The 72,089-nt window shown below is 33.9% G+C and overlaps 1 protein-coding gene across 1 annotated transcript; it reads right to left on the bottom strand.

Moving 5' to 3' along the window:
* Positions 1-36,496: 36,496 nt before the first annotated feature.
* On the bottom strand, positions 36,497-39,492 carry LOC139868731 (uncharacterized). Its single transcript, XM_071857066.1, has 4 exons — positions 37,965-39,492; positions 37,768-37,877; positions 37,373-37,464; positions 36,497-37,274 (listed from the first exon to the last, which is right to left on the bottom strand). Exons 1-4 carry the CDS (start codon positions 39,490-39,492, stop codon positions 36,497-36,499), a joined length of 2,508 nt encoding a protein of 835 aa, XP_071713167.1.
* Between the last annotated feature and the right edge of the window lie 32,597 nt (positions 39,493-72,089).

The following is a 72,089-nucleotide window of genomic DNA, read 5'->3' as shown; positions in this document are numbered from 1 at the left end:
CCTCCGACGGCAAGAAGAGTTATGCCAGGAACTTGCCTTATTGTAACAAGTGCTACAAACATTATCTTGGTGAATGTGGCAAACCATTTTGCGTCAAGTGTCAAAGGAGTGGCCACGTGGCCCACGATTGTAGGAATACTGCCCCCGTTGCTCAAAAGGGGCCCAATACACCAAGACCAGGTGTTTGTTATGAATGTGGCCAACCGGATCATTATAGGAATGCGTGCCCAAAGAAGAAAGCTAACCCCAATACACGCAGCCGAGCTTTCAACATCAATACCGAGGAAGCTCGAGATGACAATGAACTAGTACGGGTACGTTTCTTCTCAATAATTCTTATGTCTCTTGCTTATTCGATTCGGGTGCCGATAAGAGTTTTGTATCCAAGACTTTGACTCATTCTTTTAGCACTCCACCACTTCCACTAGATATTACTTATACCATTGAAGTGGCCAACGGGAAACTATTGAGTGCTGACAAATTTTACCGGGGGTGTACGTTAAACTTACTGGGTAAAGAGTTTGAAATTGACTTGATACCTATAGAACTAGGGAGCTTTGATGTAATCATTGGTATGGATTGGCTAGCCAAAATGAAATCTCACAATCTTTGCGATCTTAAAGCGATTCAACTTCCTATCGAGAATGATGAACCCTTGATTGTCTATGGCGATAAGAGTTGCACCGGACTCAACCTCGTCTCGTGCCTTAAAGTTGAAAAATACCTTCGTAAAGGTTGTTTCACGATTCTAGCCCATGTTAAAAAAGTCGAGATTGACGAGAAGCGTATCGATGATGTGCCAATTGTTAGTGACTTTTTCGATGTATTTCTCGATGAATTGCCGGGTCTTCCACCTCATCGACCGGTAGAATTCCAAATCGATCTTATTCCGGGAGCCGCACCCGTAGCACGTGCACCATATAGACTTGCTCCATCCGAAATGCAAGATTTGCAAAGTCAAATCCAAGAACTACTTGACCGTAGTTTTATCCAACCTAGCCATTCACCATGGGGCGTTCCGATTTTGTTCGTTAAGAAGAAAGATGGATCCCTACGAATGTGCATTGATTATCGTGAACTAAACAAATTGACGGTTAAGAACCTATATCCTCTTCCGCGCATCGACGAACTCTTTGATCAACTACAAGGGTCTTGTATATATTCAAAAATCGATCTCCGCTAGGGTTATCATCAATTAAGGGTTAAGGGGGAAGATGTCTCCAAAACCGCTTTCCGGACTCGTTATGGTAGTTATGAATTTCTTGTAATGTCATTTGGTCTTACTAACTCACCGGCGGTGTTCATGGATCTTATGAACCGCGTGTGCAAACCATACCTTGACAAATTCGTTATCGTGTTCATCGATGATATTTTGGTCTATTCTAAAAGCGAAGAAGAGCACGAACAACATCTTTGACTTGTGCTTGAACTCTTGAGACAAGAACGACTCTATGCCAAATTCTCCAAGTGTGAATTTTAGTTGAAGGAAGTTCAATTTCTTGGTCATGTTGTAAGTGATCTAGGTATTAAAGTCGATCCGGCAAAAATCGAAGCCATTAGCAAACAGGAGACCCCTGCTACTCCTACCTAGATTCGTCATTTCTTGGGTCTCGCCGGATACTATCGTAGATTCATCGAAAATTTCTCCTTGGTTGCTCGTCCTCTAACCGTGTTAACTCACAAGGGAAAGAAATTCATTTGGGCAACCGAACAAGAATCTACATTTCAAATCTTGAAGACAAAGCTAACCACCGCTCCTATCTTGTCACTTCCCGAAGGCAATAATGATTTTGTTGTATATTGCGATGCCTCGAAACATGGTTTTGGGAGTGTATTGATGCAACGAAAGAAAGTCATTGCTTATGCCTCTCGACAATTGAAAATTCATGAACGGAATTATACGACACATGATCTCGAACTCGAAGCCGTTGTCTTTGCACTTAAAATGTGGAGACACTATCTTTATGGAACCAAGAGTACTATCTTCACCGATCACAAAAGCCTCCAACACATCTTCGACCAAAAGCAACTAAACATGAGACAACGCCGGTGGATTGAAACTTTAAACGATTATAATTGTGAGCTTTGTTACCATCCCGGGAAGGCAAACGTAGTAGCCGATGCCTTAAGTCGAAAGGAAAGAGCGGTGCCTCTTCGTGTCCGAGCTTTAAACATTACCATTCACATCAACCTCAATAGTCAAATTCGTGTAGCCCAAGACGAGGCTCTAAAGGATGAAAACATCTCTCTCGAACGCTTGAAAGTCCTTACCTCTCGATTCGAAGTTAAGGAGACCAGACTTCGATATTTCGCCGGAAGAATTTGGGTGCCTAGTTAAGGGGTCTTGCGAAGCCTTATTCTATACGAATCCCATAAGTCAAGGTATTCGATTCACCCCGGTGCCAATATGTAACACCCTGCTTTTTTTTTTTTTTTTAAATCACAGCGGAAGTCTTAATTCACATAAATACCCTTAGTTAATTACGATCATGATTATCACAAATCATTAGCTAGTTACTTATTACAAACAACCGGTGTTATGTTAAACAACTAGTTACATATTTATAAAAGTTAAGACAGCAGAGTTCGTCTTGTCAAACATATCGTCAACCCAACTCCCGTCCCTACCAGCACTAAGATCGAAAACCTGAAAGGGAGGAGGTGAGGGGGGTTAGCACGAGGCTAAGTGAATGGAATCATCTAACAGATCTAGCATACAGTACCAACTTGTACAACTACAGCAACTACAACAATCCATAACAGGCAACTGACAACTAATAACTAGCAACTATCAACTGGCAACAATCAACTAGCAACTATGCTCCTACTAGAGACTCGGCGGCTTGTACGAGCACACGACCACTAGCTGATCAGTCTAGCGTCTACCTAAAGTCCTTACTACTGAATCTCCAGTATAGTAAATCCACACGCAGGTAATGCGTCATTCAGTACTATACTCAACAAACAGTAGCCAACTGGACCCAACCACAACAAGGTTGACCTCTCTGAGCTGAACCTAACAACAATAGGTTCCAACAGGTAACTATAACTTGTGCACACAACTGTTAAGCAACTACCACTACGAACAACTGTCCCTGCGACTAGCATGACAACTCTACAATGATCATTATTACAACATATCTACTAAGCATAGCAACTAAAACAGTATAACATAGTAGCACAACTTGCTACTCTATACTACACCCGGAGATAATCCCACTCACCGATTACCAGCAACAGAAGGCACTCAGAATTCTAATCTTACTGAGCCTTCTCTTCGTCCTTATCACCTGAGAATAGACATAACACAGTCAATATAAATATCTCAATCAATAGTATAATCAAATCATACTATAAACTAGGTCATAACACCATATATTCATAATTTTATGAGTCTACATCATGACTCCATTCAATAATGGCATACAGGTGCGTGCAAAACACGACATACACATTAAAACTCCTTTTCCGACCCAAAAACAGTTTGATCTAGTTTCTTAAAAGTTCACCATTGAAAAGTATTCTTTATTACGATTCTAACGATAGTTTATTCATCAAAAACGGAGTTACGTTTTGAAAGTTACGCCCGTTTCAATTTCATAAAAGGTATTGTAGCAAATAGTGACACTGTAGCAAATAGTGACACTGTAGCAACCCGGGTACTGTAGCAACTCGGCACTGTACCAAATACTGGCACTGTAGCAAATAGTGGTACTGTAGCAAATAGTGACACTGTAGCAACTCGGCACTGTAGCAACTCGGCACTGTAGCAACTCGGGTACTGTAGCAAACTGGGTTTCGAACCAATTTCGCTGATTTTGTGATTTCTTCCCCAAAAACTCGATTTCTAAGTGTTTTTGACCAAATTTTAAGCACAAGAAAGTTACTAAATATATATACAACCTATTTCTAACATCAATTAAGCATAATAAACATATTTCATGAAGATTCAAGCTCATATTCACACTTTTTATTCAAGAACACAAAACTCAATTTCTAACAATCAAAGCATGGATTCAACAAGACAAACCTGAGACGATGCTCACAATGATGCTAGAAATCAGTCTCTAAAGTCTCTTAATTCAATTTCAAGTTTAGATCAATTAGGATTTCAAGAGTGAAGGAGTTAGGTACGGGAGTAATATTTCTAATTTGGGGAAAATGATGGAATAATCCAGATTCAAGCTATTTATATTGAGTTATAAAACCATACCCCATAACACACGGGTATTTACCAGTTATCTGATATCTTTCGTACTTAATTTGACTGCCCTAACGGAGTCTAAATTAAACAAACGAACCTATTCTGTTACCCTTGTCACAAACTGGTCTCAACTAAACAACCAAATAATTATAAACGTATAATTATAAAAATCACTAATTACGCCATTTCCCAGGGTACAATGGTGATTTCATCTAGACCCAAAACGCGGGTGTTACAAATCTACCCTCCTTAAAAGAGATTCCGTCCTCGGAATCGGGTCAACTATGGTCAACAAACCCAAAAAGTGTTACTCGCACCGCCAAAACACACTGTTAACTTTATCGATCTTATCCCCGATATCGACAATATCCACCACAATTGCATAGGAAATGAGATTCCTGACATCAATACACTCCCGATACCAAATAACTTATCACAATCTTCATCGATCAACGTCCGTTAATCCACTTAAGCCCACAAATTACACTATCAAGTCAAATAATCAAAGTCAAATTCGTGTTTCTTCGCCATTCCGTATCATAAATTTCACGATCTGTCATCCAATTCAACTCTTTATACAGTCCACTTTTCCCAATTATCCAAAGCTTAGGCAATAGAATTAGTCATCATGCTAAAATCTATACCTAGGTCCACGAAATTGTCTCGTAAGTCATCAGAACTTCACAGGTTATTCGTCTCATATCCAGTCACATCACAATCCAATATAGCACAGGCCGCCTAATTTTCCTTCAGCTTCCCAGAAATTCCGTATGATTTATCACAATATACTTCTGTTGGCCAGACACAAGCATATTATCCTAAATCATACCTTCATTCTGAGTTGCTCGTAATGGAAAAATTCTACTTGTCTCATTCACTAACTTATGTCCAATCAATTTTCTCAATAAGCATCGGTAATTAATTTAACTACTTTTTAACTAATCAATCACAACATCTGTCCAATCATAGTTACTCAAACCTTGTCTATCAATCATCCAAATATAATCTATCAACCAGATCATACATCCAACAAGCTTAGGAAATACCGTCATAACAATCATACTCATGCCACTATCCAACAACTTCATCTCGTCCAAAATTCCACTACACAAACATAATCAACGCATCTCTATCCAAGTCACGGTTCTCAATCCCAAAAAGTCAACCTAAGGGTCACCCTTACCCCACATGGCACAGAAGGGTCGCAACCAAAATATAAACAACATAATGTAACAAAATAAATCTTACACTACTATCAAGATCTACTAATCTACCACACATATATATACACCCAATCATATACATGTATATAACTAAACAATACGAGGATTTTGAAGCATACCTGTATTCACATCATATTCAACATCTGCATCTGCAACCATCTGATAAGCTCTTGCTGTTTTTGTAGGTGGATTCTTTCTTTTCTGCCCAACTGGAGAACCAGAAGATCCACCTACTGATCCCGACTGCGCTCCTGGCCCCGCCCCAGAACTCGATCGTCTTACATATGGACACTGAGCCGACCTATGCCCCACTTGATGACATCTCCAACATACATCCTCTTGGAACGAACACATCCGAATCTCGTGTCCCACAATACCACATCTCAAACATCTTTTGGTTGAATCCGAACAGGGACCACTATGAGATGATCTGCAACTATAACACCAAGAATTCTGACTTGATGCTGACCCACTCTGTTCTGATCCACTCTTATGTTTCAACTTAACAGACTTCTTTGACCTAGAGTCCGAATGACTCATCACCTGATCTTGTTGTGACATCTCATAACCTACTATTCTATTCCTTGCTGCTCTGACATCATCCTCCAAAGTCTGTATCGTTCTTTCACTCTGACCGTCTGTCTGAGGATGATAAGCTGTACTTAAATTCACACGTGTACCCAAATTCTGTTGAAGACTATTCCAAAAATTTGACACAAATCTGGAATCTCTGTCTGAAACGATCGATAACGGCACACCATGACGACTAACTATTTCTTTCACATACAATTCGGCTAACTCACTTAACGAAGCTGTCTCACGAGTAGCAAGAAAATGAGCACTTTTAGTTAGATGATCCACTATTACCCAAATCATATCATGTCTTTTCTGAGTTCGAGGTAATTTGGTCACAAAATCCATCGTTATATGTTCCCATTTCCACTCTGGAATCTGTAACTGACGTAACGAACCATAAGGTTTCTGATGTTCGGCCTTCACTTGAGCACATATATGACACTTTTCGACATAACGGGCGATATCTGATTTCATTGTTGGCCACCAATACACTGTTTTCAAATCATGATACATCTTATTACTACCCGGATGTACTGTCAATCTGGATTTGTGAGCTTCCGTCATGATTAAATCCCTCAAATCTCCAAGCTTAGGCACCCAAACACGATTGTTTAAGGTCTTTAGTCCACGTGAATCATCAATTAAGTCCACTTTTCGTTTGGTCATTTGTTCAGATTTAATATGTTCGTCCTCTAAAGCACAGGCCTGAATGGTTTTTAAGCTGTTAATCAAATCTGAAGTTATATTCAAACGAAGAAATTTCACATTTTCACTTGACTTTTTACGACTTAGCGCATCTGCAACCACATTTGCCTTACCCGGATGGTATTTAATTTCACAATCGTAATCTTTGATCAACTCTTGCCATCGTCTCTGACGCATATTCAATTCTTTCTGTGAGAAGATATACTGCAAACTCTTGTGATCTGTACATATAACACAATGGGTTCCATACAAATAGTGTCTCCACAGTTTCAAAGCAAACACTACTGCAGCCATTTCAAGATCATGCACTGGATAATTCTTCTCATGAACTTTCAACTGTCGCGAGGCGTAGGCGATTACTTTATCTCTTTGCATTAATACACAACCCAACCCAGCATATGATGCATCACAGTATACCACGAAGTTGTCTGAACCTTCTGGTAAAGCTAACACTGGTGCCTGACACAGTAGCTGTTTCAAAATCTGAAAAGCCTTTTCCTGTTCATCAGTCCATCGAAAGGCTACATCTTTACGAGTCAACTTAGTCAACGGACCCGCTATTTTCGAGAAATCCTTGATAAATCTGCGATAATAACCGGCTAATCCCAGAAAACTCTTAATCTCAGTCGGAGTCTTCGGAGAATTCCAATTCATTACCGCTTCTATCTTTGTCGGATCAACTTTTATACCTTCGGCACAAATCACATGACCCAAAAACTGTGCTTCACGTAACCAAAATTCACACTTTGAAAATTTTGCAAATAGTTGTTCACGTTTCAACATGTTCAAAACCTGTCTCAGATGTTCAGCATGTTCACTTTCGGTCTTTGAATACACTAGTATATCATCTATAAACACAATCACAAACTTATCTAAGAACGGGCGACACACTCTATTCATTAGATCCATGAAGATTGCTGGCGCATTCGTCAACCCAAACGGCATGACAAGAAATTCATAATGACCATACCTTGTTCTGAACGCTGTTTTCGGTATATCTGATTCAGCAACACGAACCTGATGATATCCGGATCGTAAGTCTATCTTAGAAAAGAATGAAGCACCCTGTAACTGATCGAACAAATTGTCTATTCGAGGTAACGGATACTTATTCTTCATTGTTCTTTTGTTCAATTCACGATAATCAATACACATACGCATTGACCCATCTTTCTTTTTAACAAACAATACCGGAGCACCCCACGGTGAAGAACTCGGTCAGATAAACCCACGATCTAATAGTTCTTGAATCTGTGACATCATTTCACGGATTTCAGACGGCGCTAATCGGTATGGAGCTTTTGCAACTGGAGTTGTTCCAGGAACCAATTCAATCTTATATTCAACTTCCCTTACCGGCGGCAGACCTGGTAACTCATCTGGGAACACATCGGGAAATTCTGATACTATCGGAATATCGGCCACTGTTTTCTTTTCTTTCTTCGCATCAATCACATATGCAAGAAATGATTCACAACCCTTTGCCATCGACTTTTTCGCTTTCATCATGGTTATCAACAGAAAATTATACCCTCTCCGCTCCCCTCGGGCCACAACACGGGTTCCATCGGTCGAACGAAAGGTAATCATTTTCCTATCACACTTAATATTAGCCCTAAGCGAGCTCAACCAATCCATTCCTAGTACTACATCAAAGCTAGGAATAGGTAACACTAAACAAGTCACCGGGAAAGACTTCCCTTCGATCTCTATACAAACCCCAGTCACATAGGTTGTGACGGGTGTGGTCTTACCATCAGCTACTTCTACACTAACCGGCTTGGGTAACACAGTAGCTGGTAAATTCAACTTAGCAAAGAAATCTAGGGACATAAAACACCTATTGGCACCACAATCAAACAATACGCGAGCAGGTATTGAGTTGATTAGAAACATACCGGTGATTACTTCGTCGGTTACCACAGCATTTTCCACCGACATCTGAAAAGCTCTAGCCTCTGCTGTTGGAGGGTTCTTCCTCTTCTGCCCACTCGAGGCAGTTGACCCTCCAGCTGATGCTGAACGCGCCCCTGACCCTGCCCCGGAACTACCACTCTTCGACGGACAACTAATTGCACGATGCCCTGGTTTGTGACAACTCCAACACACACTATTCGGATACGGGCATGCTGAAGACTCATGCCCAACAACACCACACTTTAAGCATCTTCTTGTAGCCTCAGAACACTGACCACTGTGAGAAGATCGACACGTGTGACACCAATTCCCTTTACCTGATCCAGATCCAGTACTACTCTGACCACTTTTACCCTTCGATTTAAACCCACTAGACTTCTTGAATTTAGATCCTGATTGACCAGATACTTGCCCACCTTGTTGTAGCACATTACCAAACATTCTATTTCTGGCAGCCTGAACATCACTTTCTACCATCTTAGCCATCACAACAGCTTGAGACAATGATGTAGCTGTTCTAACAAAAGTTCTGTACTCAGGCAGAATGATATTAACAAAATGCTGGATACGAGATGCTTCGTCTGGCACCCATTGTTGTACAAACCTCAGTTTATCCATAAACTTCTCTACTACCTCATCGATCGTCATTTGAGGTGTCATCTTCATTTCAAGAAACTCAGTCTTGATTCGGTTCATATCAAATGGATTACAATATTGTTCACACACCTTCCCATGAAACTGCTCCCATGTGATCATACTCACTTGCTCTTTTGGTATACTAGAAATCAAAGAATCCCACCAAATCATAGCCCTACCTTTCAACAGTCTACTAGCATATGTTACCTTCAGCTCAGGTTCACACTGACACGCTTCAAATACCCTTTCAACTTCTCGCAACCAATTAAGAGTTACAGTCGGATCAGTACTTCCAGAGAACTCGGAGGGTTTGCAATCACGGAAGTTCTTATACGTACATCTTTTGGGTGGTTGCATGTAAGGTTGATGGAACATTTGCATTTGGTATGGATTCATCATCATGGGATTTTGGTAAGTAAAGGTGTTTTGTGGTGGCATATAATATTGGTTAGGTATTTGATTCTGAAACTGGTTCTGGGGCACATTAGGCATCGTTTGGGATTGCGCCGTTGGGAATCCAGGTGGTGTATCATCATTTCCAGAATGCCTCGCCAATTCAAGCTCATTAATTTTGTCCTCAGCCTCTTTTAGCTTGCTTTCTAACTGAAGGATGTAACTACTCTGATCATCATCCGACTCAACACCTTCTTCTGGTGCTCTGAATGTTCCGGGGTTAGATGGGCCAGTTGCGTTTCTATCAGCCATACCTGTGCTACAAAATAGCTCACACAAAAGCTTAGTGGATAACAGTTAGTTCAATCACAACTAACACACGTATATCTTATTTTCACTTAGCCCCCACTCCCACAGACATGTTTGACTTGCCTCAGGGTTTGGGAACAAAATACGCGCACGTATTTGCTGCCAAACCATGCTCTGATACAATAAGTAACATCACCATCAGCCCGTAGTATGATATTGTCCGCTTTGGACACAAGCCGATCACCGACAGGCTACCCGCGCACGAGTACAACCCCGGATCGCACTTCTACCTCACGGATTTGCTTCTCGGGTAAACACCCTCAAAACGCGTCATACCAGAAGAGGTATCCACACCCTTATAAGGAGTGCTTTGTTTTCCTCTCCCACCAATGTGGGACGAGTCTGTTACACAATAAGATGTACCACGACCTTAAGGAACAATATTGGTGGCCGAACATTAAAAGGGACGTCGCTACTTATGTTGGAAAATGCCTAACTTGTTCCAAAGTCAAAGCCGAACATCAAAGACTGTCCGGACTACTTCAACAACCCGAAATCCCACAATGGAAGTGGGAAAGAATAACGATGGATTTTATCACAAAACTACCAAGAACCGCGAGCGGCTATGATACTATTTGGGTTATAGTAGACTGTCTCACCAAATCCGCCCACTTTCTTGCCATGAAGGAAACCGACAAAATGGAGAAACTTGCACAACTTTACATTAAAGAGATCGTTGCCCATCACGGTGTGCCTTTATCGATTATTTCCGACCGAGATGGCCGTTTTATTTCTAGATTTTGGCGTACTTTACAAGAAGCGTTGGGAACGCGTTTAGACATGAGCACCACATATCATCCACAAACCGACAGACAAAGCGAACACACAATTCAAACCTTATAAGACATGTGATAATGCTAAAAACGAACATATATTTCATAGCATTATTCCTCAAGAAAGACAAGCTTTTAGTTGCAATTGTTCTATTTACAAGTGATATTCGTTTAAATAATAAAAGGTGAAGACAAAAGACAGATTCGACGAATTGAAGACGCAAACGACCAAAAAGCTCAAAAGTACAAAAGACAATCAAAAAGGTTCCAATTATTGATAAGAAACGTCTCGAAATCACAGAAGTACAAGATTCAAAACGCAAAGTACAAGATATTAAATTGTACGCAAGGACGTTCGAAAATCCGGAACCGGGACTAGAGTCAACTCTTAACGCTCGACGCAACGGACTAAAAATTACAAGTTAACTATGTATATAAATATAATATAATATATAATTAATTATATTAATTATATATATATTATATATATATAATAAAAACCGTCGGCAGCAGGAAACTCCAAGGGAGTGAATTGTAAATACCTCTCCGCGACTCGCGGAGTTTTAGGGGCATTTTGGCGCGAGTCGCGGAGCCCCAAATTTCACTTCTGGCTATAAAGCCAACCGAATTCTGATCGAATTTATCATCTTATTTCTCAATCTCTCTCTCAATATATACGTATTATATTTATATTTATAATTTATATTTTAATTTTAATTATAATTCTAATAATAAGGGTATGTTAGCGAATGTTGTAAGGGTGTAAGTCGAAATTCTGTCCGTGTAACGCTACGCTATTTTTAATCATTGTAAGTTATGTTCAACCTTTTTATATTAATGTCTCGTAGCTAAGTTATTATTATGCTTATTTAAAACAAAGTAATCATGATGTTGGGCTAATTACTAAAATTGGGTAATTGGGCTTTGTACCATAATTGGGGTTTGGACAAAAGAACGACACTTGTGGAAACTAGACTATGGGCTATTAATGGGCTTTATATTTGTTTAACTAAATGAAAGTTTGTTAATGTTAATATAAAGATTTACAATTGGGCGTCCCTATAAATTACCATATACACTCGATCGGACACGATGGGCGGGGTATTTATATGTACGAATAATCGTTCATTTAACCGGACACGGGAATGGATTAATAGCCACTAGAATAATTAAAACAGGGGTGAAATTACATTCAAGGGTAATGGGTGTAATTGTTAACAAAGTAGTAAAACCTTGGTTTACACGCAGTCGATAACCTGGTGTATTCATTAAACAAAGTATTAAAACCTTGTTACAATTCGAATCCCCAATTAGTTGGAATATTTATCTTCGGGTATAATAATAATTTGACAAGGACACTTGCAATTTATATTTATGACTGATGGACTGTTATGGACAAAAACCAGACGGACATATTGAATAATCCAGGACAAAGGACAATTAACCCATGTGCATAAAACTAAAATCAACACGTCAAACATCATGATTACGGAAGTTTAAATAAGCATAATTCTTTTATTTCATATTTAATTTCCTTTATTTTATATTTAATTGCACTTCTAATTATCGCACTTTTATTTATTGTTATTTTATTTTATCGCACTTTTAATTATCGTACTTTTTAATTATCGCAATTTTATTTTATCGCATTTTTATTATTCGCAATTTCATTATCGTTATTTACTTTACGCTTTAATTTAAAGTCTTGTATTTATTTTATATTTTACATTAGGTTTTAACTGCGACTAAAGTTTTAAAATCGACAAACCGGTCATTAAACGGTAAAAACCCCCCTTTATAATAATAATATTACTTATATATATATTTGTATTTTTATAAAAGTAAACTAATATAGCGTTGAGCTTTGTTTAAAGATTTCCCTGTGGAACGAACCGGACTTACTAAAAAACTACACTACTGTACGATTAGGTACACTGCCTATAAGTGTTGTAGCAAGGTTTAAGTATATCCATTCTATAAATAAATAAATATCTTGTGTAAAATTGTATCGTATTTAATAGTGTTTTCCTAGTAAAATAATAACTATTTTATATACACCTCGTTCGACATCAAGTATTTTTGGCGCCGCTGCCGGGGAAATTCTATCTTAAAAGCCGGAAGCGCAACGCTAATAAAAAAAAAAAAAAAAAAGATTTTTTATCTACTTTTATTAAAAGTCATTTTTGTAAAATTACGTTTTAAAAATTCGAAAAATATAAAAAGAAAAACAAAAATATTAGTATTTTTAGGATTTTGTTAAATATTTAAGTTTTATAAGTTTCTTTATTTTTATTTTAGTTTATAAAAATATAAGTTTTAATTTTAATATCTTTTAATTATTTAAAAAACAGAAAACAAAATAAAAAAAAAAAAAAAAATAAAGAAAAACGCGTAAAAACAAAAGCTGTCAACTGAATTCCTGAACCCCGCGACTCGCGGGGTTTTCTTCTTTATTCGCCGCGACTCGCGGAGGCCCTCTGACACACGGACAAAAACCCTAATTTCGCATTGATTACGGGTTATAATTTATTATTATTATTATTTAACTTAATTATTATTATTATTATTATTAATTTTAGTTTTATTTTTACTTTTTACTTTATATTTATGTATTTTGTTTAATTAGTTTTATTAAAATTGTAAAATTAGTAGTTTTAATTAAATAAATAATATAAAAATAATATTTTTATAAAAATTGTACTTTTTACAACTTTTTGTATATTTTTATATTTTGTACCTTTTTAATTATTGTAGCGTAATATTTATATTTTTAGCTCATAATTAATTTTAAACTTAGTTTTTGCTATAGTTATTTTTACTCCTATATTTTTAGGCTTTGCCGTAGAATTCCTTAAGTGCTTTTTCTTTAGACTAAGACTTAGGTGCTTTAGAATTTTGCGACGCCTTTTTAAGTTTTAGTTTCTTTTTAAGTTATTTCCATTTGGGACTTAGTTTTTCCTGTAAGCTTTAATATTTTTAGACCTTTTACTATGTATCAATTATCATTCCAATTAGTAATTTCAATTTGCGATTATAATTTTAAGTTAGTTGTAGTAATAAGGTTAAATTAATTAAGTATTTTTAAGTTTTTTAAGTTTCTTTTATTTTTCCGTCACCTTTTATTTTTCAACCATTTTTTCTTTTTCGACCTTTTGCGACGAACTCTCTTTTTCTCTCTTATTTCTCGCTATTCTAGTTTTTAGGACTTAGATTTTTATTCTACTTCTTATCTAAATTTCTTAAAATTACGAAAATTTATTTTAAGTGGTTAAATTGATAGACATCAAAATTTTCTGGTTCGTAGTAATAGTTGGATTTGTACGTGGACCGGGTTATTGGAGCCAAACAGTCCTCAATTATATTGAGACCAAACGAATCCTGCCCCTCTGCTGCATCTTTTGGCTATTCGAAACGTGGGCAAAATCAGAAAAGTCTATTGATTGGATAACTTATTATAATTTTTCTTTCCTTTTTAAAAAACTAATAGGATATTCTGTGAATGCACCGAGCAAGACGTTCATCACCTTTTGTACGTTCACCACCTGTAACTCGATCAAGATATCGTTTAACAAATATAACCGCCGTTGATTTTTCTTTAGAATCGTCATCCAGTCGACCAAGTACTTCAGTTCAAATTTCCGATAATCCAGTTTTTGAAACAAACCTCACAATTGAGAATCCGGAAAATATTCAGGAACGGTTCGTAGATCCTGAACCATTAAACTTTCCTCCGGAACCACCAATCATTCAAACAGAGATTGTTGAGGAACGAACTATTAAATCAGAACCATCTAGTGATACCGATTCAACAAATTCAATTATGGAGAATCTGGAACCTTTAAGTATGGAAGACCGAATGAGAGCTAAACGCACTGGCCAAGGTCACGCAATTACTCATCCAGACATTAATGCGCCAGATTATGAAATCAAAGGACAAATTTTACACATGGTGACTAATCAATGCCAATTTAGTGGTGCGCCGAAGGAAGATCCAAATGAACATCTACGTACCTTTAATAGGATCTGCACACTATTTAAAATATGAGAAGTGGAGGATGAACAGATATATCTCATGTTATTTCCCTGGACTTTAAAGGGAGAAGCCAAAGATTGGTTGGAATCGTTACCTGAAGGGGCGATCGATACATGGGATGTTTTAATTGACAAATTTCTTAAACAATTCTTTCCTGCATCTAAAGCCGTAAGACTTCAAGCAGAAATTGTTACGTTCACACAGAAGCCAAATGAAACTCTATATGAGGCGTGGACAAGATATGGGAAGTTATTAAGAGGATGTCCGCAACATGGTTTAGACACCTGTCAAATAGTACAAATATTTTACCAAGGATGCGACATCACTACAAGAAAAGACATAGATATAGCAGCTGGTGGCTCTATTATGAAGAAAACCGAAACTGATGCTTACAAAATTATTGATAATACTGCTTCCCACTCACATGAGTGGCACCAAGAAAAAGATATCATTAGATCATCTAAAGCAGCTAGAGCCGATTCTAGCCATGACTTAGATTCCATTTCCGCAAAGATAGATGCTGTGGAGAGACGAATGGAAAAGATGACTAAGGATATTCACTCAATACGAATTAGTTGTGAGCAGTGTGGAGGACCACATTTGACAAAAGATTGTCTCAGTATTGAATTAACAATGGAACAAAGAGAGAATATTTCATACATAAATCAAAGGCCTGGAAATAATTATCAGAATAATTATCAACCGCCAAGACCGATTTACAATCAAAACCAGAATTATAACCGAAATATTCCATACAATAACCAACAAGGTCCTAGCAATCAACAAGTATCCAATAATACTTATAATCAGCAAAGACCGAATTTTCAAAACAAACCACCACAACAAACCGATGATAAAAAGCCAAATTTAGAAGATATGATGACGAAGCTAGTTGAAACTCAAACGCAGTTTTTCACATCTCAAAAACAAACCAATGAACAAAATGCTCAAGCATTTAGAAATCAACAAGCTTCTATTCAAAATCTGGAACAAGAAGTAAGTAACCTAGCAAGGTTAATAGGTGAAAGAAAACCGGGAAGTCTACCGAGCGATACAAACGCTAACCCCCGGAATGAAACAGCTAAAGCTATTACCACAAGAAGTGGTACAACACTTAAACCACCTGAAATACCTGTAACTTCTGATGAAACTATTCCTACTCCACAAGAACCACAACCTGATAAAGAAAAGGAAAAAGAACCGGTAGTTGAGAAGGTTAATGAAGATAACACAGTTAAGGATAAACCTTATGTTAAACCATACCAACCACCACTTCCTTATCCGAGTAAAATGAAGAAGGAAAAACTTGAAGCCGAGCAATCCAAATTCTTGGATATGTTTAAACAGATAAATGTAAATATTCCTTTCATTGATGTAATTTCAGGAATGCCAAGATATGCTAAATTCTTGAAAGATCTAATCACGAATAGAAAGAAAATGGAAGAACTCTCGGCTGTTACTATGAATGCTAATTGTTCAGCAGTGCTGTTGAATAAGATACCAGAAAAACTATCTGATCCAGGAAGTTTCACAATTCCATGTTTTCTGGGTAGTCTTAGTTCAATAGAAGCATTGGCTGACTTAGGTGCTAGTATAAATCTAATGCCGTATTCACTATACGCTAAACTAGACCTTGGAGAATTGAAACCAACAAGAATAAGCATACAACTAGCCGATAGATCAATAAAATATCCTAGAGGGATAATGGAGAACATGCTAGTTAAAGTTGGTACTTTAGTATTTCCAGTAGATTTTGTTGTTTTAGACATGGAAGAAGATTCTCAAGTTCCTCTCATATTAGGAAGACCATTCTTAAACACGGCTAAAGCAATGATAGACGTGTTCGGTAAGAAACTGACCCTAAGTATAGAGGATGAGAGTGTTACCTTTTCAGTTGATAGAGCAATGCAACAACCACAATCTGCAGATGATACATGTTATTATATTCAAACTATAGATGCACATGCAGAATTATTAGAAGAATTTCCAGAATTACAAGGAACAGGAGAATGTTCTTTAGGAGAAGGAAATGAACCAATTGATGAAGCTGAAATGTTAGCTACACTTATAGCTAATGGATATGAACCAACAACAGAAGAAATTCAAATGCTAAAAGAAGAAGACAGATATCGATATAAATCATCGATAGAAGAACCTCCAAAATTAGAGTTAAAGCCACTTCCAAACCATTTGGAATACGCTTATTTACATGGTGAATCTGAATTACCTGTAATAATATCGTCTTCTCTTACTGAAAATGAGAAATCACAACTCATTTCTGTGTTGAAAGCTCATAAACCAGCCATTGCATGGAAGATTCATGATATTAAAGGAATAAGTCCTTCGTATTGCACACATAAAATCCTTATGGAAGAAGATCATAAAACGTATGTGCAACGCCAACGAAGACTAAATCCTAATATGCAAGATGTAGTTAAAAAAGAGATTATTAAACTGCTAGATGCAGGTTTGATATACCCAATTTCTGATAGTCCATGGGTAAGCCCAGTTCAATGCGTGCCTAAGAAGGGTGGCATGACTGTCATCACAAATGAGAAAAATGAGCTTATTCCTACTAGGACTGTAACAGGATGGCGTGTATGTATTGATTATAGAAAATTAAATGACGCCACCAGAAAAGATCACTTTCCCTTACCTTTCATAGATCAAATGTTGGAAAGATTAGCCGGAAATAGTTACTATTGTTTTCTAGATGGATTTTCCGGATATTTTCAAATTCCAATAGCACCAGAAGATCAAGAGAAAACCACATTCACGTGCCCTTATGGTACTTTTGCTTACAAAAGAATGCCATTTGGACTTTGCAACGCCCCTGCAACCTTTCAAAGGTGTATGATGGCGATTTTTCACGACATGATAGAAGAATGCATGGAAGTATTCATGGATGACTTTTCAGTCTTCGGTGATACATTTAAATCATGCCTAGTTAATCTGGAACGAATGCTAATTAGATGCGAAAAATCAAATCTAGTACTTAATTGGGAGAAATGCCATTTCATGGTTAAAGAAGGCATCGTTCTTGGACATAAAATTTCAAAAGAAGGAATTGAAGTGGATAGAGCTAAAGTAGATGTAATTGCTAAACTTCCACATCCCACCAATGTTAGAGGAGTTAGGAGTTTTCTAGGGCATGCCGGTTTTTACCGACGTTTTATAAAAGATTTTTCTAAAATTGCCACTCCTATGAATAAACTCCTAGAAAAGGATGCGCCATTCATCTTTTCAGATGAATGTATCAAATCTTTTAATATTCTTAAAGAAAAACTCACTAATGCACCGATCATGATAACACCAAATTGGAATCTACCATTTGAACTAATGTGCGATGCAAGTGATTTTGCAATGGGAGCCGTTTTAGGACAAAGGATTGAAAAACGATTTCAACCTATATATTATGCTAGTAAGACATTACAAGGAGCACAAACGAACTATACAACTACTGAAAAAGAACTCCTTGCTATTGTCTTTGCTTTTGACAAATTTCGATCATATCTAGTTCTAGCAAAAACGGTGGTCTATACCGACCATTCTGCTCTTAGATACCTATTTTCAAAACAAGATGCTAAACCAAGATTAATCCGTTGGATCTTACTCTTACAAGAGTTTGATATTGAAATCCGAGATAAAAAGGGAGCAGAAAATCTCGCCGCTGATCATCTTTCTCGTCTTGAAAATCCCGAATTAGAAGTTCTGAATGAATCGGCCATACAAGACAACTTTCCTGATGAATATCTATTGAAGATAGATTATAAAGAAATCCCATGGTTTGCAGACTATGCAAACTACTTAGTTTGTGGATTCCTTGAAAAAGGATTATCGTACCAAAGACGAAAGAAATTCTTCAGTGATATAAAACACTATTTCTGGGAAGATCCACATCTGTTTAAAAGTTGTCCCGATGGAATAATACGCCGATGTGTATTTGGAGATGAAGCTAGTAAAATTTTAAACCATTGTCACACAGGACCAACAGGAGGGCATTATGGGCCTCAACTAACAGCAAGAAAAGTTTATGAAGCTGGATTCTATTGGCCTACAATTTACAAAGACGCACACCTTCTTTGCAAATCCTGTGATGCATGTCAAAGGGCCGGAAGAATAAGTCAACGTGATGAAATGCCACAAAATGTCATCCAAGTATGTGAAGTATTTGACATTTGGGGTATTGACTTTATGGGTCCATTTCCAAAATCTCATAATAATCTATATATACTCGTAGCCATTGATTATGTATCTAAATGGGCGGAAGCACAAGCTCTCCCAACTAACGATGCACGAGTTGTAGTCAACTTTTTAAAACGTCTTTTTGCAAGGTTTGGAACACCGAAAGCTTTAATAAGTGATCGGGGTACTCATTTTTGTAATAATCAACTTGAGAAAGTTCTTAAAAGATATGGAGTAACTCATAAAATCTCCACCGCATATCATCCACAAACAAGTGGACAAGTTGAAAATACAAACCGAGCTTTAAAACGTATTCTAGAGAAAACCGTAGGATCAAATCCGAAGGAATGGTCCATTAAATTGGAGGATGCACTCTGGGCTTTTAGAACAGCCTACAAAACTCCAATTGGAACCACACCTTTTAGACTTGTTTATGGAAAAGCGTGTCATCTTCCAGTAGAAATTGAACACAAAGCATTTTGGGCTTTGAAGACATGTAATCTTGATTTACATGAAGCCGGACGTCTACGATTAAGTCAACTAAACGAATTAGAAGAATTAAGACACGAAGCATACGAAAATTCGTTAATCTATAAAGAAAGAACGAAGAAATGGCATGATAAAAGAATCAGAAGTTCAAAAGAATTCAAAGAAGGAGACAGAGTTCTTCTTTTCAATTCACGATTCAAGCTATTTCCTGGAAAATTGAAATCAAGATGGTCTGGACCATTTATAGTCAAAAGAGTTTTCCCATACGGAACGATAGAATTGATAAATTCAAATGGGATTGAATTTAAAGTTAATGGTCACAGAGTTAAACATTACATACAGGGTCCGATGGAAGTCGACAACGAAGTTAATCACAATTTCGACACCACAGCTAACTGAGTGTGGGGAGAATCAAGTCTTTAAAGGATAATATGTATTTCTGTTAGAGTTAGATTGTCTGTTTTCGTGTAGTTCTCGAAAATGGAACACGTATGGTCTTTCCCTAGCAGACCCTAAAGAACTAGTCTTCTCCCCCCATTCTGAATTTTTATTTTTTTTAGGTTTTTACAAAATGAAGACTGCCTGTGAACTAAACCATGGTCTAATGCTACACGCTTTGATCACTAAACGTAATAATGACATACTACCGAGCGAAATAGTATCAGTAATCAGAGAAAGAATGGACGGAGTTAGAAAAGGATCCAGATGCGAAGATAATAAGTTACAATTTGGTAAAGGAAAATCAAAATCCGCAGCGAAAAGAAGAGCACGACACCTAGAAAAATGTCACAAATGCGGAAAATGGTCACATGGAGGTAAATGTTCAAATAATCAAACCTATTCAAATACCGAATTTGTTACTTTATGCAGAGACGGACCGTTCATATGTTTAGAAGAAAAGACAATGAATGCTAGAGGTTACGCCTATGCAGCCATGGAAGACCAATTAAACCGACTATCTTATGAATATAATAGATCATATAACTAAGAAATCTATTTCACAGGTATGTCTGTACAGTTTTTATTTTTATTTTTATTTTTAACCTTTTGATAATAAACGCTAATTTGTTCGCTAAAAAGTATTAAATTGGTATTAAATAAAATTAGGTTTGGCGACCGAAATTATTGATATCATTCAAAAATTTATTACATCACTGCGAAATTTAACGTTTATTCCTAAGGTATAAATATCTTTAATCAATCAACCCAAAATATTTCAAAAATTCGTCATGAGTTAAATTAGGTCTTGGAACCGAAATTACTTTACCGAAAAGAGGGGCGCATATTTTTGATAATATTTGACTGATTAAAGTGGGATAAAAAGACAAAAAGATTTTTAATTTATTTTTTTACCATGTTTTTAAAATTAATATTTAAATCTTAAATTAATATTGTAAACTTTGTAAAAACAATATTTTTAAAATTGTAAATATTTGAAAAATTAATATAAGTTTGGTATGAATTTATGAATTTTTAAATTAAGTTTGGTGTGAATTTTTAATTTTTAAAATATGAAATTTTAATTTTATGCATTTTAAATTCTGAGTTTGGTGTGAATTTTTAATTTTAATTTTGAATTTTATATTTAAGTTGTGTGAATTTAAAAACAAAAATTTACTTTATCTCATTAAGTTAAGAATATGATTTTTAAAATTCGTCGTAAGTTGAAGACTAGGTCTTTGAACCGAAATTGCTTTACCCGAGGGAGGGACGAGAACTTTTATTATCATTATTTTTAATCTTATTAATTTAAAGTATGCCAAAAACATTAAAAAAAAAACCCAAAAATCTTAGCTTTTAAAACAATCGCTACAAAAAGACAAATTTTAAAATTTTGTCGAGGGACGGACTAGGACATCGATCCGAAACGACCTCGTCCTAAATAACAAGGGAAACAAAATTTTAAAATTAATTTCTTAATTGTTTTATAAGTTAAAGATTATAAATTTTAAAAAAAAAAAAAAAAAAAAAAAAAAAAAAGGGTAAACTCCGCGACTCGCGGAGTTTGCAGTGAAAACCTCCGCGACTCGCGGAGGGACAAAATTACAGAAAAAAAATATAACCAGCTGCACGATCAGTTCACTCACCCACACACATGAACACCCAAATACTGCGAAAAAAGACCCCGAAATACTGCGAAAATCACCCCCAAAAATCTCAATTTTTAACCGTTAATCACCAAATTTTTTGCTAAAATCATGTTGAGAAGGATGATATCTAGGAACTACTCAAGAAAAACGGTAAATTTCTACACCTAAACACCATTTGATTCGAATTTTAGTGTTCTTGAGCTAATTTTTACCCAATTTGATTTTGATGCTTTCTAGTGTAATTAGACTTAAATTGTTTATGTATTATGCTTGTATAACCTAGATTGATGCTGTTTAACATGATTAGAAGCCTTAAACTTCAAATTTTGAATAATCTAGGGTTTGTGTTCTTGAGCAATTTGGGGCTTTTTGATATAAACAGGTTATGGCCGATTTTTGTCATGAATTATTGCTAAATTGAGTAGTGTAACATGTCTGGGTAGTTAAATGATCCAAACTTTGAGCCTAAACATGATTTTGAGAATTAAAGTGGACTTTTTCAAGTCCAAAATTCATGAACTTGATTTTTGAAAGATAATGCCATTTGAGACTTGTTTATTTGCTAGTAATGATTATTTTGACATGTTATTTGAGTTGAATGCTTATGAACTTGGCGAAAATTTTCGTATATGCTTATTTGAAAAAGTGTAGATTTGATAAAAATGTGAAAATGAGCTTAAGTTTGATATAAATTGATAATGTCATTGTAATTATTTTGATTGATGATTTTGCTGACACTAATGCATATTTGGATGCACAAAATTTGTGTTTGATGTGTTTTGCAGAATGAAAGGGGTGAATCTTCATCCCAAGCCCGCCATGCTCCTGCTGAGAACTTGGAACAACAGGAGGTAGATAACTACTACAAGCAGGATGTACCTCATCCAGTTATGACCTTTTCAGATATGCACTTGGAACAGTTGCACCCGAACCTGCGATTTGACAGACTTTGGATAGATTATCCAAAATATCAACGGGGTTTGCATACTCTTCACTCTAAGGTTGTTGAGGTACCGAGGGTCATAGAATGGGGACCCTTGGAAGCTGTAGAATTGGCCGGGCCAATTAGGGAATTACTGGTACAGAGGTATGGTAATTCTTCTTTTAATGACTGGATATGTTTATTCACCATACGCAGGCCTGTATATAAAGTATGGTGTGAAGAGTTGTTATGTAGTATAGAGTTGAATGATCGGGTAGCTAGTTTAACCGATCGTTCTTTTATTAGATTTTTATTAGGCGGTTCGATGCGCCACATGTCTTTACTGGACATGGCTCAGGCTTTACGTATATATACGCCTGAGGAGTTAGCGTCTGCCGATTGTAGAGGATTGATACTAAACGGTAGAAAGATAGATGAGAATTTTGATACACACGGTGTGTGGAGTCAAATGACAAGCCATCACCGTTTCAAGGGGGGAAACTACTCTTATTTGGATATAGATAGAGCCGAATTAAGAGTAATACATAGGTTTTTAGCTAATTCGATTACACAAAGGGGTAAAAACAAAGAAAAGGTAAATGAACAAGATTTGTTTTACCATATGTGTATTCGAGACCCACACAGCGCTGTAAGTATACCATATTGTGTGGGTTATTATTTATCAGCTATGGTTCGAGGGATGCGTCCACATAGCATAATAGGAGGTGGTATTTTTATTACTTTGATTGGTGAATATCTCGGTGTGGATATAAGTCGGGGGGGATTATTAGTAGAAGAGCCGGAACCCCGCGACACTATAGGTTTAAATGTATACCATGGTGCGAAAGTGTTGAAGCGGCGAAATAACGCCGCAGTACGATACAATGGTAGACATCCACAGGTAGAGAGAAACCAGGAACAAGGTAATGTAGGAGGGGGGAATGAGATGCAAGAAATGCATAGGTTTATAGCTTCTCAGGAATACGAAAATGCTAGACAGAGAGCATTTGAAGATTGGCAAGTTCATCAGAACCAGATCATAGCGCATTGCCAACATATAGGTAGAAACTATATTCCTACTCCGAAACCCGTCTTCCCTCCTTGGTCGATAGAGATGCAGCCACCATATCCTACGTATGATCCTGCCGAAGCATTCTATAGCACGTATGGGTATGCCTGGAACCCCTATTGGTACCAATATCATCCTTAGTTTACTTATTTTGTTTTATTATTTTGTAATTTGTAATTATTGATATATTTAATATTTTTGTTAATATTGTAATTATTTTTATAATTATCTAACTTTTATTCTTAGATTTTAATAATTTTTGAATGTGGGGTAATAAACCAAACTTCAAAAATATGTATATATGTTTGCAGTTTATCTTATGTACACAACAGGGTAAAACAACGCGTTTTCAAAGACTGGCATTAAGTTCAGCAAAAGCAAGTAATTTTGACGACAATGATGCAAAATATATGTGAAATAACAACAAGACGGAATGAACAAATGACGTGCACCATTTATCATTCAGCAAACAAACGCCAATATATTTGGAAACTTTGGTAAAAATTTAATCATTTTCACACAAATCACCTTCAATAATTTAAATTGTTACTGATTTCTTGCAAATGAGGGCATTGCAAGATCTTAAGTGTGGGAAGGGGTTAAATTCTTTCGGATTTTAAAAATTTTTACTTTATACACTTGGTTACCATTAAAAATACTAGTAAAGCAGTAGTTGTATTAGAATCTAGTGCTCTCTGATAAAAAAGAACAGCCCTAGTCTTATATACTGACTACCCAATTCTAGTAAAATTTTTCAAAATTTTCAATTAAATGAATTCAAAATCATGTTTATACATATTTATGAACGATAAAACTAGGTTTTAACACCGAAATTATTGTTACCTCAGAAAGGACATAAATTGAGAAACAAACTAAAACGTCAAAATTCATTTAAAATGGAATAGAGGACGATAAAAAGAAAAATAAAAAGCCAAGTATGGGAAAATTTACCAAGTTATCTTAAACATATGTCACATATATCTGTAACAAATAATTGAAAATACTTTTGCTTTGGACTAAACTAAACTGTTTTACCCGATGAAAGAAAAGAAGAGATGGATCTACACGATGAATCAATTCCATCATTAAAAGGAAGTAAAGTCTTCCGAAAAAGACACGCGCTTCTTGATTTAGGTCATGAAGTTGTCGTCCAGACCAGCTGTAGGTTGACGAAAAATCTAGAAAAGTCATCACTAAAATCAGCAGGAAATCCACGGACCTCAGCATTAAATAGGGTCGCCAAGTGGTCAGATTTATCCTAACCATGAGAAGGATTTATCTCGTACAATGGGGGGGCACCATGCAAATTAGCTGGATAAGACTAATGAGTCAGATCCCCAGAAAGGATAATCTCCTTAAAGATTAAAAATCAGCTTTTAAGACTGATATTACTCAATCCTAGAGATTGACCTTAAAGATTGAGAATTACAAACTCATGGAATTCAATGATATCTAAACTCGAGCTTAAACGAGAAAATATTTTGATCAAAATTATAAACCGATTTGTTTTCTGAAAACCCTATTTTCAATGCGTTCATTACCATTGAACGTAAAATCCTAGGAATTCACCTGGAATTCATTAGGTCACCTGAACCAAATCGGGTGTCAACCGTAAGAACGGTGGTTGCATAGCATGGTCAAAGACAGGACCTTGTGCCAGACCGAAAAATTATAAGGGTGAGCTTTACTATTGCTCCTACCAAGGATAGTAATTGCGTCCGACACGTTATAGACCATAATCAAAAGCATGTCACGGGACATTGCCTTAAAACAGTTGCTTGTTCAACGCTTTCCTTTACAACCGGACGGTAGTTTGCCGAAAGGTAATATACGGAACAAGTAAACTGGACGTGTTGCTTTCCAAATACAAGGTTAGCAAGTGGGTGACACAAAACCGCAAGTTTTGAGCTAAAATTTTCAAATCTGAAACCCACCAAACCCACAAAAATATTTTGCAAACACCGGTAAAGGGTTATTCCGGAAAACTTATCTAGGGTAAAAACTAGATTTAATTTTCAAAAGATCAAATGTTTTCATAAAGATCCAATTTCCTTAATGGATCTAAATTTTTATAGTCATGTGGGACTGTAAACCATATCGTTACTACCATTGTTTATACCGCCGTATAGAAATCACTGATGTACAAAGTGTGAAGAATAAAGAAGTGATTCTAGTATTTCAAGACGATATTGCTTGAGGACAAGCAACGCTCAAGTGTGGGAATATTTGATAATGCTAAAAACGAACATATATTTCATAGCATTATTCCTCAAGAAAGACAAGCTTTTAGTTGCAATTGTTCTATTTACAAGTGATATTCGTTTAAATAATAAAAGGTGAAGACAAAAGACAGATTCGACGAATTGAAGACGCAAACGACCAAAAAGCTCAAAAGTACAAAAGACAATCAAAAAGGTTCCAATTATTGATAAGAAACGTCTCGAAATCACAGAAGTACAAGATTCAAAACGCAAAGTACAAGATATTAAATTGTACGCAAGGACGTTCAAAAATCCGGAACCGGGACTAGAGTCAACTCTTAACGCTCGACGCAACGGACTAAAAATTACAAGTTAACTATGTATATAAATATAATATAATATATAATTAATTATATTAATTATATATATATTATATATATATAATAAAAACCGTCGGCAGCAGGAAACTCCAAGGGAGTGAATTGTAAATACCTCTCCGCGACTCGCGGAGTTTTAGGGGCATTTTGCCGCGAGTCGCGGAGCCCCAAATTTCACTTCTGGCTATAAAGCCAACCGAATTCTGATCGAATTTATCATCTTATTTCTCAATCTCTCTCTCAATATATACGTATTATATTTATATTTATAATTTATATTTTAATTTTAATTATAATTCTAATAATAAGGGTATGTTAGCGAATGTTGTAAGGGTGTAAGTCGAAATTCTGTCCGTGTAACGCTACGCTATTTTTAATCATTGTAAGTTATGTTCAACCTTTTTATATTAATGTCTCGTAGCTAAGTTATTATTATGCTTATTTAAAACAAAGTAATCATGATGTTGGGCTAATTACTAAAATTGGGTAATTGGGCTTTGTACCATAATTGGGGTTTGGACAAAAGAACGACACTTGTGGAAACTAGACTATGGGCTATTAATGGGCTTTATATTTGTTTAACTAAATGAAAGTTTGTTAATGTTAATATAAAGATTTACAATTGGGCGTCCCTATAAATTACCATATACACTCGATCGGACACGATGGGCGGGGTATTTATATGTACGAATAATCGTTCATTTAACCGGACACGGGAATGGATTAATAGCCACTAGAATAATTAAAACAGGGGTGAAATTACATTCAAGGGTAATGGGTGTAATTGTTAACAAAGTAGTAAAACCTTGGTTTACACGCAGTCGATAACCTGGTGTATTCATTAAACAAAGTATTAAAACCTTGTTACAATTCGAATCCCCAATTAGTTGGAATATTTATCTTCGGGTATAATAATAATTTGACAAGGACACTTGCAATTTATATTTATGACTGATGGACTGTTATGGACAAAAACCAGACGGACATATTGAATAATCCAGGACAAAGGACAATTAACCCATGGGCATAAAACTAAAATCAACACGTCAAACATCATGATTACGGAAGTTTAAATAAGCATAATTCTTTTATTTCATATTTAATTTCCTTTATTTTATATTTAATTGCACTTCTAATTATCGCACTTTTATTTATTGTTATTTTATTTTATCGCACTTTTAATTATCGTACTTTTTAATTATCGCAATTTTATTTTATCGCATTTTTATTATTCGCAATTTCATTATCGTTATTTACTTTACGCTTTAATTTAAAGTCTTGTATTTATTTTATATTTTACATTAGGTTTTAACTGCGACTAAAGTTTTAAAATCGACAAACCGGTCATTAAACGGTAAAAACCCCCCTTTATAATAATAATATTACTTATATATATATTTGTATTTTTATAAAAGTAAACTAATATAGCGTTGAGCTTTGTTTAAAGATTTCCCTGTGGAACGAACCGGACTTACTAAAAAACTACACTACTGTACGATTAGGTACACTGCCTATAAGTGTTGTAGCAAGGTTTAAGTATATCCATTCTATAAATAAATAAATATCTTGTGTAAAATTGTATCGTATTTAATAGTGTTTTCCTAGTAAAATAATAACTATTTTATATACACCTCGTTCGACATCAACATGCTACGAGCTTGTGTTATCGATTTCAGAAAAGCTTGGGACAAGCACTTGCCTCTCACCGAATTCTCTTACAACAATAGTTACCACGCGAGTATCAACGCCGCACCTTTCATTTCATGACCCGTCCTAATCCATTCGAACGAATACTTTACATTTGGTTACATCGCGAGGTACTTGACCTCTATATGATACATTTTACAAACATTGCATTCGTTTTTAAAAGACAAACTTTCATTACATCGAAAGTTGACGGCATGCATACCATTTCCTAATATATCCAAACTATCAATAACTTAATAATAATCTTGTTGAACTCAACGACCCGAATGCAACGTCTTTTGAAATATGTCATGATTGACTCCAAGTAATATCTCTAAAATGAGCAAATGCATAGCGGAAGATTTCTTTCATACCTGAGAATAAACATGCTTTAAAGTGTCAACCAAAAGGTTGGTGAGTTCATTAGTTTATCATAATCATTCATTTTTATCATTTTAATAGACCACAAGATTTTCATTTCTCATAAATATACGTCCCATGCATAGAGACAAAAATCATTCATATGGATTGAACACCTGGTAACCAACATTAACAAGATGCATATAAGAATATCCCCTATCATTCCGGGACATCCATCGGACATGATAAAACAATATCGAAGTACTAAAGCATCCGCTACAACGGATGGGGTTTTTAGGCCCAATAGATCTATCTTTAGGATTCGCGTCAATTAGTAGATCGGTTTACTAATTCTTAGGCTACCAAGCAAAAGGGGCATATTCGGCTTCGATCATTCAACCATATAATGTAGTTTTGATTACTTGTGTCTATTTCGTAAAACATTTATAAAAACGCATGTATTCTCAGTCCCAAAATTATATATATTGCAAAAGCATTTAAAAAGGGAGTAATGAAACTCACAATACTGTATTTTGTAGTAAAAATACATATGACGACATTGAACAACTGAACAATGTAGGGTTGGCCTCGGATTCACGAACCTATATCATTTGTATATATATTAAAATGTATAATCGTATTCGAACAAGTTTATATATTATAACTTAAATTATATATTATACTTATTTAGTTTGTGTATATATATTCAAAATGTTTAATATCTATATATTTAGTTATATTAATATACCTATATATATATATTTGTATTCGAACAAGTTTATATATTATAACTTAAATTATATATTATACTTATTTAGTTTGTGTATATATATTCAAAATGTTTAATATCTATATATTTAGTTATATTAATATACCTATATATATATATATATATATATATATATATATATATATATATATATATATATATATATATATATATATATATATATATATATATATATATATATATATATATATGGTTAGTATTATATAAAAATATCCTTAATTTGTTATATATAAGTATTTATATAAATAATGTTATTTTGTTTGATATGTGGTATATAAACTATTAATATAATTATATTATATGTATTAAGTATAATTTAGGTACAAAATATTTATTTGTAACAAAAATGATAGTTTTGATAATTACGATTTACTAATAATAATAACTTTCTTAATATTGATAATACTAATAATAGTAACGATATTGTTAAAATTGATACTTATGTTAATAATAATAATAGTAAAACTAATAATTACAAAAATGATATTTATACTAATATTAGTGAGAATAATAATAACCTGTATTGTTTTATAATAACAATAATAATAATCCTAACATAATCACAATCATGATAATAATAGTAGTACTAAAATGACAAATTAATAATGATAATAACATTAATGATACTTATAGTAATAATAATGATAATAACTATAATACTTGTTTTAATACAATCATTAATAATAATAATACTAATAATACTAATGATAATTATAATACTTTTAGATATAATCCTAATAATAATAATTATAACCTTTATAATAACAATAATGATAAATGATCTATAATCTTGATTTAGTAGCAATAATAATAATAATAAGTACATTACTAATAATAATAACAATATCAATAATAATAATAATAATAATAATAATAATAATAATAATAATAATAATAATAATAATAATATTAAAGAAAAACTACCTCATGTAAGTAGACTTTAAAAAGAAAAGAATGCCACCAGCAGGGATCGAACCTAAGACCTCTCGAATACCCGACACATGCCTTAACCATCCATGCGTCCTTACATTTCTGTTTTAAAATCCAGACTAAAAGTTTATAACCCGAATTATATTATCATCATCTTCATCAGATTACACAATCGACCAGGGAAACACGATTAACACTCAAAATAACGAATTGAGTTTTAAATTTGAAACCAAATTGCAAACTATTTGTAATTGATACTTCTGTTCAATTAAATACGTAAAAGAAAAAGGGAAAATAAATAAGAAAACCTGATGTATCCTCGAAAAGTATGAAGAACCCAAAAAAATGATGATTTTAATTCTGGAACGTTTTGAGACCCTAACCTCTTCATGAAAGATTTTATAAATCCTTATTAGAATGTATTAGAATCACCAATTGACCCTGAAACATTAACTAGCACTCGAATTTTATGAAGAACGATTTGGTTGACTTTTTTAAATTCAACTTTGACTCACGAAATTTGTAATCAAAAGGAGGAATTAAAAGCTGAGGTTTTACAGATAGTTGGAGTAAAAGAATCCTAACAACACTACATTTTTACATTTTGAAAATTTAATTGGAATTTGATGTGTTGATTAAGTGAAACACGAACAGAGTACATGTCTGGGTGTTCTTCAGCTTTTTGAGTAACTCGATTTTCTTTACAGCAGTCATAATTGATATTTGATGTAAATAATGAAAATAAGTTGTAGTGAATGAGTTTTAACACAATTTGATCAATTATTATACAGCAATCCATTCGACAGGATCAATTAGGAAGGATGAAGGAAATAAAAAAAATTAAAAGTGGTTATGAATTCCATTAATTTGTACGATCGATTGGGAAAGGTAACAACTTAGGAGATGCAAACAAAATCAGATACAGTAAATGATTGATATGTGAAACTGAAATTGATTCCTTTATGTATATATACATATAATTACGTTATCAATTATCAATATAATGATAATACTGATTTTTTATATAAGTATATCTATCTATATGTACGTATATATCTGTATATACATCTATATCAGTATTTATATATACCGTATGTATGTATCTATATTTATATATAATAATTAATTAATAATTATAACTATAATGTTATTAATAATACAAAAATTCATAATAATATACTTAATAGTAATAATAATATTATTATTAATGATATTGATAATAATAGCTATAATACTTATAACAATAATGTTGTTAATAATAATAACTTTAATTATAAACATACTAATATTTTTAATGATAATATAATATTATAATGCTTTATACATCAAATTTGTATTTATACATTATATATTTAAATTAAAATTAATAGCACTAGTATTGATATATTATCTATAAAAGTAATGACAATATTAGTATAACAACTATTGTTAATATATTAGTATTACATGTTATAGGTTATATAATATAACTATATATTATATATATTAAATTATGAGTATTAAATTTTATATATTTTAATAATAATAATGAATGTAATAATAACATATCAATTAGAATTAAACTTGTAATTACATTTAATACATTAATATTTCAATTTATTAATTATGTGATATTTAATATATATAATATTTTTATTGAATATTTATTATTTATACATTTTATATATATATTACAATATTTATTTAATAATAACTATACATAGAAATTATATTTATTCATATATAGCTTCATTTTAAATTATTACATAATTATTTTATATTTTGTTTTACATACTTAATTTAAATTATATTTCATTATTTCTAATTATTATTTATCCTTTTATCTATATATAAATATATGTATTTATTTACAAAAATTGTTCGTGAATCATCGGGAATAGTCAAGGTCAAATGCATTCTTAAAAAATAGTTCAAACATTTTGAGACTCGATTTAATAGACTTTGCTTATCGTGTCAGAACATATAAAGATTCAGTTTAAATTTGGTCGGAAATTTGCGGGTCGTCACATTTCGAAGCTTTGTATGGCCGAAAATGTCGTTCTCCTATTTGTTGGGCCGAAGTAGGCGGCACACAAATCACCGGACTCGAACTCATTCATGAAACAACCGAGAAGATCGTTCAAATCCGAGATAGGCTTAGGACGGCCCGTAGTCGTCAAAAGAGCTATACCGACAAAAGACGCAACGACCTCGAATTCCAAGTCGGTGATTACGTAATGTTAAAAGTCGCACCTTAGAAAGGTGTAATCCATTTCGGGAAATGCGGGAAGCTAAATCCGCGGTAAATTGGTCCTTTCGAAATTTTGGAGCGTGTTGGAACCGTTGCTTATCGTTTAGATCTTCCGCCTCAATTAAGCTCCGTTCATCCTACTTTCCATGTATCGAATTTGAAAAAGTGTTTTGCCGAACCCGAACTCGTCATCCCTCTCGAGGAACTTACTATTGATGACAAACTTCATTTTGTAGAGGAACCGGTTGAAATTGTGGACCACTCCGTCAAAACGCTAAAACAAAGCCGAATTCTAATTGTTAAAGTCTGTTGGAACGCCAAAAGTAACATCACCATCAGCCCGTAGTATGATATTGTCCGCTTTGGACACAAGCCGATCACCGACGGGCTACCCGCACACGAGTACAACCCTGGATCGCACTTCTACCTCACGGATTTGCTTCTCGGGTAAACACCCTCAAAACGCGTCATACCAGAAGAGGTATCCACACCCTTATAAGGAGTGCTTTGTTTTCCTCTCCCACCGATGTGGGATGACTCTGTTACAACTCTCCCCCCCTTCGGGACACTGCGTCCCCGCAGTGCACATCGATGCGGGCCCCAGCTCTGATACCATAAGTAACATCACCATCAGCCCGTAGTATGATATTGTCCGCTTTGGACACAAGCCGATCACCGACGGGCTACCCGCACACGAGTACAACCCCGGATCGCACTTCTACCTCACGGATTTGCTTCTCGGGTAAACACCCTCAAAACGCGTCATACCAGAAGAGGTATCCACACCCTTATAAGGAGTGCTTTGTTTTCCTCTCCCACCGATGTGGGACGAGTCTGTTACACCAAAAGAGGACCCGAGTTTACTTGGGAAAGGCAAGATCAAATGCAAAAGAAGTACCCTCATTTATTCGCGAATTTGGAAATGCAAGATCCCGAGGAAGAAACAACGACTACTACGCCTACTTAAATTTCGGGACGAAATTTCTTTTAAGGGGTAGGTAATGTAACATCCCGCCTTTTTCCATTTACCTTCCGTTATATTACTTTAAAGTCCGTTATATAATTATAACATCTTCCGTTAATACGCGTTTTAAAATAGTTCGTTTAGTTAATTCACGCACTCGCTTCAAACTTGAAGGACTAAACTTCCCAATGGACCAAAGTTGTGACTAGGTCAAAGTGGTCAAACCTCATCTCTTCCACTCATTCACCTCCTAACTCTTGATACTTTCATCTTTTACTCTCAAACACCCAATTCAAAGATTCATCATCTATTTCCGATCTAGCAAGAGTTTTGCAAAACAAATTACATATTTAGAATCCTTGCATCTTCCTTTTCAATTCTATACCGATTTCATCTAGTTTGGGTAACTTTCTAAAATCACTAGATTCTTTGTTCTTGATGTTTTTAACTTATAAAAGTGTTAATTAGTGTCTATGGCTTAAGTCTAACTTGAATATATGATTTATATGCTTGTTCTTGTCATTTGGATGTAACTAGCTTAAACTTGAAATGGGTGTGTTTGATCTTGAGTTTTGGTTGATCATATATTGTTAGATGTTAAAAGTGCATGTATTAAATGTGTTACTAGCATCACTAGCTTCAATTTGGTATGTAAGTTGACTTGGAAAAGCCTCATTAACATGATTAAGGATTTTATGATTGTTAGTTAGAGTTTGGTGGCCTTAAATGTGATCTTTGATGCATTAAAAACCTTGCAATGTTGTTTGTATGTGTTTAGTAGTATTGTATGCGTAATTACCTATGAAACGGCGTATTATATTTGTGTATTATGTTCCCGAATCATCGTATGCATTTTGTGAACTTGAAACCTTGATAATGAACCTTTAATGATCACTTGACGAGAATTCGGTTATTGTAAATGACATTTTTGTGTGATGAAAAGTGTTTAGTTGTATTCCTCGTTAAATTACCTTTCCAACGATGTATGGTATGCGTTTTAGGTGTTTACGGTTCATTAGTTATGATAAATTGAAGTTTGGTCCGAGACTTGTAAAACTTTTAAGCAGTTTCACTGAATCAGACATGGATGCGGCGCATCACCTCTGGATGCGGCACATCTGCAGACTAATGCGGCGCATCACTTGCAGATGCGGCGCATCTGAAGGCTGCTGTCCAATTTTTTTTTCGTTTAATTCCCGCTATGCTATACATGTCCGATTAACTTGAAACTTGGCCAACATACTTATATATGCCTATCTTTCATAGAAAAATTATTGGATACCCGACCCCGTTGACTTTGACCAAGTTTGACTAAGTTTGACTTTTAATCAAACTTAACCAAATACTTATGCGATCGTTTCTAACATGCTTTTATACTTATACCTTACATGAAACTTGACAATTTGACTCACATGCTATATAATCGAGTCGTAATGAGCCATAGGACTAAGTGAACATCTTTGACCAACCGTGTTTACCGTTATTGATACAACCTACTTACTTAGGTCAAGATTAGCACTCGTTCTTGCACACGTTACTTTGTGAAGTACTTTATTTACTCGTGCACTCAAGGTGAGATCATAGTCTCACTTTTACTCCTTTAAACTTATACTTGGGATGAGAAAACATAAACGATTTATACTTTTATACTTTAAACACAAATACGAAAGCAAAGATACATACGAGTTTGAACAAAAATCCTCAAGTAAAATTATCATTAGTTACACTTGTAGGGTGCAAGCGAGAACTTATGTTGTGTAGCCATACGGGTTTAACGAACCCTCATTCGGACGGTTCGCTACCGTTAGCGAATGAAATATAATTTTATCGGAATAGTGTATGTTTTAACACTATTATGCAGAGGTAAGATTCAGCTAAGCTTTGGTAATTGGCTGCTCGTGATACAAACAACATCTTTGGGATGTATACGCTTTGATAATATTATTATACTAAATCTTGTGGTTTAAAAACATACTTTGCAAATACACCTATGATTTCACCAACGTTTTCGTTAACAGATTTTTCTATATTTTTCTCAGGTCCTTGAATACTAGGTGATACATGCTTCCGCACTATACTTTTTGATACTTGCTTGGATGTCGAGTATACATGCATACGTGGAGCGTCTTTTGACTTATTCCTAATTTGTGTCGCATATGTTTCAATTGTACTTTAAACGTTGTAATTTAACTAGTCGATGAACTACTTTGTAAATTTTGAAACATCCTTACTTTTGAAATGAATGCGACATATTTTGGTCAAACGTTGTTTTAAAGACTTATGACCACATATTGGGACCTAAGTAGACGGCGCCGTCAATGACGATTTTGTCGGGTCACTACATAACCAGTCACAGATTTTCTATTTAACTTGCATTTTCCCCAATCTGAGTCACTATAAGCATATAAAGATGTTTCATTACCTTTGACAAGCTGAATACCCTTTCCAGGACTACCTTTTAAATACCTTAAAGTTCTAAAAGCAAGATTCATGTGAGACTGCAAAGGTGCATGCATATATTGACTCAAAATATGAACAGCAAATGAAATACCAGGTCTTGTTTAAGTAAGATCAACAAGTTTCTGATACTCTGTTATGTTTTTCAAAAAATTAGCTTTTTCACTTGATTCACAATTAACACAAATATTTGGTTCAATTGGTGTTCCAAAAGGTCTGCATCCTAATAAACCATAATCATTTAAAAGTTCCAGACATTATTTTCTTTGTGACAAACAAACTCCATTATTACAATTCAAAACTTCAATTCCAAGAAAAAACTTAAGCAAACCCAAATCTTTTATCATAAACTTTGTTTTCAAAAAAGATTTAAATTTTTCAATCTCTGCAAGATTATTGCCTGTAACAACTATATCATCAACATAAACAAGTAAACTAATAAAAAGACCATCAACACTTTTAGTATACAAAGAATAATCTGATTTACTTTGCACAAAACCATGTTCAAACAAATCAGCATTAAGTTTGGCATTCCATTGCCTTAGAGCTTATTTTAATCCATATAATGACTTTGTTAATTTACAGACTTTATTATCATTTTCAGAATCAGTATAATAACCTTTTGGTAAAGTCATATAAATCTCTTCATTAAGATCACCATATAGAAAAGCATTATTTATATCAAGTTGATACAATGGCCAGTCATTCTGAATAGCAACTGTTATGAAACATCTAACAGTTACATGTTTAACAACTGGACTAAAATTTTGTTCATAATCAATGCCTTCTTTTTGACTAAAACCTTTAGCCACAAGTCTAGCTTTGTACCTTTCTATTTCACCATCTGACTTATATTTAATTCTGTAAACCCATTTGCACCCAACAGGTTTTCTGTCAGGAGGTAATTCTATTATTATCTATGTATTATTTCTGTTAAGAGCTTCTATTTCAAGGTTCATGGCTTCAACCCAATATGGATTATTGCATGCTTGTTCATAAGATTTAGGTTCAAATGTTTTATTGAGATTAGAAACAAAGCAAAAATTTTCAGGACTTAGGTTTGCATAATTCACAACTTTTTCAATACCATATTTTACTTTACCCTCAACAACAAAGTCATCAAACTTTTTTGGAAAAACAGTGCTTCTAGAAGATCTTCTTAATTCATTAGTGTTTTCATTTGATTCAGTATTAGAAGCATCAATGTTGCCCTCAGGAGATGAAGATGAATCTTCATTGTGTGTTGCTGTAGGACTATGCTCATTTAAATGAGCACTATCACTACTACCCTTACAAGTATCAGTAACTCTCCCTTCATCATTGGGACTTGAAGTGTAATTGGTGTCAAATTTAAAAATATCATCAAAGAAATTTTGATTCAAAAAATTATTAGAAAAATCAATTTTGAAATCATTTGCAGCAGACTTATGTTTTAAAGGAAACACTGTTTCATAGAATTTAACATCTCTTGAATAAAAAATACTTTTATCTTCAAGACTCAACAACTTATAACCTTTTTTAACATTAGAAAAACCAATCAAAACACATTTAATAGATCTACTACTAAATTTATCTTTTGGATTTAAATCAACAGAAAAACATAAACATCTAAACCACTTTAAATGGGAGAGATTAGGATCAGACTTAAACACCATTTCATAAGGAGACTTTCCATTTAGCACAACAGTAGGAGTTCTATTAATTAAATAACAAGAAGTTAGAATACATTCAGACCACATGTTAAGAGGCAATCCCCCTGAAACATAAGAGCCCTTGCTACATTTAGCAAGTGCCTATGTTTCCTCTCAACAATGCCATTCTGTTGAGGTGTGTAAGCACATGTAGTTTGATGTACTATTCCTTTGCTGTTAGTAAAAGTTAAAAACTTTTGATTGACAAATTCAGTACATTATCACTCCTGAATACTTTAATCTTTTGTTGAAATTGTGTTTCAATAAGTTGAACAAAGTTTACAATGTTATCATAAACATCTTCTTTTGATTTGATTAAAAATACTCAAACAGCTCTAGAATACTCATCTACTACAGTTAAAAAATACTTAAAACCTTCTCTTGTTTGAACTCTAAAAGGACCCCACAAGTCTAGATGAACAAGTTCACCTAAACTTGAGGTTTTATGATCACTTATAGGAAAAAGGGTTTCTGCTTTATTTAGATTTGTGACATACCTCACAAGGTTCAGTATTAATTTTATCTTTAAGATTAAGTTTGGTTTTAAGAACAGACAAGACTTGATCAGATGGATGACCAAGCCTATTGTGCCACAAATTAATTGAAGCTGAATATGTATTAAAAGAATTATTAACCATTGTCTTACTTTCACTATTCAGATTATTGAATATATATAATCCACCTTCTTGATTACCAGTCCCTTTTATTTTCCTGTCCCTCAAATCCTGAACATAGCAAGTTAATTCATTAAAACTGACAATGAGTCCATTATCCTTTGAAAGTTTTGATACAGACATAAGACTAACACAATATTCAGGAACTATAAGAACATCTTTAAGGGTAATGAACTTGTTTAATACAAGATCACCAATCCCTTTAATCAGGGCTTGAGTCCTATTTGGATGTCCTACAGTTAACTTCAAACCAGAGACATCAACAATATTACTCAAATCATTGCTAGAAAGAGTCATATGTTGATTGGCTCCAGAATCAATGATCCATCCTTTATGAATCAACTTTGGTTGAGACAGATTTGAGTTAAATAATTTATTAAAATTAGTATTAAATTTTATGCTTGCATTGAAGAAAGTATCTTCCATATTTGACATTGCATTTGCAGGAGCAGCAGCAGGTACATCATTGATAAGACTAAGAAATTTAAGCATCTGCTCATTTGAAAAAGAAAGAGGAGTGGAAGAGCTAGTGCTTGCTTCATTAGAAGTGGCATTATTATTTGATGTGTTCTTAAAGTTATTGAAATTGTTGTAGTTCCTGTTGTTATTATTTGTATTTCTTTTAAAGTTTGGTGGATACCCAACAATCTCAAAACATCTTTCAATAGTATGACCAATTTTATTGCATTTTTTGCATTTTAGATTAGGATTAGGACATCTGTTATTATTAAAGTTGGACATATTATTGTTGTTATTACTATTATATGATTTGTTTGGACCTTGGACTGCAAAAGTAGAATTCTGACTTTTAGAACTTGTATCCTTTAAAGAATTAATTCTGTGAGATTCTTCTCTTGAGATTATGGCATAAGCAACTTTAACATCTGGTAATGGATCTCTCAATAAAATATTACTTCTTATTGGCATATAAACATCATTTAATCCCATTAAAAACTGCATAAGTTTCATCATTTTATTATTATTTTCCACAGATACAGATGCTGCACAAGTGCAGGCATCTGCACCACAAGTACAAGGAGGTGAGGACACCATTGAATCATATTGTTTCCACAAACTATTAAGATTATGATAGTATTCTGATAGAGGACTATCATTTTGCTTTAAAGAGTTTATTTTATGATGTAGATTGAAAATAACAGATCCATCCTTTTTATCATAAGTTTCTTTTAAATCATTCCAAACATTCAAAGCAAGACTATTAAAGATTTGACCTGAATAAATTTCTTCAGTCAATGTTCCCAAGATCCAAGATAATACAACTGTGTTACACCTTTCCCATTGAGCAGCTAACACTTCATCAGTTGTACTTTTGACACAAGTTCCATTAATAAAACCAATTTTGTTTTTAGTACCCAATGCTAGAAGCATTGATCTACTCCAAATATTATAATTTTCTGTACCTTTGAGTTTAATAGAAATTATAGGTGTACCAGAAGTTATATCACTTGGATGAAGATATAAAGGGTCACCAAAATCAAGTTTATTGATTAAGGTTACGAATGAGGTAGCATCCCCACTATCCCCCATGATAACAAGAAGATCAAATAGCAAACAAGATCAGATAAGTAACACAGATAGCAAGCAATAAACAAACAGCAGCCAAGAAGACAAATAATACCAACAGAAAACAGATAATAAGAAATCACACAAAATAGCAGATATGAATTAAAATTTACAACTTAAACTGTGCTTGATCAGGTTTTCACCAATTTCAAAGAATTGGGATCAAGAGTTGGGCACAATGTTGTAAATCTTTAATAAGAACAGATATAATATGCAAATAATAAAAAGAAGAGTTAAAATGTAACCAATCAATCACGAATGATTGATGATGCAGCAGAAGACGAATGAGAAAACCAGAATGACGAACACCAACCCTAACCCTAGAAAATTAGGGTTTTCAATCAGCACCGATAGATCTAGCAATTTATCACCCACACATTCACAATCGAAACCAAACAGAACATAGAAATCACCAATAAGACAAAGAGATGATGAAACCCTAAAAAACTTCTTCGAACACCAGAGAAAAGAGAGATCAAGACAATCACCACAATCGAACCTTACAGATCTGATACCATGATAAAACTAACAAAGAACTTCAATCACAAGATCTATAAACTAATTAATCAACCAGATCTTCAATCAAAATATTAGAAATTCAGACTGAACAAAAACAAAATCTCTCTAAACTCTTATAGCCACAATTAACAAGGCTAATGAACAAAACAGAATCACAAAATAACAATTGCCAATTCATCAGATCAATGAATCGACTAAGAAACCTTAATATGAGAGAAAAGTGAATGAATGTGTGTAACTTGATCGATCCTCAAATGAGCAGATAACATAGCTTTTATACTCCCATCACTTTGACAACCTAGGCTTTGACCTGGGCTTCTTAAAAGGACTCTTGTATAATAGCAACTTGGGCTTCCTGGGCTTGTAAGAAAACAACCCAGATATTCTTGAATAAATTAAAAGCATTATCTTCAATTTTGTAGAACTTGCACACTTAATAAATTAAATCTCTTATACTTGACTGGTACTCTTATAATTGATTGGAACTTTATCTGCAACTGCAACAAATCCTTTGATCATCACAGCAACAAACAATTCCCGCAAACATTCTAGAACACACCACAAATAAGAAAAAATATAAATATGTTCCAGCAAGCCTGAATGATAATACCATTTAACACGTTAATATCTTAAAACGTGTTATTAAGTATTTAATTACTTAACTTGATCCTCGAATGCTTTTATGACTGTTAGTGTCACTTGTCGTTTAGAACGAGATACGTACTTGCTACACATTAAACTTTTGTCATAATTGGAGTGTTATGACTACTTAATCATAATTGTTATTTATTAATGACAATTACTTGGCTTGTTGCTTCCTTAATTACGCTTAGTGTTTTATTAATGCACACTAGTTAGTCTTAATGGACTTAACACCTTATTGGACTTAGCTTATTAAAGTCCCACCCTACTCAAGTTAATGGACTAGTTAGTGGACTAATTAATGGATTAGTTAGCCCATTTAATCAAAGACTAACCCATGTAAGTATTAAGACAAAATTTCTCATGCATGCTTATGTACTATACTTACATCTTTTAACTTCATACACCATGCCACCCAACATACTAGTATCACCTTTGTACCACCACCCATGCAAGGCCAAAATGGTCCCCCCACCCCATCCAAACCGTCAACCACCACCTCCCATCACCACTCTTATATATTTTTTTCTTTTCTTTCTTTGTTAAATACACACACTCCATTTCATTTGTCTCAAAACACACACACATTTCTCTAAGTTTTCTCTCAAGTTTTCTCACACTAAAACTTTGAAGAACTTGTAAGTTCTTGGCTTCTTTTTCTTTCTTTTCTCTCCTTAATTCGTAAATCATCATCATCATCATCAAAAATTCAAGTTTTGTAACTTGAATCTTCATAAATCTTGTAGATTCAAACTTTGATTGAAAATCTTCAAGAACATGAAGGATTCAAGCTTTTTAGCTTTGAATCTTCATTACTTTGTTAGATCTAAGTTTTATAGCTTAAGATCTCATTATTTATGTTAAAAGATCAAAACATATGTTTATGATCTTCATGTAACTTGTAGATCTAACTTTTTGTTTTAAAGATCTTCAAGAACATTAGAAATCCAAGCTTTCTAGCTTGAGATTTCTACAAAAGAAGTTGTTAAAAGATCAAGTTTATCAACTTATGATCTTCTTTAATTTGTTGCACTTTAAATTTGTAACTTGTGTTTTCATTAAACAAAGATACAAGCTTACTAGCTTGAAGTCTCATAAGTGTTGTTAAGAAATCCAAGCTTCCTAGCTCAGGGTTTCATTATTATGTTTGATCTAAGTTATGTAACTTAAGTTCATCTAACTTGTTTAAACAAAAGCTCATAAGCTTACATTCAATTTACTTTGTAAGAATCTAAGTTTTATAACTTAAGGTTTTGTAAAAGTTGAAAGTCTAAGTTCTATAACTTACGGTTTCACCTAAAACATAAGATCTAGACTTTCTAGTCTAAGGTCTTCAATATTTAGCTAAGATCTAAGTTCTATAACTTAATGTCTTGCTTGTTTAGTTTGAATCAAAGTTTATAGCTTAATAGAACTTGTACTTGTGTCGAAACTAAGAACTTGATGTAACTTTGGTTCATCATCTTGCTCAAACTCTTAAATGAGTTGTATTTCTTTTTTTAGTCTTGACATTGTGTGTTGATGGTTAAAACTTGGTCAAAGTGATGCTAAAACATCAAGAGTTGTAAACTTGAGGCTTATAAGCATCAAGGATGAGAATCGTGATGAGCATCAAACACCAAGAAACCCACTGGAGCACTTGTTTCTGTTTTTCAGGGTCTGAACAGACTCCTGGGGCTTCTGGAAAGTTGATTTCCAGATATTTCAGTTCGAGTAGATGACTTTTCGTTTAAGACTCGCCTAAATCCGATATACGGTTTAGGATTTATAGTTCTCCGAAGTTCACTACGCCTTCGTAACGACGTGCTGAAAATTTCTGACCTACTCGCGCTTGAACCGTCGCCACGGTCAAACGACATCGAGTTAGGATCTGATCTTTGGACAGAGGTAATAGGACTCACAAACGGAGCCTTGTGGCCGTGCATCATTTCAGTTCGTATAGAGGTCACAGCGGCTGTCCGAATTCAGCCTTTCGTTTTGACCTCCATTCTTGTTGAAAACTTACTTTATCTTTTACGTATGATGATAATGATGATACTTAAGACTTAACCTACATACTTTTAAACTTTATGGGACGATTTACTGACTTAATAACCTTTGACTTAGGTTGAGGACCTTTTGGACCAACTTACTACTCGCCTACACTTTCGTATCGATTTTACCGCACATTCACTATGAGTTATAGCTCCCTTTTTACTTTAACTATTTTTGAAACTGAGAATACATGCGCTTTTTATGTTTTACATACTAGACACGAGTACTTTAACTTTATATATATGTGGGAGATATAACGGCACAAATTTTGCCCTTAGCTCGGTAACGTTTAGTCATTGGTTTATGAACCGGTGAACGCGAATCTTAGATATGAATCCATAGTGTCACGACCCTACTTTTTCCGTTATCTTTTACCGTTTATTATTTAACGACCGTTAATTGTTATTCGTACCACGTCATTTCCATGACCTATATTATTATTTTAGTAATAATATATTAATTATTATGTGTTATGTGAATATTTGTATTCATATTTCAAATTTGTACGTTTATACGAATCGTGGATTTTTATCCGGCGAATCTTTTCAGTTTTCAAACCAACGGTCAGACTTTTGAGATTTTTAAATCCAAATTATTTTAAATATGATATTTTAATGTCATATGATTATATATAGTGTTTATATATTTTATTCGTCGCGTATTTGTTATCTCTCCGAATTATTATTCGAGTAGTAGCGTTTTTGCATTTTAGGCTTCGTTCGGGCATTCGGGCCACAAGGATTTAGACAATTAACAAAATTGGGCCATGGGGCCCACCCCAATACCAAACCATCGGCCGAATTAATCAAAGGGGAGGGGGTATAGCCTCCTTGTTTTCATTTTTGGGATTTCACTTTTCATTTTACATTTTATCACAAAACCTAGCCTTATTATTTTTCTCTCATCTCTCCCTCTCCCTCTCTTGTAGCCGTCACCCAACACCACCATAATCATCATCATCTTCATCAAAAATAATACTTGGATCATCAAATTGTTTACATAATCGGATTCTACACAACGATCTCTACGCGTTCATACTCTTTGATTGTTGATTAGGGTATAAACCCTAACCCTAAATTTTTGATTTTTCTTTAGTTTTTCTGTTTTTATATGTTATTATGATAGTATAATGCTTGTATGATGTTGGATTGTTGATTGTATGCATATAATCACTCGTTAATTCATGATTTCGGTTTGATTGATTTTGGACAGCGGTGTATTTGATCTTTTCTGTAAATTAAACTGATATTTTTGTAAAATTAAAGTTTCTAGATGTGTTCCTCTCATCAAGACATTTATTTTAGACTCCGGATTCATGTTATTTTGATTCCCGGAACTTAAGATATGATTAAAATGGTGTTTTCATGAAATCAAATTATAAAAACGAATGTGTTCAGTTTTGGTCCGACTTTGTGACCATTTTTGGAGTCTCTAGGGTGTACTAGTGTGTTAGGATTGGTGATTGGATGAACATTCATGTTCGGGTCATCGAAATCTGAGCCACGGATTACCCGTTATGGCTAAAACATGTTTTTAAACGGATTAAAGCTCCAAGTTGAATGGTGGCTGTTGGTTACAACTTGGTGGCTGTTCTTGGGGTGTTCATGAGTGTACTAATGTGTCGGGTGATTTGGTTAGGTGAAGATATATATATAAGACTCGCCGAAAACCGATACCCGGGACTCAAGTTACGACTCGATAAACTTTTAATTAAAACTTATGGTTATAAAATGGAACTTATGTTATAAATGATGATTTTCAATGTTAATCAATTACTTATGATATAAAAAGTAATTATTTTAATTTAAGACTTATGATATACATAATTATTATATCATTTATTAATTACATTATGATTAATTAAACATTTAATTAAACTTATGATTAATAATGCTTTTATTATTAATGAAAAATACTTATGATAAGTACTAAACTTATATTATGAGATTATTTTAATAAGACTTATAATAAAGATTAATTAATTATTTAATTATTATAAGGCTTAGTTATTATTTAATTATAATATTAAATACTTATGATTTAATAATTATAATTAAATAATTATGATGTGATTAATAATTCATTATTAATTAATAATACTTATGATATGATTAAAATTTATTATTGATTAATAATACTTATATTATGATTAATATTTAATTATTTAATTAAATACTTATGTTATATTAATTATATCATTTAAACTTATGTTAACTTTATTAATTCAAATTAATTTAATTAGACTTATGTTATGACATAATTATAGATATATGACTTTAAATAACATTATAACTTATATTATTATTATAACTTATACTTTAAAATTTAATGTTGACTATGTTTGACCAAGGTTGACTTTTGAGTTGACTTTCGGTTGACTTTGACTTTCAGTTGACTTTTTTTGACTTTTTAATTAAGGAAACTTTCCTAACTTATAAACTTTCCAAAAATAACAACTTTCTACATATGAAAACTTTCCTAAAATAGAAACTTTTCTAAAATAGAAACTTTCCAAAAATAGAAACTTTTCAAAAATAGAAACTTTCCTAAAGTAGAAACTTTCCAAAAATGGAAACCTGCTAAAAATAGAAACTTTCTAAAAATAGAAAGTACGTGTCCTTACGCTGTTCTGATCAAAGCGAAGCATGATGAGTGTTGTTCTATGTTTACTTGCAATAAGTATTATAGCTATCATACTAAGACTTGACCTAAGTTTGTTATTTATATCTACCTACTTTATTTATATGTCGGCGTTGTGATCATACTTGATCACTTTACTTCGTTTGCTGTTCGCTTTTTATGTGGGTACTTCATTTGCTTTAAGGTGAGTTATAGTCCCGCTTTTCATACTATTTAAAGTATTTTTGGGATGTGATTACATGCATTTTGTTTTACGTTTAGACACAAGTGCCAATTAAATTTAAATTATTCATTATGAGTTGAACGAAAATATTCCCTAGCATGGTAACTATAATCACTGGTTTCTACTGGTGAACGCGAATCCTATGGATAAATCTATCGGGCTTGACAGCCCCATTTCGAGCTAGTCGCGCTAGCAATTTATAATCGGAATGTATTAGTACTTCGTATTTATTTGAAGATACACTTGTTCTGTGTATATATATTGTGTTTAGCAATGGTAAGTAAATGGTTAAGTGGTTACCAGGTGGCTCATAGATAATGGAATTATGTTTTATGTTTTCTTACATTTTAAATCTTGTGGGGAAGTAGGCGGTTATAATGTGGTCAACCCGTGGTATGTAGGGAACTAGGCGATCATAATGTGGTCAACCCGTAGTTTTTAGGGTGCATTAGAGTCTAGTCTACAGCCCGACCCTTCTTGATATAGCATTATTATGCATTTCATTTCGTATGAGAATTAACATAAGCATTTATTTCTATTTTGTATGTGGTTTGTGGTTTTACTGTTTGCAGATGTCGGCTTCGAGCAACAATTCCGTTCCTGCTCCCGTTTCCCCGTCTGCCACTCGTCGTGCACGACAGCCTCTCCTGAGGGACCCTGTTAACTACTACATGGCTACCATCACTCATATGACTAGAGCGTATATGAACGAGACTCGCATTGATGCTCTTAGTGACTGTATGCGTGTCTTGCTGCATACGGAGGTGATGGATGAGATTAGAGCTGATATGGATACGTTCGTTAGCTTCAAGCATGGGATTGAGTTCGAGACTCGGAAGCGTAACCGAGATGTGGACGCTAAGTTCGAGGCTCTTGAGAGAGTGAATCGTGGTCTGAAGACGGAGTTGGAGGAGGTAAAAGGAAATTTGAGGAAGTATGAGACTCCTGACGAGCCTCATACCGGCCCAGCTTATCACACCCGCTCTAAGCAGATGTGATATGATGATATTATGAGTGATTACTTTATTTCATAGACTTATTGTCCTTTTATACATTCATGTTTGGGTGATGTACGGAGTTTTACCGAGGATTTTGTTATGGGATATTTCATTTATGTATGGTTGGTTATTTCTTTTATAACATCTGGTTATCACTATCACATTTTTCTGGTGTTGTGACTCTTGGCATGTTATATTATGCGTAATATAGTTCATGTATGTTAGGTGCTATGTATGTTGTATGATTTCTATCATAAAGTATGCATTCATGTGGTGGCTATGTCTATAACTATCATAACTACCATGTTGTTACTCATAGTGTTCGTTGACTATTATTTTAATGGTTAATCTTTTCGTGTTCGATCTATTCCTTTATAACACTTGTATTATTCTTAGTACTAACGGTTGTGTTATTTTGTTTTGAAGATCATGCCTCCCCGTGAGTCCAACGAAGTTCGTATGCAACGCCTAATTTCTGAAGGGATTGCAGCTGCTATGGCAGCTAATGCTAATGTCAATGCCAATAATCAGGTGGGATGCTCCCACAAGGCTTTTATGGTAAGTCGTCCGCAAGAATTTAGTGGCACCGAAGGACCTATTGGACTTACTCGTTGGTTTGAGAAGATTGAGTCTATTTTTCGGGTTAACAAAGTCCGAGATGAGGACAAGGTTAGTTTCGCCAGCTGCACTCTCAAAGACAGTTTGGGTAATGATGCTGCTTATGGTTTTTCTTGGAATGATTTTAAAGAGAGAATGATCACCCGTTATCGTCCCAGGGGTGAACTTAAGAAGCTAGAGACTGAGCTTAAGAATTTAAAGATGAAGGGCACCGATTTAGATGCATATGAGCAAAGGTTCTTTGAATTGACGTTGTTGTGTCCAAATGCTTATGCTGATGAGGACCGTAAGATTGAAGCTTATATTGATGGGTTATCTGAGCAGATTGAGCATGAGGTTGAGTCCAGTGAGCCCCAGACTATTGAAGCTACCGTGTCCATGGCACATAAGCTTAATGATAAGATTTTGAGGAGAAGTAAGAAAGCCGTGACTGATGCCAGTGAGGAAGTTGTTAAAAAGGCTGATAATGGGAAAAGCAAGTGGGATAACAACCGCAACCAGAACCAAAGTCAGCAGAAGAAACAAGATACTTCTGGTCTAACAACCGTAATCTGCGTGTTTGATAGCGATGTTATAACGCTCATGATGGTTATTGTACGGTTACTTGTAAAAGGTGTTCCAAGCAGGGACACATTGCTAAAGATTGTACGGTGGTTATGCCGGGTACTGCTACTCCTACTGCAAGTGGTGGTAATAATGCTGGTAACAATAGAGGTAATGGTAATGGGAAGCTGAGAAATGGTGGAGGTCATAAAGTTTGTTATGAATGTGGTAAGCCGGGGCATTCTAACAAGAAGACTACTGAGAACGTACGTGGAAGGGTGTTCAACATTAATGCCAGGGATGCTGAGGAAGATCCAAAACTTGTTACGGGTACATTCTCGGTCAACGATTTATCAGTTTATGTACTATTTGATTCAGGGGCTGATTTGAGTTTTGTGTCGAGTAAATTTAGTCCAAAAATCAAAAGACCGTTAACTCCTTTAGATAGAACTTGTGTTGTCGAGGTAGCTAATGGTAAAGTGCTTACTGCTAAGACTGTGAATCGTAAATGTAACATTAATCTGGCTGGTAGAGATTTTGAGGTAGATTTAATACCTATTGACCTAGGCAGTTTTGACGTTATTATTGGTATGGATTGGTTTTCTGCGAATCGTGCTGAAATCATGTGTTATGAGAAAGCTGTTCGTATTACTAATGTGGTTGGAGAGCCGCTGATGATTTTTGGGGATAAGAAATGCAGACAGTTAAACCTTATTAGCTATTTGAAAGTTCATAAACATCTTCGCAAAGGCTGTCATGCTATTCTAGCCCATGTTGTTGATTCTGATAGAGAAGAGAAGAGCATCGGTGATGTTCATATTGTTAGAGACTTTCCCGAGGTATTTCCCGAGGATTTACCTGGCCTTTCGCCGCAACGCGCGGTAGAATTTCAAATCGATCTTGTTCCCGGTGCTGCTCCTGTAGCATGTGCTCCTTACCGACTTGCGCCTTCCGAACTTCAAGAATTGTCGAGTCAACTCTGTGAGTTGTTAGGCAAGGATTTTATTCGTCACAGTTTGTCCCCTTGGGGAGCTCCTGTTCGGTTTGTTAAAAAGAAAGATGGTTCGTTTCGTTTGTGTATTGATTATCGTGAATTGAACAAGCTTACAGTTAAAAACTGTTATCCTCTTCCTAGAACTGATGATCTGTTCGATCAGCTTCAAGGTTCGTCTATTTATTCTAAGATCGATCTTCATTCCGGTTATCATCAATTGCGGGTTAAAGAATCTGATATTTAGAAAATCGCTTTTCGCACCTATTATGGTCACTACGAATTTCTTGTTATGCCGTTTGGATTGAAAAACGCACCTGCCGTGTTCATGGACCTCATGAACCGTGTGTATAGACCCTATCTAGAAAAATTCGTTATTATTTTCATCGACAACATCCTTATTTATTCCAAGAGTGATGAAGAGCATGAAGAATATTTGAAGTTGGTGCTTGATCTGTTAAGGAAAAAAGAGTTGTATGCTAAGTTCTCTAAGTGTGCTTTATGGTGAAGAGAAGTTCAATTCCTTGGACATGTTGTTAGTAAACGGGAATACAAGTTGATCCTGCCAAGATTGAGGCAATTGAGAAGTGGGAAATTCTGAAGAATCCTACTCAGATTCGTCAGTTTCTAGGGTTGGCAGGTTACTATAGAAGGTTCATTCAAGATTTCTCTCGTATAGCGAAACCTCTGACTGCTTTAACGCACAAGGGGAAGAAGTATGAGTGGAAGGATGAACAAGAGACTGCTTTTCAAACTCTGAAGAAGAAGTTGACTACTGCTCCGATATTGTCACTGCCTGAGGGTAATGACGATTTTGTCGTCTATTTTGATGCCTCGCGTCAGGGCTTTGGTTGTGTTTTGATGCAGCGAAAGAAAGTTATTGCGTACGCGTCACGTCAGTTGAAGATTCACGAACAGAATTATACAACCCATGATTTAGAGTTGGGAGCTGTTGTGTTTGCACTTAAGATTTGGAGACATTATCTTTATGGGGTCAAAAGTACAGTGTACACTGACCACAAAAGTCTTCAACATATTCTTGATCAAAAACAGCTAAATATGAGACATCATCGGTGGGTTGAGACGTTGAACGATTATGATTGTGAACTTTTATATCATCCAGGAAAGGCCAATGTTGTGGCCGATGCGTTAAGTCATAAAGAGAGGGCTGAACATCGCAGGTTTAGAGCTTTGAATATGACCATTCGAACAAACCTCGCAAGGTAGATTCTTGAGGCACAACAAGAAGCCTTGAAGGAGGAGAATTTTGTGAAAGAGAAAGTCAGAGGCATGGCTAAGAAGTTTGAGGTACGAGCAGATTGTACTAGATATTTTGCGAGACACCTTTGGGTTCCGAAATTTGGTGATTTGCGACAACTGGTGTTAGATGAAGCTCATAAGTCTAGGTACTCTATTCATCCTGGTTCAAGTAAGATGTATCATGATCTTAAGGAGCTGTATTGGTAGCCTAATTTGAAAGCTGATGTGGCTACGTATGTGGCTAAGTGTTTGACCTGTGCTAAAGTTAAAGCTGAACATCAGAAACCATCTGGACTTCTGGTACAACCTGAGATTCCCGAGTGGAAGTGGGAAGGTATTACGATGAATTTTATTACGAAGTTACCGAGAGTTGTGGGTGGTTATGATACCATTTGGGTGATTGTTGATCGACTCACAAAGTCAGCTCATTTCTTGCCAATTAAGGAAACAGATTCGATGGAGAAGCTTACTCGTTTGTATTTGAAGGAGATTGTTTCTAGACATGGTATTCCTGTATCTATTATTTCAGACCGAGACAGTCGATTCATATCGAGGTTTTGGCAATCCTTACAGGAAGCTTTGGGAACTAAGTTGGATATGAGCACCGCTTATCATCCACAGACGGATGGTCAGAGTGAAAGGACCATTCAAACGTTAGAAGACATGTTGCGAGCGTGTGTTATTGATTTTGGTAATGGGTGGGGTAGATATTTGCCGTTAGCTGAATTTTCTTATAATAAAAGCTATCATGCAAGTATTAAAGCCGCACCATTTGAAGCTCTGTATGGTAGAAAGTGTAGGTCTCCCATCTATTGGAATGAGGTTGGGAATGCTCAACTCACAAGCCCAGAGATTATTCATGAGACTACCGAGAAGATCGTACAGATTAAAGAAAGATTGAGAACAGCCAGAAGTCGGCAAAAGAGTTATGCTGATAAGAGAAGGAAGGATATAGAATTTCAAGTTGGTGACTGTGTTATGTTGAAGGTGTCACCTTGGAAAGGTGTGGTACGATTTGGTAAAAGGGGAAAGTTGAATCCTCGTTTTGTTGGACCATTTGAGATTATCGAGAGAGTTGGACCCATAGCTTACCGTTTGAAATTGCCACAAGAACTCAGTGCTGTTCATGATGTTTTTAATGTATCTAATTTAAAAAAGTGTTTGGCCGAGGCCGATGGGATCATTCCTCTAGATGAACTTCATGTTGAAAAACAACTCCATTTTATTAAGGAACCTGTTGAGATTATGGATCGAGAGGTTAAGACTCTCAAGCAGAGTAGAATTCCTATCGTCCGAGTTAGATGGAATGCCAGACGCGGTCCTGAGTTCACTTGGGAGTGTGAAGATCAGATTTAGTAGAAGTACCCGCATTTGCTCCCATATGTCGAGTCAACCCCTGCACCTACTTAAATTTCGGGACGAAATTTCCGTAACGGGAAGGTACTGTCACGACCCTACTTTTTCCGTTATCTTTTACAATTTATTATTTAACGTTCGTTAATTGTTATTCATGCCACGTCATTTCTATGACCTATATGATTATTTTAGTAATAATATATTAATTATTATGTGTTATGTGAGTTGTATTCATATTTCAAATTTGAACGTTTATACGAATCGTGGATTTCTATCCGGCGAATTTTTTCGGTTTTCAAACCAACGGTCAAACTTTTGGGATTTTTAAATCTAAATTATTTTAAATATGATATTTTAATGTCATATGATTATATATAGTATTTATATATTTTATTCGTCGCGTATTTGTTATCTCTCCGAATTATTAATCGCGTAGTAGCGTTTTCGCGTTTCGAGCTTCGTTCGGGCATTCGGGCCACAAGGATTTAGACATTTAACAAGATTGGGCCATGGGGCCCACCCCCATACCCCACCATCGGCCGAATTAATCCAAGGGGAGGGGGTATAGCCTCCCTGTTTTCATTTTTGGGATTTCACTTTTCATTTTACATTTTATCACAAAACCTAGCCTTATTATTTTTCTCTCATCTCTCCCTCTCCCTCTCTTGTAGCCGTCACCCAACACCACCATAATCATCATCATCTACATCAAAAATAATACTTGGATCATCAAATTGTTTATATAATCGGATTCTACACAACGATCTCTACGCGTTCATACTCTTTGATTCTTGATTAGGGTATACACCCTAACCCTAAATTTTTGATTTTTCTTTAATTTTTCTGTTTTTATATGTTATTATGATAGTATAATGCTTGTATGATGTTGGATTGTTGATTGTATGCATAGAATCACTCGTTAATTCATGATTTCGGTTTGATTGATTTTGGACAGCGGTGTATTTGATCTTTTCTGTAAATTAAAATGATGTTTTTGCAAAATTTAAGTGTCTAGATGTGTTCCTCTCATCAAGACATTGATTTTAGACTCCGGATTCATGTTATTTCGATTCCCAGAACTTAAGATATGATTAAAATGGTGTTTTCATGAAATCAAATTATAAAAATGAATGTGTTCAGATTTGGTCCGACTTTCTGACCATTTTTGGAGTCTCTAGGGTGTACTAGTGTGTTAATATTGGTGATTGGATGAACATTCATGTTCGGGTCATCGAAATCCGAACCACGGATCACCCGTTATGGCTAAAACATGTTTTTAGACGGATTAAAGCTCCAAGTTGAATGGTGGCTGTTGGTCATGACTTGGTGGCTGTTATTGGGGTGTTCTTGAGTGTACTAATGTGTTGGGTGGTTTGGTTAGGCGAATATATATATAAGACTCGCCGAAAATCGATACCCGGGACTCAAGTTATGACCCGATGAACTTTTAGTTAAAACTTATGGTTATAAAATGGAACTTATGTTATAAATAATGATTTTCAGTGTTAATAAATTACTTATGATATAAAAAGTAATTATTTTAATTTAAGACTTATGATATACATATTTATTATATCATTTATTAATTACATTATGATTAATTAAACATTTAATTAAACTTATGATTAATAATGCTTTTATTATTAATGAAAAATACTTATGATAAGTACTAAACTTATATTATGAGATTATTTTAATAGGACTTATAATAAATATTAATTAATTATTTAATTATTATAAGGCTTAGTTATTATTTAATTATAATATTAAATAAATACTTATGATTTAATAATTATAATTAAATACTTATGATATGATTAATAATTCATTATTAATTAATAATACTTATGATATGATTAAAATTTATTATTAATTAATAATACTTATATTATGATTAATATTTAATTATTTAATTAAATACTTATGTTATATTAATTATATCATTTAAACTTATGTTAACTTTATTAATTCAAATTAATTTAATTAGACTTATGTTATGACATAATTATACATATATGACTTTAAATAACATTATAAATTATATTATTATTATAACTTATACTTTAAAATTTAATGTTGACTATGTTTGACCAAGGTTGACTTTTGAGTTGACTTTCGGTTGACTTTGACTTTCTGTTGACTTTTGTTGACTTTCTAATTTAGGAAACTTTTCTAACTTATAAACTTTCCAAAATTAACAACTTTCTAAATATGGAAACTTTTCCTAAAATAGAAACTTTCCTAAAATAGAAACTTTCCAAAAATAGAAACTTTCCAAAAATAGAAACTTTTCTAAAATAGAAACTTTCCAAAAATGGAAACCTGCTAAAAATAGAAACTTTCTAAAAATAGAAAGTACATGTCCTTACGCTGTTCTGATCAAACCGAAGCATGATGAGTGTTGTTCTATGTTTACTTACAACAAGTACTATATCTATCATACTAAGACTTGACATAGGTTAGTTATTTATATCGCCCTGCTTTATTTATAGGTCGGCGTTGTGATCATACTTGATCACTTTACTTCGTTTGCTGTTCACTTTTTATGTGGTTACTTCATTTGCTTTAAGGTGAGTTACAGTCCTGCTTTTCATACTATTTAAAGTATTTTTGGGATGTGATTACATGCATTTTGTTTTACGTTTAGACACAAGTGGCAATTATATTTAAATTATTCATTATGAGTTAAACGGAAATATTCCCTAGCCTGGTAATTGTAATCACTGGTTTCTACTGGTGAACGCGAATCCTATGGATAGATCTATCTGGCTTGACAGCCCCATTTCGAGCTAGTCGCGCTAGCAATTTATAATCGAAATGTATTAGTACTTCGTATTTATTTGAAGATACACCTGTTCAGTGTATATATATTGTGTTTGGAAAGGGTAAGTAAATGGTTAAGTGGTTACCAGGTGGCTCATAGATAATGAAATGTCCCGTTAATATTGATTATAAACGTTCCATATTAATTGATTTCGTCGCGAGGTTTTGACCTCTATATGAGACTTTTTCAAAGACTGCATTCATTTTTAAAACAACCATAACCTTTATTTTATCGATAAAGGTTTAAAAAGCATTACGTAGATTATCAAATAATGATAATCTAAAATATACCGTTTACACACGACAATTACATAATGGTTTACAATAAGAACATATTACATCAAAAATAAGTTTCTTGAATGCAGTTTTTACATAATATCATACAAGCATGGACTCCAAATCTTGTCCTTATTTTAGTATGCAACAGCGGAAACTCTTAATAATTACCTGAGAATAAACATGCTTAAAACGTCAACAAAAATGTTGGTGAGTTATAGGTTTATCCTATATATTATCAAATCATAATAATAGACCACAAGATTTCATATTTCAATATACATCCCATACATTTAGATAAAATTCATTCATATGGTGAACACCTGGTAACCGACATTAATAAGATACATATAAGAATATCCCCTATCATTCCGGGAAATCTTTCGGACATGATAAAAATGAATTCGAAGTACTAAAGCATCCGGTACTTTGGATGAGGTTCGTTAGGCCCAATAGATCTATCTTTAGGATTCGCGTCAATTAGTAGATCGGTTTACTAATTCTTAGGTTACCAAGCAAAAGGGGCATATTCGGCTTCGATCATTCACCCATATAATGTAGTTTCAATTACTTGTGTCTATTTCGTAAAACATTTATAAAACTGCATGTATTTTCATCCCAAAATATTAGATTTTAAAAGTGGGACTATAACTCACTTTCACAGATTTTTACTTCGTCGGGAAGTAAGACTTGGCCACTGGTCGATTCACGAACCTATAACAAATATGTACATATATATCAAAGTATGTTCAAAATATATTTACAACACTTTTAATACATTTTGATGTTTTAAGTTTATTAAGTCAGCTGTCCTCGTTAGTAACCTACAACTAGTTGTCCACAGTTAGATGTACAAAAATAAATCAATATATATTATCTTGAATCAATCCATGACCCAGTGTATACACGTCTCAGGCTATATCACAACTCAAAGTATATATATTTTTGGAATCAACCTCAACCCTGTATAGCTAACTCCAACATTACTGCATATAGAGTGTCTATGGTTGTTCCAAATAATATATATACATGGGTCGATATGATATGTCAAAACATTTGCATACGTGTCTATGGTATCCCAAGATTACATAATATATTAGAATACATGTATAATACAATATAAGTTAGCTAGGATATGATTTGTATAGAATTGTTAATATTTCCCGTAGCTACAAAAATCAAAAAATATCCAATCTTGTTTTACCCATAACTTCTTCATTTTAAATCCGTTTTGAGTGAGTCAAATTGCTATGGTTTCATATTGAACTCTATTTTATGAATCTAAATAGAAAAAGTATAGGTTTATAGTCGGAAATATAAGTTACAAGTCATTTTTGTAAGAGGTAGTCATTTCAGTCGAAAGAACGACGTCTTGATGACCATTTTAAAAAACATACTTCCACTTTGAGTTTAACCATGATTTTTGGATATAGTTTCATGTTCATAAGAAAAATCATTTTCCCAGAAGAACAACTTTTAAATCAAAGTTTATCATAGTTTTTAATTATCAACCCCAAAACAGCCCGCGGTGTCACTACGACGGCGTATGTCCGGTTTTACGGTGTTTTTTCGTGTTTTTAGGTTTTAAATCATTAAGTTAGCATATAATATAGATATAGAACATGTGTTTAGTTGATTTTAAAAGTCAAGTTAGAAGGATTAACTTTTGTTTGCGAACAAGTTTAGAATTAACTAAACTATGTTATAGTGATTTCAAGTTTAAACCTTCGAATAAGATAGCTTTATATGTATGAATCGAATGATGTTATGAACATCATTACTACCTCAAGTTTTGTGGATAAACCTACTAGAAAAGAGACAAATAGATCTAGCTTCAAAGGATCTTGGATGGCTTGAAAGTTCTTGAAGTAGAATCATGACACGAAAACAAGTTCAAGTAAGATTTCCACTCGAAATAAGATTGTTATAGTTATAGAAATTGAATCAAAGTTTGAATATGAGTATTACCTTGTATTAGAAAGATATATTACTGTAAATAAGAAAGATTTCTTGAGGTTGGATGATCAATCTACAAGATTGGAAGTAAGCTAGCAAACTTGGAAGTATTCTTGATTTTATGAAACTAGAACTTGTAGAATTTATGAAGAACACTTAGAACTTGAAGATAGAACTTGAGAGAGATCAATTAGATGAAGAAAATTGAAGAATGAAAGTGTTTGTAGGTGTTTTTGGTAGTTGGTATATGGATTAGATATAAAGGATGTGTAATTTTGTTTACATGTAAATAAGTCATGAATGATTACTCATATTTTTGTAATTATATGAGATATTTCATGCTAGTTGCCAAATGATGGTTTCCACATGTGTTAGGTGACTCACATGGGCTACTAAGAGCTAATCATTGGAGTGTATATACCAATAGTACATACATCTAAAAGCTGTGTATTGTACGAGTACGAATACGGGTGCATACGAGTAGAATTGTTGATGAAACTGAACGAGGATATAATTGTAAGCATTTTTGTTAAGTAGAAGTATTTTGATAAGTGTCTTGAAGTCTTTCAAAAGTGTATGAATACATATTAAAACACTACATGTATATACATTTTAACTGAGTCGTTAAGTCATCGTTAGTCGTTACATGTAAATGTTGATTTGAAACCTTTAAGTTAACGATCTTGTTAAATGTTGTTAACCCAATGTTTATTATATCTAATGAGATGTTAAATTATTATATTATCATGATATTATGATATATTAATATATCTTAATATGATATATATACATTTAAATGTCGATACAACGATAATCGTTACATATATGTCTCGTTGCGAAATCATTAAGTTAGTAGTCTTGTTTTTACATATGTAGTTCATTGTTAATACACTTAATGACATGTTTACTTATCATTTATCATGATTAAACATAGTATATCAATATCTTAATATGATTCATATGTATTTAGTAAGAAGTTGTTATAACGATAATCGTTATATATATCGTTTCGAGTTTCTTAATTCAATAAACTCAATTTTATGTATATAACTCATTGTTAAAATACCTAATGTGATTGAAGGTTTTTCGTATGCCCGAGAGACATATTAAATTTATGTGGCTAATATGTTATGATCCTAGTCGGGTCATACCCAATAACAAACTTACCTACACCTTATACGTATTTGATCTTAACGATTGGATCATTAAACAAATACGCGATACTTGGATTTTAGAAAATCGGGTTTCTAAAATATCATCACTTGAGATAAATTATTTAGATAATTTATATATGATATGGATTTAGTTATTTATAGGTTTAAATAACTATATTGTGTTATGTTTTTTAAGTGGTTTATATAAATATGAAAGTAGCAAATATTTATATGGTTTCTTTTACAAGTTTTATAAAAATTGCTACATTTTATATAAACACAACAAGAGTGGCAGATTTGTGACTCCAAGAGAGCCCACCCATGCTCACTTTTGATGCTTCCAACATAGCACAATTACTTAGATGCATGCTCTTGACCAAAAACAAAAGACACACATGCATACACATTCTCTCAAGTGTGAAAAACAAACAACAAAAACAGCTTGCTGCAGCCATTTCTGTCATGAGTTTTGAGCAGCAAAAAGGGTTCATTTCTTTGATTTGCAACCTTGTTTTCAAGTGTCATTAAATCCTAACTAAAGGCTAGGGTGTTGGTGTCAAGTTTGGGGTATAATCTCTTGAGGTTTCATAGTCTTGAGGCTCCATTCATCATCTTCTTTCAACTAGCTGCTGTCCAGAATTTTGGGTCCAAAGGAAGTGGGTTTCTAGCTAGGTTTTAAGGTGATTAAGTGTCTAAAACATAATCAAGTTCAAGGGTGGTGTTGGTGCATCAAAAGCTTGGGGTTTTAACACACTTGTCCATCTTCTTCTTGTATCAAACAACCCTCAACTAGCTTGATGAGGTAAATATTATTTCACTTCCTTGTTATTATATGTAAGCTTTATTTCATGACTTGATAACTACATGGAATTCATCTAAATGGTTTAACATATTAACTTGCTTTCTAAATAATCATGCTTCCGCTTGTTATAACTTTACATGAATGGGTTTTATGATCAAGTTAACATTATGAACTCGTTGATATGTTGAATTCCATCAATGGTATCTAGAGCCGAAGTCTATGATATATGCTTCTTATATATGGTCTTTAAAACCCACCAACTTTGCATTTTATTAACATGCATGAAAGTAGAATGCAAAATTGATGGATTTGGGTGGGTTAGTCACTTTGGCCGAATTCTAAAGGGGTCTAAAAGTGGTTTTGGGTTTGCCTTTTGATTCATATTTGTTGATACATTGATGTTCACAATCATAGCCAAGACCTTGTGTTTGGATGAATATTTGTTTGGTTGATTTGTTAATCTTTCTATGTGGTTGTAATATTCATTCATTTTGGTTTGTAATATTATTTATTCAATTGGTTTGTAATAATATTATTTTAGTTATGTAATTTATTTTATATTTGGTATGTAAAATAGATTAGGTTGTAATTTCATTTTTAGACAAAATGTATTAGGATATATTTTGTAAAAGATGAAGATGAGGAAGACTTGAAGAACACAAGAAGATGCATTTGGATGCAAGATTAAGTGGGAGATTTAAAATCTCCTACTTTGTGTTATAACCCCTTAACCGGTGACATTTGTTTTCGGCTAAACAAATGTCTATCAAAATGGCTTGATTGTGAACACATTTGTTTTGCATGCATGGTTGTTTATTGTATGATTGTGGATTGTATGTTTGTATGCTACATGTTAATCACACAAATTAACAACAAACTAAAATGGCAATTTAATTGGTTAAATTAGACATTATTAACGACATGCATAACGATGATTTAATTGGTTAAATTAAAAGTGGCTAAAAGGACATTAATAAATGGTTATTAAGAACACTAAAAGGATCACACATATAAAATGGTTTATATCAAGTAATTGGCTTAATTACAAGACTTGAAAATGGATTTCAAATGAACCATACACTAAATGCATGTTGGTGTATGGCATAAAAGTTTTCTCAAACTAGAATTAATAAAAACTTAAATTCCCTTTATTAACAAGGCAAACAAGTTAAACGCCATCATTTTGTGCAACACTTAAAAATATTAGGGAACTCATAATGGGATAAAGGTCACCTAACCGTTATGAGCAAACTAATATGATTAAGGTAAATTTCGCACACTTGTGGAATAAAGGTCACCTAACCACTTGTATGTTGAATTTACATGTTTATACAAGTAGGACGACTTGATTTGGGAATCATGAACTTAGGGTCACCGAAGCATGAGGAACATATAGGCGTTGATGGAATAAATATGCCATGCAAAAGGATTGCATGATTCCATAACTTAGAAGTTGCAAAAGGATTGCAATTGTCATATAAATGACTACCTAGCTAAATCAAATGACGGGATAAAGGTCACCTAACCGAAATTTGGTTTACCGTTGGATTCTAAAATTTAATTAATATCAATTGGATTTAAAGGGTATTGATTGTTAAATTAAAATTGATACTTAAACAACTTTGTTAAATTTTGTAGATGGCCGCCAATAACAACAACATTCCAAACGCACCAATAAACTTTAACAACCTATCGTTGAGGTCTATCCTCGAAAAGGAAAAACTCAACCATACGAACTTCATGGATTGGTTTCGCAATCTAAGAATTGTCCTCAAACTTGAGGATAGGGCGTATGTGTTGGAAGACCCCATTCCCGATCAACCGGATGAGGATGATACGGAAGGCATGGCTTATTGGGAAAAATATTGCACCGATTCAGTGCAAGTTTCTTGCCTCATGCTTGGGACTATGATACCAGAACTCCAAAAGGATTTCGAGCATCATAGTGCATATGACATGATCACACAGTTGAAGGAGATGTTCCTTCAACAAGCTCGTGTCGAGCGCTTTGAAACGGTCCGAGCGCTTCATGCATGTCGGATGGACGACTCCTAATCCGTTTCATCTTATGTCCTTAAGATGAAAAGCCTAATTGATCGAGCAAACCGTCTAAATTGCAACGTGTCTAATGAATTAGCCACATACCTTATTCTCAACTCATTGTCAAAATGGTTTGACACATTTGTAATGAATTACAATATGAATGGTTGGGATAAAAGCATTGGTGAATTACATGCCATGCTTAAGTCGGCAGAAGCAAGCATGGGTAAAAGGGCTTCACCCGTGTTTACGATCAATGAAGGCGGGTCCAAAAACAATAACACTTCTAAGCCGAAGGCGCCTACCAAGGCAAGGGCAAGGGAAAGGGGAAGATGGTTACCCCAACCAACCACAACAAGAAGCAAAAGGTTGCCGGTAAAGCTAACCCCAAGGAAGATCCGTGTTTTGGTTGCGGTGAAATGGGTCAATGGAAACGCAACTGCCCGGTCTACCTAAAGGAGTTGAAAGAGAAGAGGGATGCAGGGCAAACCTCAGGTAATGTATATATGGTATACATTGAGCTTAGTATTACTTCTTCTAATACATGGGTATTAGACTCAGGATGTGGAACTCATATTTGCAATTCATTGCAGGGGTTCAAAAGAAGTGATCAAGATGCTGGAACAACAAGTCTCTTCATGGGAAATGGAGCAAGGGTGTAAGTGAAAGCTCAAGGAGACTTTGTTTTTAAGCTTCCAAGTGGTTTGGAACTTATCTTGAAAAATGTTTTGTATGCACCCGATTTATCTCGAAACATTATTGATAATGCTAAAAACGAACATATATTTCATAGCATTATTCCTCAAGAAAGACAAGCTTTTAGTTGCAATTGTTCTATTTACAAGTGATATTCGTTTAAATAATAAAAGGTGAAGACAAAAGACAGATTCGACGAATTGAAGACGCAAACGACCAAAAAGCTCAAAAGTACAAAAGACAATCAAAAAGGTTCCAATTATTGATAAGAAACGTCTCGAAATTACAAGAGTACAAGATTCAAAACGCAAAGTACAAAATATAAAATTGTACGCAAGGACGTTCGAAAATCCGGAACCGGGACCAGAGTCAACTCTTAACGCTCGACGCAACGGACTAAAAATTACAAGTTAACTATGTATATAAATATAATATAATATATAATTAATTATATTAATTATATATATATTATATTTATATATAAAAAACCGTCGGCAGAGAAACTCCAAGGGTGTGAGCTGTAAATACTATCTCCGCGACTCGCGGAGTTTGAAGGGGTTTTTGCCGCGAGTCGCGGAGCCCCAAAATTCAACTCTGGCTATAAAGCAAACCGAATTCTGATCAAATTTCATAATTCTATTTCTATCTCTCTCTCAATATATACGTAATATATATATATAATTTATATTTTAATTTTAATTTTAATTTTAATTTTAATTTTAAATCCTAATAATAAGGGTATGTTAGCGAATGTTGTAAGGGTGTAAGTTGAAATTCTGTCCGTGTAACGCTACGCTATTTTTAATCATTGTAAGTTATGTTCAACCTTTTTATATTAATGTCTCGTAGCTAAGTTATTATTATGCTTATTTAAAACGAAGTAATCATGATGTTGGGCTAATTACTAAAATTGGGTAATTGGGCTTTGTACCATAATTGGGGTTTGGATAAAAGAACGACACTTGTGGAAATTAGACTATGGGCTATTAATGGGCTTTATATTTCTTTAACTAAATGAAAGTTTGTTAATGTTAATATAAAGATTTACAATTGGGCGTCCCTATAAATTACCATATACACTCGATCGGACACGATGGGCGGGGTATTTATATGTACGAATAATCGTTCATTTAACCGGACACGGGAATGGATTAATAGCCACTAGAATAATTAAAACAGGGGTGAAATTACATTCAAGGGTAATTGGTGTAATTGTTAACAAAGTGGTAAAACCTTGGTTTACACGCAGTCGATAACCTGGTGTATTCATTAAACAAAGTATTAAAACCTTGTTACAATTCGAATCCTCAATTAGTTGGAATATTTAACTTCGGGTATAAGAATAATTTGATGAGGACACTCGCACTTTATATTTATGACTGATGGACTGTTATGGACAAAAACCAGACGGACATATTGAATAATCCAGGACAAAGGACAATTAACCCATGGGCATAAAACTAAAATCAACACGTCAAACATCATGATTACGGAAGTTTAAATAAGCATAATTCTTTTATTTCATATTTAATTTCCTTTATTTTATATTTAATTGCACTTCTAATTATCGCATTTTTATTTATTGTTATCGCACTTTTAATTATCGTACTTTTATTTTATCGCACTTTTATTATTCGCAATTTCATTATCGTTATTTACTTTACGCTTTAATTTAAGTCTTGTATTTATTTATTTAATATTTTACATTAGGTTTTAACTGCGACTAAAGTTTTAAAATCGACAAACCGGTCATTAAACGGTAAAAACCCCCCTTTATAATAATAATATTACTTATATATATATTTGTATTCTTATAAAAGTAAACTAATATAGCGTTGAGCTTTGTTTAAAGATTTCCCTGTGGAACGAACCGGACTTACTAAAAACTACACTACTATACGATTAGGTACACTGCCTATAAGTGTTGTAGCAAGGTTTAAGTATATCCATTCTATAAATAAATAAATATCTTGTGTAAAATTGTATCGTATTTAATAGTGTTTTCTGCTAAAATTAATAACTATTTTATATACTACCCCGCTGCACATCAAGTATTTTTGGCGCCGCTGCCGGGGAATTATCTTAAAAGCCGGAAGCGCAACGCTAATATAAAAAAAAAAAGATTTTTATTTTACTTTTATTAAAATTCGTTTTGTAAAAATACGTTTTAATTATTCAAAAATATAAAAAGAAAAACAAAAATATAAGTATTTTTAAGATTTTGTTAAATATTTAAGTTTTATAAGTTTCTTTATTTCTATTTTAGTTTATAAAAATATAAGTTTTATTTTAAAATCTTTTATTTATTTAAAAAACAGAAAACATAAAATAAAAAAAATAAAAAAAATAAAGAAAAACGCGTAAAAATTGAAAGCTGTCAACTGAATTTCTGAACCCCGCGACTCGCGGGGTTTTCTTCATTAATCACCGCAACTCGCGGAGACCATCTGACACGCGACACAGAAACCCTAAAACTGCATTAATTACGGGTTATAATTAATTATTATTATTATTTAAACCTAATTATTATTATTATTATTATTAGTTTTACTTTTAATTTTACTTTTTATTTATATATTTTAGTTAAATTAGTTTTATTAAATTGTAAAATTAGTAGTTTTATTAAAATAATAATATAAAAATAATATTTTTATAAAAATTGTACTTTTTACAACTTTTTGTATATTTTTATATTTTGTACCTTTTTAATCGTTGTAGCGTAATATTTGTATTTTTAGCTCATATTTAATTTTAAACTTAGTTTTTGCTATAGTTATTTTTACTCCTAGATTTTTAGGCTTTGCCGTAGAATTCCTTAAGTGCTTTTTCTTTAGACTAAGATTTAGGTGCTTTAGAATTTTGCGACGCCTTTTTAAGTTTTAGTTTCTTTTTAAGTTATTTCCATTTGGGATTTAGTTTTTCCTGTAAGCTTTAATATTTTTAGACACCTTTTACTATGTACCAATTATCATTCTAATTAGTAATATCAATTTGCGATTATAATTTTAAGTTAGTTGTAGTAATAAGGTTAGGTTAATCAAGTATTTTTAAGTTTTTATAAGTTTCTTTTATTTTTCCGTCACCTTTTATTTTTCAACCATTTTTCTTTTTCTACCTTTTTCGACGAACTCTTTTTCTCTCTTATTTCTCGCCATTCTAGTTTTTAGGACTTAGAATTTTTTCTACTTCTTATCTAAATTTCTTAAAATTACGAAAATTTATTTTAAGTGGTTAAATTAATAGACATCAAAATTTTCTGGTTCGTAGTAATAGTTGGATTTGTACGTGGACCGGGTTATTGGAGCCAAACAGTCCTCAATTATATTGAGACCAAACGAATCCTGCCCCTCTGCTGCATCTTTTGGCTATTCGAAACGTGGGCAAAATCAGAAAAGTCTATTAATTGGATAACTTATTATAATTTTTCTTTCCTTTTTAAAACTAATAGGATATTCAGTGAATGCACCGAGCAAGACGTTCATCACCTTTTGTACGTTCACCACCTGTAACTAGATCAAGACATCGTTTAACAAATATAACCGCCGTTGATTTTTCTTTAGAATCGTCATCCAGTCGACCAAGTACTTCAGTTCAAATTTCCGATAATCCATTTTTTGAACCCGACATCACAATTGAGAATCCAGAAAATATTCAGGAACGGTTCATAGATCCTGAACCATTAAACTTTCCTCCGGAACCACCAATCATTCAAACAGAGATTGTTGAGGAACGAACCATTAAATCAGAATCATCTAGTGATACCGATTCAACAAATTCAATTATGGAGAATCTGGAACCTTTAAGTATGGAAGACCGAATGAGAGCTAAACGCACTGGCCAAGGTCACGCAATTACTCATCCAGACATTAATGCGCCAGATTATGAAATCAAAGGACAAATTCTACACATGGTGACTAATCAATGCCAATTTAGTGGTGCGCCGAAGGAAGATCCAAATGAACATCTACGTACCTTTAATAGGATCTGCACACTATTTAAAATCCGAGAAGTGGAGGATGAACAGATATATCTCATGTTATTTCCCTGGACTTTAAAGGGAGAAGCCAAAGATTGGTTGGAATCGTTACCTGAAGGGGCGATCGATACATGGGACGTTTTAATTGACAAATTTCTTAAACAATTCTTTCCTGCATCTAAAGCCGTAAGACTTCAAGCAAAAATTGTTACGTTCACACAGAAGCCAAATGAAACTCTATATGAGGCGTGGATAAGATATGGAAAGTTATTAAGAGGATGTCCGCAACATGGTTTAGACACCTGTCAAATAGTACAAATATTCTACCAAGGATGAGACATCACTACAAGAAAAGACATAGATATAGCAGCTGGTGGTTCTATTATGAAGAAAACCGAAACTGATGCTTACAAAATTATTGATAATACTGCTTCCCACTCACATGAGTGGCACCAAGAAAAAGATATCATTAGATCATCTAAAGCAGCTAGAGCCGATTCTAGCCATGACTTAGATTCCATTTCCGCAAAGATAGATGCTTTCGAGAGACGAATGGAAAAGATGACTAAAGATATTCACTCAATACGAATTAGTTGTGAGCAGTGTGGAGGACCACATTTGACAAAAGATTGTCTCAGTATTGAATTAACAATGGAACAAAGAGAGAATATTTCATACATAAACCAAAGGCCTGGAAATAATTATCCGAATAATTATCAACCGCCAAGACCGATTTACAATCAAAACCAGAATTATAACCGAAATATTCCATACAACAACCAACAAGGTCCTAGCAATCAACAAGTATCCAATAATACTTACAATTAGCAAAGACCGAATTTTCAAAACAAACCACCACAACAAACCGATGATAAAAAGCCGAATTTAGAAGATATGATGACGAAGCTAGTTGAAACTCAAACGCAGTTTTTCACATCTCAAAAACAAACTAATGAACAAAATGCTCAAGCATTTAGAAATCAACAAGCTTCTATTCAAAATCTGGAACAAGAAGTAAGTAACCTAGCAAGGTTAATAGGTGAAAGAAAACCGGGAAGTCTACCTAGTGATACAAACGCTAACCCCCGGAATGAAACAGCTAAAGCTATTACCACAAGAAGTGGTACAACACTTAAACCACCTGAAATACCTGTAACTTCTGATGAAACTATTCCTACTCCACAAGAACCACAACCTGATCAAGATAAGGAAAAAGAACCGGTAGTTGAAAAGATTAATGAAGATAACACAGTTAAGGATAAACCTTATGTTAAACCATACCAACCACCACTTCCTTACCCGAGTAAAATGAAGAAAGAAAAACTTGAAGCCGAGCAATCCAAATTCTTGGATATGTTTAAACAGATAAATGTAAATCTTCCTTTCATTGATGTGATTTCAGGAATGCCAAGATATGCTAAATTCTTGAAAGATCTAATCACGAATAGAAAGAAAATGGAAGAACTCTCGGCTGTCACTATGAATGCTAATTGTTCAGCAGTGCTGTTGAATAAGATACCAGAAAAACTATCTGATCCAGGAAGTTTCACAATTCCATGTTTTCTGGGTAGTCTTAGTTCAATAGAAGCATTGGCAGACTTAGGTGCTAGTATAAATCTAATGCCGTATTCACTATACGCTAAACTAGACCTTGGAGAATTGAAACCAACCAGAATAAGCATACAACTAGCCGATCGATCAATAAAATATCCTAGAGGGATAATGGAGAACATGCTAGTTAAAGTTGGTACTTTAGTATTTCCAGTAGATTTTGTTGTTTTAGACATGGAAGAAGATTCTCAAGTTCCTCTCATATTAGGAAGACCATTCTTAAACACGGCTAAAGCAATGATAGACGTGTTCGGTAAGAAACTGACCCTAAGTATAGAGGATGAGAGTGTTACCTTTTCAGTTGATAGAGCAATGCAACAACCACAATCTGCAGATGATACATGTTATTATATTCAAACTATAGATGCACATGCAGAATTATTAGAAGAATTTCCAGAATTACAAGGAACAGGAGAATGTTCTTTAGGAGAAGGTAATGAACCAATTGATGAAGCTGAAATGTTAGCTACACTTATAGCTAATGGATATGAACCAACAACAGAAGAAATTCAAATGCTAAAAGAAGAAGACAGATATCGATATAAATCATCGATAGAAGAACCTCCGAAATTAGAGTTAAAGCCACTTCCAAACCATTTGGAATACGCTTATTTACATGGTGAATCTGAATTACCTGTAATAATATCGTCTTCTCTTACTGAAAATGAGAAATCACAGCTCATTTCTGTGTTGAAAGCTCATAAACCAGCCATTGCATGGAAGATTCATGATATTAAAGGAATAAGTCCTTCGTATTGCACACATAAAATCCTTATGGAAGAAGGTCATAAAACGTATGTGCAACGCCAACGAAGACTAAATCCTAATATGCAAGATGTAGTTAAGAAAGAGATTATTAAACTGCTAGATGCAGGTTTGATATATCCAATTTCTGATAGTCCATGGGTAAGCCCAGTTCAATGCGTGCCTAAGAAAGGTGGCATGACTGTCATTACAAATGAGAAAAATGAGCTTATTCCTACTAGGACTGTAACAGGATGGCGTGTATGTATTGATTATAGAAAATTAAATGACGCCACCAGAAAAGATCACTTTCCCTTACCTTTCATAGATCAAATGTTGGAAAGATTAGCCGGAAATAGTTACTATTGTTTTCTAGATGGATTTTCCGGATATTTTCAAATTCCAATAGCACCCGAAGATCAAGAGAAAACCACATTCACGTGCCCTTATGGTACTTTTGCTTACAAACGCATGCCATTTGGACTTTGTAACGCCCCTGCAACCTTTCAAAGGTGTATGATGGCGATTTTTCATGACATGATAGAAGAATGCATGGAAGTATTCATGGATGACTTTTCAGTCTTCGGTGATACATTTAAATCATGTCTAGTTAATCTGGAACGAATGCTAATTAGATGCGAAAAATCAAATCTAGTACTTAATTGGGAGAAATGCCATTTCATGGTTAAAGAAGGCATCGTTCTTGGACATAAAATTTCAAAAGAAGGAATTGAAGTGGATAGAGCTAAAGTAGATGTAATTGCTAAACTTCCACATCCCACCAATGTTAGAGGAGTTAGGAGTTTTCTAGGGCATGCCGGTTTTTACCGACGTTTCATAAAAGATTTTTCTAAAATTGCCACTCCTATGAATAAACTCCTAGAAAAGGATGCGCCATTCATCTTTTCAGATGAGTGTATCAAATCTTTTAATATTCTTAAAGAAAAACTCACTAATGCACCGATCATGATAACACCAAATTGGAATCTACCATTTGAACTAATGTGCGATGCAAGTGATTTTGCAATGGGAGCCGTTTTAGGACAAAGGATTGAAAAACGATTTCAACCTATATATTATGCTAGTAAGACGTTACAAGGAGCACAAACGAACTATACAACTACTGAAAAAGAACTCCTTGCTATTGTCTTTGTTTTTGATAAATTTCGATCATATCTCGTTCTAGTAAAAACGGTGGTCTATACCGACCATTCTGCTCTTAGATACCTATTTTCAAAACAAGATGCTAAACCAAGATTAATCCGTTGGATCTTACTCTTACAAGAGTTTGATATTGAAATCCGAGATAAAAAGGGAGCAGAAAATCTCGCCGCTGATCATCTTTCTCGTCTTGAAAATCCCGAATTAGAAGTTCTGAATGAATCGGCCATACAAGACAACTTTCCTGATGAATATCTATTGAAGATAGATTATAAAGAAATCCCATGGTTTGCAGACTATGCAAACTACTTAGTTTGTGGATTCCTTGAAAAAGGATTATCGTACCAAAAACGAAAGAAATTCTTCAGTGATATAAAACACTATTTCTGGGAAGATCCACATCTGTTTAAAAGTTGTCCCGATGGAATAATACGCCGATGTGTATTTGGAGATGAAGCTAGTAAAATTTTAAACCATTGTCACACAGGACCAACAGGAGGGCATTATGGGCCTCAACTAACAGCAAGAAAAGTTTATGAAGCTGGATTCTATTGGCCTACAATTTACAAAGACGCACACCTTCTTTGCAAATCCTGTGATGCATGTCAAAGGGCCGAAAAAATAAGTCAACGTGATGAAATGCCACAAAATGTCATCCAAGTATGTGAAGTATTTGACATTTGGGGTATTGACTTTATGGGTCCATTTCCAAAATCTCATAATAATCTATATATACTCGTAGCCATTGATTATGTATCTAAATGGGCGGAAGCACAAGCTCTCCCAACTAACGATGCACGAGTTGTAGTCAACTTTTTAAAACGTCTTTTTGCAAGGTTTGGAACACCGAAAGCTTTAATAAGTGATCGGGGTACTCATTTCTGTAATAATCAACTTGAGAAAGTTCTTAAAAGATATGGAGTAACTCATAAAATCTCCACCGCATATCATCCACAAACAAGTGGACAAGTTGAAAATACCAACCGAGCTTTAAAACGTATTCTAGAGAAAACCGTAGGATCAAATCCGAAGGAATGGTCCATTAAATTGGAGGATGCACTCTGGGCTTTTAGAACAGCCTACAAAACTCCAATTGGAACCACACCTTTTAGACTTGTTTATGGAAAAGCATGTCATCTTCCAGTAGAAATTGAACACAAAGCATTTTAGGATTTGAAGACATGTAATCTTGATTTACATGAAGCCGGACGTCTACGATTAAGTCAACTAAACGAATTAGAAGAATTAAGACATGAAGCATACGAAAATTCGTTAATCTATAAAGAAAGAACGAAGAAATGGCATGATAAAAGAATCAGAAGTTCAAAAGAATTTAAAGAAGGAGACAGAGTTCTTCTTTTCAATTCACGATTCAAGCTATTTCCTGGAAAATTGAAATCAAGATGGTCTGGACCATTCATAGTCAAAAGAGTTTTCCCATACGGAACGATAGAATTGATTAATTCAAATGGGATTGAATTTAAAGTTAATGGTCACAGAGTTAAACATTACATACATGGTCCGATGGAAGTCGACAACGAAGTTAATCACAATTTCGATACCACAACTAACTAAGTGTGGGGATAATCAAGTCTTTAAAGGATAATATGTATTTCTGTTAGAGTTAGATTGTCTGTTTTCGTGTAGTTCTCGAAAATGAAACACGTATGGTCTTTCCCTAGCAGACCCTAAAGAACTAGTCTTCTCCCCTCATTCTGAATTTTTATTTTTTTTTAGGTTTTTACGAAATGAAGACTGCCTGTGAACTAAACCATGGTCTAATGCTACACGCTTTGATCACTAAACGTAATAATGACATACTACCGAGTGAACTAGTATCAGTAATCAGAGAAAGAATGGACGGAGTTAGAAAAGGATCCAGATGCGAAGATAATAAGTTACAATTTGGTAAAGGAAAATCAAAATCCGCAGCGAAAAGAAGAGCACGACACCTAGAACGATGTCACAAATGCGGAAAATGGTCACATGGAGGTAAATGTTCAAATAATCAAACCTATTCAAATACCGAATTTGTTACTTTATGCAGAGACGGACCGTTCATATGTTTAGAAGAAAAGACACTGAATGCTCGAGGTTACGCCTATGTAGCCATGGAAAATCAATTAAACCGACTATCTTATGAATGGAATAGATCATATAACTAAGAAATCTATTCCACAGGTATGTCTGTACAGTTTTTATTTTTATTTTTATTTTTAACCTTTTGATAATAAACGCTAATTTGTTCGCTAAAAAGTATTAAATTGGTATTGAATAAAATTAGGTTTGGCGACCGAAATTATTGATATCATTCAAAAATTTATTACATCACTGCGAAATTTAACGTTTATTCTTAAGGTATAAATATCTTTAATCAATCAACCCAAAATATTTCAAAAATTCGTCATGAGTTAAATTAGGTCTTGGAACCGAAATTACTTTACCGAAAAGAGGGGCGCATATTTTTGATAATATTTGATTGATTAAAGTGGGATAAAAAGACAAAAAGATTTTTAATTTTATTTTTACCATGTTTTTAGAATTAATATTTAAATCTTAAATTAATATTGTAAACTTTGTAAAAACAATATTTTTAAAATTGTAAATATTTGAAAAATTAATATAAGTTTGGTATGAATTTATAATATGAATTTTTAAATTAAGTTTGGTGTGAATTTTTAATTTTTAAAATATGAAATTTTAATTTTATGCATTTCAAATTTTAAGTTTGGTGTGAATTTTTAATATTAATTTTAAATTTCATATTTAAGTTGTGTGAATTTAAAAACAAAAATTTACTTTATCTCATTAAGTTAAGAATATGATTTTTAAAATTCGTCGTAAGTTGAAGACTAGGTCTTTGAACCGAAATTGCTTTACCCGAGGGAGGGACGAGAACTTTTATTATCATTATTTTTAATCTTATTGATTTAAAGTATGCCAAAAAAAAAAAAACCCAAAAATCTTAGCTTTTAAAACAATCGCTACAAAAAGACAAATTTTAAAATTTTGTCGAGGGACGGACTAGGACATCGATCCGAAACGACCTCGTCCTAAATAACAAGGGAAACAAAATTTTAAAATTAATTTCTTAATTGTTTTATAAGTTAATGATTATAAAAAAAAAAAAAAAAAAAAGAGCAAACTCCGCGACTCGCGGAGTTTGAAGTACAAAACCTCCGCGACTCGCGGAGGGACCAAAACCCAGAAAAAAAAATAAAAGAGCTGCACGATCAGTTCACTCCCCCACACAAAAACACACTGCATAAACACTCGAAACTGCACGCGAAAAACCCCGAAAATACACCCAAAAACACCCCAAAAATCCCAATTTTTAACCGTTAATCACCAAATTTTTTGCTAAAATCATGTTGAGAAGGATGCTATCTAAGAATTACTCAAGAAAAACGGTAAATTTCTACACCTAAACACCATTTAATCCGAAATTTGGTGTTCTTGAGCTATTTTTTTTCCCCAATTTGATTTTGATGCTTTTTA

Source organism: Rutidosis leptorrhynchoides, chromosome 9 (assembly GCF_046630445.1).
Source record: "Rutidosis leptorrhynchoides isolate AG116_Rl617_1_P2 chromosome 9, CSIRO_AGI_Rlap_v1, whole genome shotgun sequence".
In the NCBI taxonomy this organism is placed as follows: domain Eukaryota; kingdom Viridiplantae; phylum Streptophyta; class Magnoliopsida; order Asterales; family Asteraceae; genus Rutidosis; species Rutidosis leptorrhynchoides.
Note: the sequence above shows the minus strand (reverse complement) of the source record. Positions and strands in the feature narration are given on the sequence as shown.

What these genes read in the sequence shown, in the direction of transcription:
- LOC139868731 (XM_071857066.1), bottom strand. Translation starts at nt 39,492, where the DNA reads ATGGGGGATAGTGGGGATGCTACCTCATTCGTAACCTTAATCAATAAA. An exon ending in CAGGAAAATAAAAGGGACTG is followed by an intron (nt 37,878 to 37,964) that starts GTAATCAAGAAG and finishes ATACATATTCAG; the next exon opens with CTTCAATTAATTTGTGGCAC. An exon ending in ATTGTTGAGAGGAAACATAG is followed by an intron (nt 37,275 to 37,372) that starts GCACTTGCTAAA and finishes TTTAATTAATAG; the next exon opens with AACTCCTACTGTTGTGCTAA.